This window comes from Squalius cephalus (assembly GCF_949319135.1).
Source record: "Squalius cephalus genome assembly, chromosome: 4".
In the NCBI taxonomy this organism is placed as follows: domain Eukaryota; kingdom Metazoa; phylum Chordata; class Actinopteri; order Cypriniformes; family Leuciscidae; genus Squalius; species Squalius cephalus.
In genome coordinates, this window is record NC_137125.1 from 10282659 (window position 1) to 10354747 (window position 72089).

General features: G+C 41.0%; 2 protein-coding genes and 1 pseudogene across 3 annotated transcripts; all 3 read left to right on the forward strand.

Annotated features, from left to right (window-relative positions):
* The first annotated feature begins 10907 nt into the window (after positions 1 to 10907).
* On the forward strand, positions 10908 to 23778 carry LOC307157615 (meprin A subunit beta-like; annotated as a pseudogene). Its single transcript, XR_013824050.1, has 15 exons — positions 10908 to 10942; positions 11090 to 11121; positions 11200 to 11278; positions 11377 to 11494; positions 11656 to 11834; positions 11984 to 12035; positions 12809 to 12822; positions 13838 to 14005; positions 20581 to 20736; positions 20821 to 21045; positions 21120 to 21560; positions 21663 to 21833; positions 21967 to 22078; positions 22374 to 22505; positions 23691 to 23778. The product of XR_013824050.1 is annotated as a meprin A subunit beta-like (transcript).
* A 3288-nt stretch (positions 23779 to 27066) lies between these two features.
* Positions 27067 to 38197, forward strand: cct2 (chaperonin containing TCP1, subunit 2 (beta)). The gene is made up of 16 exons (XM_079869133.1): positions 27067 to 27179; positions 27961 to 28035; positions 28126 to 28191; positions 28267 to 28378; positions 29236 to 29312; positions 29399 to 29511; positions 32354 to 32556; positions 33488 to 33588; positions 33678 to 33805; positions 34552 to 34655; positions 34850 to 34969; positions 35069 to 35197; positions 35280 to 35383; positions 36833 to 36932; positions 37018 to 37159; positions 38127 to 38197. Exons 1-16 carry the CDS (start codon positions 27177 to 27179, stop codon positions 38155 to 38157), a joined length of 1608 nt encoding a protein of 535 aa, XP_079725259.1. The 5' UTR covers positions 27067 to 27176; the 3' UTR covers positions 38158 to 38197.
* Positions 38198 to 39041: 844 nt separating this feature from the next.
* nots (nothepsin) lies at positions 39042 to 48350 on the forward strand. Its single transcript, XM_079869153.1, has 9 exons — positions 39042 to 39158; positions 39868 to 40051; positions 41129 to 41246; positions 41328 to 41446; positions 41565 to 41761; positions 44209 to 44331; positions 44406 to 44559; positions 44670 to 44768; positions 47856 to 48350. Exons 1-9 carry the CDS (start codon positions 39103 to 39105, stop codon positions 48036 to 48038), a joined length of 1233 nt encoding a protein of 410 aa, XP_079725279.1. The 5' UTR covers positions 39042 to 39102; the 3' UTR covers positions 48039 to 48350.
* The last annotated feature ends 23739 nt before the right edge of the window (positions 48351 to 72089 follow it).

A 72089-nucleotide genomic window follows, 5' to 3' on the forward strand; every position in this document is an offset into this window, starting at 1 on the left:
AAAGACATTCCGAGAATGCTGTTCTAAGAACGTTTTCTCTCAATGTTATGTTCGTCAAGGAAAAATAGCATAGTAAGGATGTTCCATGAACGTTGTTCTTGCAATGTTTTCTCATAGAGTGTGACTCTAGCCGCGTTTCCATTACCCTTCAAATTGCGCGAATTGAAAATATGCCCAATGGAAACACGTCAATTTCGCAAAAACACCCATTTATCGCAAAAATGTTTTTACGCTCGCATGAGGAGGTTTTTCAGGCAATTCGAAAAAGAAATATTTCGCAAAACTGCTATGGAAAAGGTTTTTGCACATTTACAGGTCATCTGACGTAGATGATGCAGTATGTTTGGACAGAATACAAGATACGAGTTCTTTATTAAATTTATATAAGACAAAATAATTACAGGAATATTCTAAACCTCAAATAAATGCCACAATCAAGACCTCGAAGCAGGTATGAGGGAGAAACACCCAGAAACACCTCATATGTGCCGCTCACAAGTATAATAAGGGTCGTTCCTTACCATTAATGCTTGGAAAACACACACATCTCCTTCAAGTAAGGGTTAATGCCCGACGAGGTGTTCATTATTAGGTTTTAATGGACGACGGCGAGGCGTTAACCGTCCGACGCGCAGCGGTTGCCTCCGCCGAAGTCCATTAAAACCTGATAATGGACACCTCGAAGGGCATTAACCCGCTTATACCATGGTTACTTACGAAAGAAAGAAATATTTAATCAATTAATAATACTTTAATGTGTTTTAGAGTAAAAATCGTGAGGGTTTTTATTTATTAAGTCGAGCGCACTATTTAATATCTACCGTATACAGGCGTTGCCAAGCAACGTGGCCACAGCGACCCGACCGCAGTAGTTGATCAGTGAGTTTGAGCCAGCGCAATCATTTAGAACTGTCATCAGGCAAATTGACGGGACGCCTTTCCTAGGTGTCCATTATCACTTTTTAACGGACACCCTGCAGCCAATCAGAATCGAGTATTCACCCAGACCATGGTATAATTAATAATAATGGCTAGTGCAGTGGCTGGGATATACATAATCCTACCAATGTCCGTTGCCATGGTTTTTGGAATGATTTTACTTATCGCGAGAGGAAAAAATGTAGTTTTAGTTGCATAACATCGGTTAATGTAAACGCCGTCATTTCGCAATAGTTTTTTGTCGACATTTAGAAGAAAAAGAAAAGAAAAGAAAAATCGCAAAAGTTTTGCGCAAATCTGTAATGGAAACGCGCCTTCTGACACTGCGTGCATCTGAAATCTACCCGCACTCGTTCAGCATTTAATTATTTTTTTAAATCGCTTTTAGAAAATTCCCCGCAATTTCCGTGTTTTCAATGTTATATGCTAGGGGGCGCTATGACACATCTTCTGAAGAGTACAGAATATCCAGATCAAAACAAAGCTGAAGATGATGCAGAAACAAGTGCGATATCATTTGTAATCATAGCGTATGTAAAATAATGTGAACGTCAACATTTAACAGTATCAATCAAAACAATCGCAATGTTACTGAATGAAATGTCGATCCAGGACGAGCTATAGGACCCTGAAGCTTTGGGGGTGTTGATGGACTCGATGCACTCCATCTATGTTTTGATCATCGTTCTGAATCTTATCTGGATGTAGTCTTTGACAAAAAAAATATTTTCTCAGCTTTTTTTATGAAACTTAACATAAACCGCTTGATGCTGCTGCATAAACACAATCATGTATTCGCTGCTGCTTATGCTTTACTCCTGCCTGACGCTTGCTTCTAAAACGTGTACTCTTGCTCATTTAAAGATTGAAAGGCAGACCACACAATAATGCACAGTAATAAGGAGTAAAATAATGTTCACTCATCTTAGATGTTCAATTTCAAATGCTGTGCCATCTAGAGTTTCATGACAGAAATTTGGAGTTTCAAACCATGTTCTCAGCTAAAAACTCACTTTCAGACACCAGCGAGTGCGATCTGATCACAGTATGAGGCAGAAATATATTATATTATAAGCAGGTTTGGGGACTAACTGTAAAATAACTGCAAAATATGAGTAACTGAATTTCATTACAGTTATATTTTAAAGGGGTGGTAATCTAATTACAGTTACATCCAAAAACTATTTTAGATTACCAGAGTGATTACTTTGAATTTTAATCCCATTTATTTAAACATTAATGTAAACTGTAACAGGCAATATGGAAGTAAAGCAATGCCAAATGTTTTTGAAACAAAAAAAGCTTGTTGAATTGCACTAACTGAAATATATATATATATATATTGCATTAACCATGTTTGCATTTTAATGCATTGTATTTTTTTGGTTTGAAATTGTTTTTTTTTTTTATATTTAAGTTATGAATATTGCAATTCAAAACAGTTCACACACACATTTTCATTATTCAAAATTCAATAATCCATATTCTCCTTTCAGATTTCACTTCCAAAATGTTCATTCTGTTTAAAAATACAACCTTTAATATTTGACAGGCAATTTTCAATCCATTATATTTCGCTTTACAAACTTGTTTCCAGTCCAAATATAAAAAAAATTCTTAAATCAAGATGCAGTTTGCCTATCAAATCACGGTGGAATTCAACATACAGCATCCACAAACCTGGGATGAGAAGAACACACAAAATATGCACATACACTCCCCATATTCACACATATTTTATTGTTGCAGCCATTCATTTAAAATAAAAATGTTGTTAATAAAAACCATTAGTTTTTTATAGGAGTCGATTTTAATAGGAGATATGTTAGTATAATATGCCTGCGAATGTGTTTTAGGATTATTCCTGTGCTGAATGACTTGTTGATCTGAGAACGCTTGATGTGAGTGCATGGGCAAGTTTATTTATGATTCATGTAAAAAGTGGTGCTAAAGACCTTACGAGTTACGAGTGCCAGCATTTACGGACGGTTGTACGGAATAGACTGCGTTACAACTCACTTTTGCCTTTCATTGAGACTGTTATGTCTCAGTCAACCAAGTGAACCATAGCGTATTGAGTAGGGGAGACCGGGGACGGTTGTAAAGATTTTTTCTTCAGCACCTAAAACGACCTTTTTTTTTTTTAGCTACACGTCTGAAACTTTTAGGCAAAGTACCCATATTTGTCTACTAAAACAATTTAAATTTCTTCAAATATATCACAGACTTTGTGAGATGATCATGAATACAAGGTGGTCCTTTGTTACAACCTACCCCACTACTGGGTTAGGTTGTAACACATACTGGGGTAAGTTGTAACAGGTAGACAAAATGCACAAAAACTCATTTACTCACACTGAATTTTCAGGCACAGCGTTAACACACAAGCAGTTCTTCCAACGCGCCAGAATAGGAGAATAACACACACACTCGTTCATCAAGCGGAGAATGAGAACAAACGCTGTTTCATTGCCCACTTACAGGCATAGCATACTCATTCTGGTTACAGATGTGAAGGAAAAACAATATATGGTTACATATGCTTTGTTTATTTATGAATTATATGATTATAACTTTGTGATTCCTTTTTGCTCCCCCGGCTAAAAGTAGAGCTGAAATGTTTAATTGGTTAAGTTATGATTACATTATTAATCAATGTCACTGGTAAACTGGTAAAATGATTCGAAGCATCAAAGGATTTAGTTCCTGTTTCTAAAGGTCTGAAAATGACCAACACCAGCCGATGACATGGCTCTATATTATTCATATATACACGTCATGATGTGGTTGTGTCTGCTGATGTGCTGAACCTGCGCAGACATGTCGAAGGTGCAGGATGACGAGGTGGGCGACGGCACGACCTCTGTGACTGTGACTGCTACTACCAGTGTGTTTGTTTCAGCGCTAGACACTGTGGATATCAGCTGAACGCTAGCTTGGCTTGCTGCAGATTCATCACTGTGTGGAGTACACACTCTCTCCGAGGCCTCCAATGGTTTGGATGACCATTTGTTTGCTGTGTTTTTCAGTGATTCTTAGAAAAGGCGATTCCCCGGTAGATTGGCCTCCGGGGTGCTGTAGTCGGGTCTCTTTAGAGGTGTAGCTTTTCAAGTCTTCCCTCTGGGGGTGGGTTGCTGGTATCTGTGATTCTCTCCCTGGTGTAAATTTAAACTTTTTCTTGACAAACCCTGAGAGTAATCATCATGTTGCCACATATGGAAAAGCTGATAAAGACTCAAAAGCTTTACATTTAAAGGTGCTGTTTGTAACTTTTTCACTCTACTAAAGCATAAAAATACCATAATATGTTTGTCATGACAGAAGACTGGAAACAATTGCAGGTGAACAATATTTATTGGAACTCAAACACAGAATAAGACAATTCAGGAATGAAAGTTCCTCTCAGGGTGCGGTCGCGATCTCGCGTGCAGGAATCAGCTCCGGACGGTCCACACAGGGGGAAACGCTCAGACTCGGACACACAGGGACTTCGATGGTCAAGTGCTCGGTGCTGAGTGTTGGTGCTCGGTGATCTGTGCTCGGGTGCGGTGAAACAACAGGGATCCACTGAAGACACGACAACCCGGAAGACGACACGAACATTCACGCAGGAACAGCAAACAACGGATGGACACTGGAATGGAGAGATGAGTGAGTATAAATAGGGAACGGTAATGTGAATCAGCTGAGGTGGGGAATGAGATGATTGCGAACAGCTGGAGCACTGAACAAACACGTGAGCGGGACAACGCCCACTCCCGCAAACTCACAGACATGTAAACAACAATGACACGAGACACAGAGGAAACAATGAATTCACAACCGTGACAGTACCCCCTCTCCTAGGAATGCCTCACGGCATTCCCAGAACTCCTTACCTGTCGATTGTAATCATCGATAAGGGAGTGATCCAGGATGTCACGAGCAGGAACCCAACTTCTCTCCTCCGGACCGTAACCTTCCCAATCCACCAAGTACTGAAATCCGCGTCCCCTCCGCCTGGAATCCAGGATACGACGGACCGAATAGGATGGTTCCCCATCTACGAGTCGCGGCGGGGGGGGAACCGGGGCTGGCGGATTAATGCGTGCAAAAAAGACGGGCTTAATTTTAGACACATGGAAAACGGGATGAATCCTCCTGTACACTGGAGGAAGATTGAGGCGGACTGTCACTGGACTAATGATCTTAGTGACAGAAAACGGGCCAATGAATTTGGGTGCCAGTTTATTGGAAACGGAGCGGAGCGGAATGTCCTTAGTAGAAAGCCACACTTTGGAACCGACGACGTATACGGGAGGCCTTGACCGGTGGCGATCGGCCTTGGCCTTGGTGCGTTCCCGCACTTGGAGGAGAGTCTCTCGGGCCCTCGTCCAAGTACGGTGACACCTCTGGATGAAGGCGTGGGCGGAGGAGACCGCGACTTCGGACTCAGTACTAGGAAAAACAGGTGGTTGGTACCCTACACTACACTTAAACGGAGATAGGCCCGTGGATGACACTGGTAACGTATTGTGGGCGTACTCCACCATGGAAAGTTGTTGGCTCCAGGAGGAGGGATTCTTGGAGACCAAACATCGTAATGATCTTTCCAAATCTTGGTTGGCTCTCTCAGTTTGGCCATTGCTCTGGGGATGAAACCCAGAGGACAGACTGACCGTCGCCCCCAGTAATTTACAAAACTCTCGCCAAAATCTGGACACAAACTGGGGTCCCCTGTCAGAAACCACGTCTGTCGGGAGGCCATGTAACCGAAAGACGTGATCAACGACTGCCACCGCTGTCTCCTTGGCTGAAGGTAATTTGGGCAAGGGAATAAAGTGGGCTGCCTTCGAGAATCGGTCCACCACGGTCAAAACTACCGTGTTACCCTGGGAGGGTGGGAGGGCGGTGATAAAATCTAGAGCGATGTGGGACCAAGGTCTCGAAGGCACCGACAGCGGTTGAAGTAACCCAGCTGGGGGTCGATTGGACGACTTACCAGTGGCACAACTAGAGCAAGCCAAAACAAAATTGTGAACATCACGAGCCATCAGGGGCCACCAGAATCGCTGCTTAACTAGAAATATGGTACGACTCACCCCTGGATGGCAAGCTAGACTGGAACTATGACCCCACTGGACGACGTCTGATCGTAATTCCTCCGGCACAAATAAGCGGTTAGGTGGGCACCGGATCGGAGGCGTTACCCCTTCTAAGGCCCTCTTGACCTTCGATTCGACCTCCCATGTGAGCGAAGAGATAATCAGGGTCTCAGGAAAAATGTGCTCAGGAGTAGCTTCGTGTTCGGGACGATCAAAAATACGCGACAAAGAATCGGGTTTGACGTTTTTGGAACCCGGACGATAGGAAAGTGTAAAATCGAAACGACCGAAAAAAAGTGCCCACCGAGCCTGCCTGGAGTTCAATCTCTTAGCGGTTCTAATGTACTCCAAATTCTTGTGATCAGTCCAGACTGTAAAGGGTACCCCTGAACCCTCTAACCAGTGACGCCATTCCTCCAAAGCTAACTTGACTGCCAACAACTCCCGGTTACCAATGTCATAATTACGTTCGGCAGGAGATAATCGATGTGACAAAAACGCGCAGGGATGCATTCTGTCGTCTGAGGGTGAACGTTGTGAAAGCACTGCACCTACCCCCACCTCCGACGCATCGACCTCTACCACAAACTGACGTGAAGCATCAGGGGCTATGAGAATAGGAGCTGAAACAAAGCGGCTCTTGAGTTTGGCAAACGCAACCTCAGCTGCGTCTGACCACCTGAACGCAGTTTTGGGAGAGGTCAAGGCAGTCAGAGGTGCGGCTAGTTGGCTGAAATTGCGAATAAAACGCCGATAGAAGTTGGCGAATCCCAGAAACCGCTGCAGGGCCTTGCGGGAATCTGGGATTGGCCACTCTACCACAGCCTTAACTTTGTCAGGGTCCATAAGCATACCTTCAGACGACACGATGTGTCCCAGGAAAGGAACTGACTGTGCATGGAAAACGCATTTCTCCGCCTTGACAAAAAGCCCATTCTCTAGTAACCTTTGAAGCACTAGTCGTACGTGTTGCACATGTTCCTGGAGAGACGAAGAAAAAATCAATATGTCATCCAGGTAAACATATATGAATTGATCGATCATGTCTCGCAACACATCATTGACTAGTGCCTGGAAGACTGCGGGACTATTGGAAAGCCCAAAAGGCATAACCAAATATTCAAAATGCCCCCTAGGGGTGTTAAAAGCAGTCTTCCATTCGTCCCCCTCCCTGATGCGGACCAAATGATAAGCATTACGCAAGTCCAATTTAGTGAAGAGAGACGCTCCCTGCAACCTCTCGAAGGCTGAAGACATCAACGGCAAAGGATAAGTATTCTTTACCGTGATGTTATTCAGTCCTCGGTAATCAATGCAAGGTCGCAGAGAGCCGTCCTTCTTCCCCACAAAAAAGAACCCCGCCCCCGCTGGAGAAGAGGAAGGGCGGATGAACCCGGTTGCTAGAGAATCAGAAATATATTTCTCCATAACCTCTCTCTCAGGAACTGAAAGTGAATAAATCTTGCCCTTAGGCGGAGACTTACCTGGCAATAAATCTATAGCACAGTCATAGGGACGATGCGGAGGGAGAGAAGCAGCTCTAGACTTACTGAACACTTCACTCAGGTCACGGTACTCCTCGGGCACGTTTGATAAATCCACTACTTCCTCCTGTAACACAGGGACAGAAACAACAGAACAAGCAGACACAAGACACGAATTGTGACACTCAGTGCTCCAAGCTGAGATGGTCCGTCTTTTCCAGTCGATACGCGGGTTGTGTAAACTGAGCCAGGGGTGTCCTAAAACTATGGGTGTGAGTTGAGAGTCCGTAATGTAAAATGATATAGTTTCAGCATGATTTCCAGAAGTGATGAGTGTAAGTTTCTCGGTGACCAAGGAGATGGTGGGTAAAGTCTGTCCATTCAATGCATTGACTGTGATCTTCTGGGAAAGTGTTTGAAGAGGAATCTGTAATTGTAGTGCAAACTGATGATCCAAAAAGTTACCTTCTGCCCCAGAGTCAATGAGTGCAGTGCAGTGGTGATCCAGAGTAGACCATCTCAGTCTTACCGGGAGGATGGTGGAAGTGGATGAGGTCTTACCTGCGGAGATCCCACCCGATAGTAGCCTCAAACTTACTATCGGGCTGGGCCTTTTACTGGACAACTATAGGCATAATGTCCGTTGCCACCACAATAGAGACAGAGGCCCTGGGATCTCCGCCTTTCTTTCTCCTCCCGGGAAAGCCGAGCTCGCCCCACCTGCATGGGCTCGGGATCGTGGGAGCCGAACGTGTCCAGGCCGCTGGACCGCTGGTTCTCACTCCGACTCTGAACTGGGTTGGTGGGTGTTCTCTGCCCAATCCTGGACAGACGGGCGTCCACTCTCAGGGCCAGGTCGATGAGTCCATTAAGCGTTGAAGGAAGGTCCAGGGCGTAGATCTCCCTCTGGACACGTTCGGCCAGCCCATGCAGGAAATGGTCCCACTGCGCCTCCTCGTTCCAGCGACACCCGGCCGCCAGGGTCTTAAACTCGATGGAGTAGTCAGATACCGATCGGTCTCCTTGGCGTAGGTCAGTCAAGACCCTGGCAGCCTCCTTCCCCTCGACGGCTCGGTCGAAGACACGTCTCATCTCCGCCGAGAGGGCTTGGAACGAGGAGCAGCACTGGTCTTGATTCTCCCACACTGCAGTTCCCCAAAGCGCCGCTCTCCCAGTCAGTAGCGTCAGAACGAAGGCTACTTTCGCCTCCTCCTTTTCAAAAGTTCTGGGCTGTAATGAGAAATGCATACTGCAACGTGTCAGAAATGGACGGCAGAAATTCGGCTCACCAGAGTATAATTCAGGCGTGGGCAGTCTGGGTTCCGACTGGGAGAGAGGCACAGGTGGTGTGGGGGGAACTGCAAGTGCTGCTGGAGGTGCTGGCGCAGTGGGGGGTTGTAGCTGATGAAAACGCTGGGTGAGCTCGGACACCTGTGTGACCAGAGTCTGGATAGCGCGTCCTGTCTCCCCCTGGCTGCGCTCCTGTGCATCCATCCGGCCGATGCATACTCGAATGAAATCCTCCAGTGAAGCAGATGAATCACCCGCTGCTCCCATCGTTTGGTCCATCCGTTCTGTCATGACAGAAGACCGGAAACAATTGCAGGTGAACAATATTTATTGGAACTCAAACACAGAATAAGACAATTCAGGAATGAAAGTTCCTCTCAGGGTGCGGTCGCGATCTCGCGTGCAGGAATCAGCTCCGGACGGTCCACACAGGGGGAAACGCTCAGACTCGGACACACAGGGACTTCGATGGTCAAGTGCTCGGTGCTGAGTGTTGGTGCTCGGTGATCTGTGCTCGGGTGCGGTGAAACAACAGGGATCCACTGAAGACACGACAACCCGGAAGACGACACGAACATTCACGCAGGAACAGCAAACAACGGATGGACACTGGAATGGAGAGATGAGTGAGTATAAATAGGGAACGGTAATGTGAATCAGCTGAGGTGGGGAATGAGATGATTGCGAACAGCTGGAGCACTGAACAAACACGTGAGCGGGACAACGCCCACTCCCGCAAACTCACAGACATGTAAACAACAATGACACGAGACACAGAGGAAACAATGAATTCACAACCGTGACAATGTTTGCATGTATTGAGGAAACATGCTAAGCTCACATACTCGTTTCTCTGAAAAACACTTCTACAGCCAGTAATTTTACTTTGAAATGTGTGTTGGATTATCATTGTCCATTGCGCTTGTTCCTGTTGCGTGTGCTCAAACTGGCAACCCGTGTGAACGCCGTCCAGTCTGAGGAGCAGGAGGCGGGAGAAACCACATACAGACTGCACCTTTAGTCTTCACGGTTACTTTTGTACATGTTAGCAGCTTTCTCTACCGTGAACGAGATTATACACACAGTTCAAACGTTAAATCTGACGGAGTAGCCTAGAGCGTGCCGACCACTTTTTCGTGTTGTTAGCAAAAGTGGATTCAGACATTTTACATTTTAAAAGTAACCTTCCCAACCCTGATTATAAGCATTAAGCAATGTAAATCACGTTGGATAAAAGCATCTGCCAAATGCGTAAACAAACTAACAAAAAACAAGCCCTGTGAAGCTGTGGTTTAGTGATTTTACAACAGCCAAATGTCAAAATATTAAACATCAATGATGGAGTCTTTAAGTAAAGTCCAAAATGAGCAAACAAACAACCACTTCTGTTATGTTAACTTTGCCATCTAGCTGGTTTTTCCAGTAATTTTCAGGGTGGTTTTAGGCATTGCTGCTTAAAAGACTCTCGTTTCACATTTGAACTCATAAAGCCTCATTACCGACTGCAATCTGGTATGTATCCCTGTTTTAGTTTCCTGAGTTAATGGTCTCCTAATTATTAATTAATATTAAATATATGTATTGTTACATTTAACTTAAATAGCTTGCAGGTTAATAAGTGATAAGATAAAACTTTATCAATCAAATGTGCTCATTATGATTTCCAGTGACAATGCATGTATGTGCTTTTCTTCTGCTGAGCTTGGCTTTGGCTCTTGGTCATGCATCAAATGTAAGTTGGATAGTGGACAGTCATTGTCCACATTGTCATTGTCCACATTGTCATTGTTAAAGCAATAAACAGCTGTTGAGTTTTAAGGCTTAAATCTATTTTTCTTTGTCTTGTTTTTATATCTCATGTTCTAAGAACCCAACTGGTAAGTACAGTACAGTCACATTCATCTGTTGTAAAGTTGTTATAATATGTTTCCAGGATGAAATATCCTGTTTTAACTGCTCATTACTGCCTGATGATGTGATTGCTCATCTATCGTCTTACTTTCATAATGTTTCACTTAAGTTACATTTTGTCCAGCACTCAATGCACTTAATGCTCATTCCCTCTCTGTGTCTTTTGTTGACTTCAATATAATTTTCTCCAAGCCATTTTTGAGAAATGGAAGAGCATTCCGGATATAAACAAAGGTAAAACTATTATAGCATTTCAAGAACCCAAATACATTTATATAAGCAGTAAGATCACTTTTATCTGTTTTTGTTTATAAATTATTACTTTTACTCGTGCTTTATTCAAGCATATTTACTGTGAACTGAACACTCTTGTCGTATTAGGTTTAAATCTCACAGAAGGAGATATCATGAAGGTAAGTCTGTATATATATAAATGAAGGTAAGTCTATATATAAATGAAATCCGGATACTTGAAATGATCTGCTTTAAAGCCTAGGCAAGCGAGCGCCAGTCCAGGGAATCAGTCCTGGTGGGATATTCCCGTCCCCTATGAGCTGAGTGTAAATCTCAGTAAGATTTCAGATTCCTCACTTACGCTTCAATCAACTTTGAAATCTTTAATGTAAATTTTATATTGTTTTCCACTTATGTTTTGTTTGTGTTTACAGGTATGAACTACAGAGGAGTCATTTTGAGAGCCTTTGAGCAGTTCAGACTGAAATCATGTATTGACTTTAAGCCCAGAGCAGCAGAAGAGTTTTACATCTCTGTGGAGAGTCCTGAAGGGTTAGGAATATATTACAGACATTTCTGATGTAGCCTATGCTAGACTGAATCTGTAGAGTCAAATATCTGAGTTTATTATTTACCAGTCAAAAGTTTGGGCAAATAAGGTATTTAAACACATATTGTATCTGGAAATGAATTGGAAATGACTTATTTTGCAGGTGTTGGTCATATATCGGACGCACTTCTCCTGGAGGCCAGACTCTTTCCATTGGGAATGGCTGTGGAATAAAAGCCATTGTTGAGCATGAGTTTCTCCATGCACTGGGATTCTACCATGAGCAGACAAGATATGACAGAGATGATTATGTGACAATCAGATATCAAAACATCATCAGAGGTTGCTATATCGTTTTATTATATATATTTTTAACATTGTTTTAATTTTCTTTATATACTGGGTGTCAATATTACTAAAGACAACTTACAGAAAATAAGCCATTCCTTTTGAACAATCACTTTAATAACTGCAATAGTCTTTATGTTCAGGGTATGAGAGTTATTTCAATAAATCCAGTGAGAACGTGTCCATCACCCAAGTGTAGGATTGAGTGCGAAACAAACACAAATGAATCTTCCAGGTGAATTGTTCAAACATAATTTCTCACAGAACTGAACATTCCAGACACCAAATCACCAACCCCAGAGCCATAAAAGAAGGCTCCAGCCAGCCAGTCTCCGTTGACCAACGAAAACCCCCAGCTAAGAACTTTATGGCCATGCAAGCTTCAAAGAAGATGAGCCCAACTAAAGAAAGAACTGGTCAATGTAAGATAGCTTGGAAAAGAATGATTGGCTCAGAGATAGCACAATTCAGCCCGATCAAGATAACAGCAGAAGCTGCTCGAGCCCACAACATTCCAGACCCCTCCTTAAGGACCTCTGATAGACCTCAGGGTGTAAAATCGTTTCAAACCACAGAACTGAGATTTTACCTATAACATACATAAAATCATTCAAGAACAATTTTCAATGGACTTATAGATCAAGCATCATGCAACGACATGATTCTATATTGTTCCTACAATAGATGGGTGTATCTGATATGCTTAGATGCCATACAATTCATGTAATTGTTATTATTGTTAGATGTTTGAATGAAAATGTGTTGTGTTTCATATCAATATTATCGTATGTTCTTAATTCAAAGGATGGCTTGATTGAAATCTGTGGAAAATGTTTTGGATTCTTATAATAGTAATAATGTCTTAGCTGTGGCCTCTGTACTCTTTGCTAGAGCTTAGAGAGTAAGGAGAGCACAGATAAGCTTGATTTATGATAAGAAGTGAAGAGAACGCCACCTCCTAAACAAAGACAGTGTCTAATTGGTTAGAACTGATCCAGGAGGCTGGGCGGACATTTGAGTTTAAACTCTTAACACCAGAACAAAGTTTAGAGTTTTTCAGTGCAGAACCAAAAATGCAGCGGGAGATGAAGATCTAAGACCGACTAGGAACCATGTAAACGCGCAGACGAAACAACCCAAATCAAGATCTGGAGAACATGGGTTAAACAGCTTCATTCAAGCCATCATCTACTCCTCTCAATTTCCTTTCTTTTCTTAGTTTCCTTTCTTTTCCGTTGTGAGTCTCGGTTCTAAGTTAAGTTTTGCGACAAGATTTCGAGCCACGTTTCTTCTGCAAAGCCAGCTTCAAACAAAGACTTTCATTCCGCCAGCACGCCACGTGACTGACCACGTGACCCAGACATCAGGCACGCGGAGACCAGCCAACGAACGGACCGGGAAAACCCCTTTCACGCAACAAAAAGGGAATCCCCAAAAGCAAAGACAAGCAAGTACTGCCTCCAGACTCTTAAGCTGAACTGGTGTATTTGATACTGATTTAATAACCTAGGAAACGATAAAAGGGTTAAACTAATGATTGATGGTTCATTCAGGTTGTGTTTTATAAGTGCATAGAAACTTGGGATTACATCATCTCACTCTTAAACTCACTCTTAAAACTTAATCTTTCCTTACTCTCTTTCTTTCTGCAACGCGTATGAATGTGTGTGTGTCTGTGTTAGATATTAGTTATGTGTTAGAATAATCAATAAAGTCTTGTTTGTATTTTAAAGAGAAATATTACTTGTGTTATTGTGCTTACAAATTTAATGTCTTAAACTTCTGATCTAAGTTACCTTGCTAACTATATAGTGTTTCACTATAGTTCGGATATTTATATCCGTTGCAGAGTTGATAGTTACAGCCAGTTCAAATGAACCGCGAACGAGTCATTTGCTCGGTTGTAATAAGTGACTCTTTTGAATTCCCTATAAATTAATTAATAAATCCTTTGAGCTAAATTGTAATCACTACAAATTACAAATATCCTACACAAGACACCCCGTATGATTATTACTCTGTGATGCATTTTGATCAAAATGCCTTCACCAACCGTAATGGATCCACGATCATTACCAAGGATCCCGAGTTTCAAGATGTGATCGGACAACTAATGGAAATGAGTGAATATGATGCGCTTGAGCTCAACAAACTCTATAAATGCAGTGAGTATTTGACAGTTTTCCTTTGTGGCCTTTAATGTTTGGTTTTAATTTGTGGATTCAGTGTAAGACTAAAATGAAGTTGCGGTTGCTGGATATCTCACCCGGACCAATATTTGAAGCCAGATAGACCAAGGACCATTGTGATGAACAGGGTACAGCATTGAAAAAGTCTTAAATTTGATAATCTCAAATTAAGGCCTTAAAAGCCTTGAATTTGGTATACAAAGTCTTGGATTTCGTTACAAAGGTCTTAGATTTTTTTGCCTTTTCTATGATTAAGTTCATACCGTAACAAAATTAACTGTTACTAATGCGCACCCGTTACGATGGTTATCAGAGCTTTTCTGTTAAAAGAACATGTTTTCTACCCGGTCTTTTCAGTAGTATCTGGCCACAACTATGCACGCGCTCTCTCTACATTGTTGAAGAAGCGCGGATGATCTGAAAACACAGATAAGCTGGAGTTCAGCGATCTTCATTTGAGATTTTCTATTTAAATTAAAGTGTCAATCAGTTGGTCTGTGTTCTGTCACGAGCTGCTTGCGCTGTTTGTGCGACTAAATCTGCGATCAAAATGCAGGCTGATATCTATGAAGGTAAAGAGTAGCAAAACTTGAGACGCAGGGGCGTAGCCACGGGTGGGGTGTGAAAATGGATTTCCACCTAAAAATGGATGCAGAATTATTTTTTATAATCTTAATAAAAAATGTTTTACTAAACTTGGGCTACTGTTGTTTACCTAGAATATATATATATATTTTATAAATCAACCCTTTCATGCGTAAGTTAAAAATATTTTAACTAGTGGTGGGCCGTTATCGGCGTTAACGCGCTGCGTTAACGCGAGACTCTTATCGCGCGATAAAAAATATATCGCCGTTAATCTATTCCCCAAGTTGCGTTGGGAGATGATGACGCAATCTACCCGCGGCCGCGAGGTAAACCCGGCTGCAACGCATATTCGTCGTCATCTTAAGTAAACACGGCTGAAAGTGAAAGCTGCAACATCCATTATTTGGACTTGGTTCGGATTTAAGCCGTCCGACAAACAGCAGCAAACTATAGACAGAGTGTGTGGGGTAACGGTTCGGTAAGTTAACACACGACTAATCCGTTCTACCACATGATATCACTGAATACCAGCGCGCGCGTATTATTCTCATTCCAATATATCTTAGTGGTGTAACGTTAACACATAATCTCTGTCTATGCCCGATTTTAAGAATCGTTGTTGTGTTTCTTTTTAACGGAAAAGACATTAGTTAGACAATATTATCACTTTAAATTTGGGGTTTCATAAGATCAAAGCTATAATAAACATTAGACCTACTTAAGTCTCTGCTGCTAGTGTACTTAAATTGTATTTATCTGCAAAATTATGCTGTATACTTACAGTTTTGCACAATATATGTTCTCAAAACTACATATACCCTTTAAAAAAAATACATTTAGCAGTTGTTTAGCAGGGTCTGTGTAACCTGTTCTGAAATGTTTTTATTATAATATACTGTATATCGTTATCGCAAGAGGCTGCAATGTATATCACAATATAGATTTTAGGCCATATCGCCTATCCCTAATTGATAGCCTATAGTAGTTGATAATAACATAGGCCTACCTAATGTTGCCTATGGACGGTAACAGTACAGTAGTAACCTTTACAGTCTATGAGTAGAACAGCTTTCTCAAGCAGTTTGTGATGCATTGTGGAAACAGGAGATGAGCCCCTGGTCTAATGCGCCACCTGGCTTGAGAAACCGGTTCACAAAGACTTACTTTTATAGTCATTATTTTGGTAGCACACATATTCTGAATGCCTTCGGCAGAATTCAAATGAGCCATTTTAATCTAGATTAATCTAGATTAATTTCAAAATTAATCTAGATTAATCTAGATTAAAAAAATTAATCTATGCCCACCTCTAATTTTAACCTGACCCCTTGTTTCCATGGCGACGCGTCATGATTGTCACGTGACTGACACACCGCAGCCACAATAACTAACAGATGTATCGCTATTCGTTTTATTTCGTTTTTCCTTTAAAAATATTCACAAACTTGCTTACCATGTCAACTATCTGATATTCCGATTCTTCGTTTAAAAACCTTTATAAATGATCTTGATCTATAACGAGATGAGCGCTGCAGTCAGCCGGATTTACAGCGAATACATGAAAGTGTACGTGGCTGTTGAACTGGGAGAAAAATAGAGTAAACTTTATAGTTCCGCTATGTGTGTCTGATATATGAATAAAACACGTCGGCAAATCACATTTGAATAGATTGTTTTTGCTGCTTCCATAGACATCAGTGTGTATTTTACAAACTACAAATGTATTGTTTTACTAGTACTTATGTCTATTTAAATGTCTGAAACATAAAATAAACAATATGTGGTTGAAAACACTGCATATTAGTTGTGATAGCTGAGCGCGTCCGTCTCTGGCTCAGCGCCAGCCGAGCCAACGCGCGAAAGCAGTTTGAATCTGGCAGTTCTGTGACATCACTGAACATTCTAAAATAACGCAAGTGTATTTCCCTCATATTAAATATAAAACGCATGTGTACACTGATATTTTTCTAACGTCTGGACTCCTTTATTAAGGGAGTATGGATGTATAAACAGACGTTTCAATATATTAGTATTAAACGCATTTTCTGATCATTTAGGCTATATTTCAAGTTTTGACTGCAAATGTCACGTCCATAACGCTGGAACTCCCCAATAGTAATGTAAAGATGTGGTAGCATTGGATCTGGACGGGAAGGATAACTCTGGGAGTTGGAAGCATAGGTTGGAAGGGGGGTGTGTCGCGATTCTGCCTTCTCACACCGCGACCAGTGTTGTGTGTAACTTATTACAAGTAACTTGAGTTACGTAATCAGATTACTTTTTCAAGTAACTAGTAAAGTAACGCAAATGTAATGTAACACATTACTTTTCTAAAAAGTAACTAACACAAAAAGTTACTTTTTAAGGGAATGACACAATATTGTAGCCTAATGCATTACTTTTTTAAAGTAACTTTCCCCAACACTGACCGCGCGACACAGGTTCGTGGCCCTGAGTGTCGCGCTTTCAGTTTCATTTCACATATAGCTACAGCCCTTATAATCATAGATGACGCCACAGGTTTTTATTTAAAATAAAGAGCGTATAGCCTATGCTTGTATGTAGGTCTATGGGCAATTTCAATTCACAATACTTACTAAAATATAATGAATATCATTTTATTGCATTTGTGTTAGTTGTTTGTTGTTGTCGGTCTTAACGCAAGTTTACAACAGACTAAAGGGGGGGGGGGGGGATTATTGGGTCGGTCCTAAATTGACAGGGTCGGTCGGGTTACGGCAAACAAGAATATTTTTAAGGCTGGCCTAATCTGACAATAAATGTGGCACACCCAGATTTTCAGATGCACACCCAGAGTATCTTTTCTGGCTACGCTACTGCTTGAGAGCACGTAGATGTGAATTTGAGAACTTGTACAATAAATATTTGTATTTGTACATGAACATTTACACTCACAGCTCCAATGTGAAAACCTGTCAAATAAAAATCTGAAGTTGAATGTTGAAATTTGCACTCGCAGACAATAGTCACAAACCTGTATTCTGAAGCTGCAGACAAGTAGACACAAATGTGTAAAATGCCATTCACAGAAATACAACGACAGCCTTTTATTGGTTGGCACCTAGCCAATGAAATGGGACTTCGATGATGTCACGAAACCTGCGTGCACTGAAACGCTAACATGGCTTAATGCATTAGACTGATATTAAAAGAAATAAACGATATGATCAAACTCAGTAAACTCAATGCTAATAATGCATACTACAGAAAAGCAGATGAGCACAGAATATGACGAAAGAAAGCAAATGTGTGTTCAGTGCAGATAAACTTGCTGCCTGTGTTTTATTAATAATGTAACTAATTATGTGTTTTTTATTTTCTAACTGTTGGTCCATTAAGCCTCATTAAGCGTTTTCTTGGTTTTCTATGGGAGGAAAACGTACAATTAAACGCGTTGCGATCATATTCTGTGCTCATCTGCTTTTCTGTAATTATTAGCATTGTGTTTACTGAGTTTGATAATATCGTTTATTTCTTTTAATATCAGTCTAATGCATTAAGCCATGTTAGCGTTTCAGTGCACGCAGGTTTCGTGACATCATCGAAGTCCTATTTCATTGGCTAGGTGCCAACCAATAAAACGGCTCCTTTGAACCCCCCGCTCCCGCCCCCGCCCCCCTTTCTCTCTCACCGCCTCTGAGTTTCAAGTGCACAAGCAGAGCCCGTCTACGGAGAGCCTGCCCACTCCCTATTAAAGGGATACTTCACCTCTGGAAAGATGAATGTGTATTTAAAATAGGTCATTTATGTAGAAGAAATGTGAAGACATTTTTTAATTTGGAGTTTTCTAGACTGAGAAAAGCCAGAAAATGTATTTTTGGCTCATGTGGATGAAAGACAACAACTCCCAGAATGCACTTGCTTCGCTGCCCTAGGAGGCCACGCCTACTGGTAAGAGAGCACAGTTTAAAACAAGGTTAGGCTACCAGTGAGTCTCCGTGACGAGTCTGCCTGGGATTTCGGGATCGCCCAGAATGTCCGGGATTCGGCTTTTGCGTTCTACAGTCGCCATTCATCATGTTTACTGTGGCGAGCAGGACGAGGCTGAGGGCCGCGGGAGAACGGCGCGAGGCCGTGATTACTGTTGAGTGACACCTCTGAGACGCAGCGGTCTCGTATCTCTCACGGAGGAGCGGGAATTTTCTTAGCAATGTTAAAACGCACATCAACCGATCACTTGTTTAGCGTTCATGTAAACACTACATTCAGATTCACCAATCGGAATGAATTCAGTTAGATTGAAACGAGAGGTGTGCATGTAAACAATGAATGGCGACCGCAGAAAGCAAAAGCCGAATCCCGGACATTTTGAACGATCTCGCCCGCCGGACAAGTCAGGGAAAAGGAGGATGGTAACCCCTACTTACTCAGCTTTCTCCTACTATTCAGCTTTCTCCACAGAACAAGAGCCTGCTAGCTTAGCTTCCAAAGAAAGATGGCTGACTGTGTGTACATTCTGTGAGTGAAATCCCACCCTCTATGGGCGGGCTGAAAACATGCGGAACAACGCCATCTACTGGCTGTAGTCTTTAGCCTCAGGACAGAAAATCCTCCGATGACGCAAAATGACGATTTTTGCGTCATCGGAGGATTTTTTCCAGACAAAAAATACATAAATCTCTCCTCTCAGGGGGATATGAGGGTGGAAAGCATGGTAATTCGAAAATACTACAGGTTTTCAACTAATACAAAGCTTAATGCTAAATCCTGAAGTATCCCTTTAAGTCCTATTGTACCGAATTTTGGTTGTAGTTCCACCAGAGTTCCACTGGGGGCGATCGCCATGAGTGCAAAATGAATGGGAGTCAATGGGGCTAGACGGCTAAATTTGTCTCTTTCACCCGATCGCCGTTGAGAAATCTCAGGTTTGATTGTAGATTTTGCAAGTTCAACATGGATTTTAGGTCGAAAGTTGAATGAACGAGTACTTATGTCGTTTTGATTTCTTACAGGTTGAGTTGTTGTTGCCCATAACACGCTAGCATTCTACTAATGACGTCAGCATTCTGACGTCATTGACATTTTGAAAGACTTTTTAAAGCAAATAAGTGACTCTAAAAAATCTAACACCCAGCAATGTGTAATTTCTTTGCATCTCCTTTCGAATACAACATTCAAATTACTAGACAAAAAATTATATCCTGAGAAAAGTGGATTTTGAGGGGTATACTGCCATTGACCTCCAGTCATTCTGCACTCGTCCTGTGAGCGCCCTCATATGGAATCAGAGTGGAACTGCAACCAGTTCAGAAGCCGGAAGTGTAGTGAGAGTGAAACTTCTCGACATATTAGACATTCTCTGGCACAAGTTAGTTTTGCACCTGATATATCGCGAAAAGAGTAGCAAAAGTCAAGGCGCGAAATTTGAAATTGCAGTGACAGATTTGAGAAGTTGCAAGTGCCTAATTGAGGCTGTACTGCGAATGTGAACGTAAGATTAAACGCAATATATATATTACAAGTTTGTGTCTGTCGTTGTATTTCTGTGAATGGCATTTTACACATTTGTGTCTACTTGTCTGCAGCTTCAAATTCAGAATACAGGTTTGTGACTATTGTCTGCGAGTGCAAATTTCAACATTCAACTTCAGATTTTTATTTTACAGGTTTTCACATTGGAGCTGTGAGTGTAAATGTTCATGTACAAGTATGAATATTTATTGTACAAGTTCTCAAATTCACATCTATGTGCTCTCAAGTTTTGCTACTATTTTACCTTAATTTACCTTCCTTTACCTACCAGCATATGACGTAATTTAGATATTTTTTAAGATGGAAGAATGCGGCTTTACAGATACTAGTCACGTAATTTTACACAAAGTATACTTAATAAAATGAACTTGAATTATACTTCTTTTTTGTTAGGGGACCAAGGACCATTGTGATGAATTGAAATGGTAGTGAATTGATTTAGTCTCAGTGTTTGTCTGTTTGCATTGCAGATTCCTCCATCTCTTTCCTTGACCACTGTAGTTTTGATGATGAATCTCTGTGTCAGATGAGTGTCTGTTCTGCTGCTGATTATGGCTGGCAGAGAGTGAAGTCAGTGAGTGGCATCAGTGTGACTGACCACAGCTACTTGGGCAAAGAGGAGAATGGTGAGATCACTTTACTTCCATCCACAGTTGCAGTCACTGTACCTCCCAGTTCGCCAAACCACACTCCTGTTCTCATGCCTGCAGGGACGTCTTTCTTCATGCACTTCAGCACTGAGGGCAGAAGCCAGGGGGACTCAGCCAGATTGGAGAGCAAGACACTGACCCCTACAAGAGACTGTAAAGTCCAGTGCCTGCAGTTCTACTACTATCACAGCGGGAATGAGTCTGACCAGCTCAACATCTGGATCTGAGAGTACCAGGATGAAGCAGACAGCAGAGGAACTCTCAGACTCATGGATCAGATCACAGGTCCGTCTCTTCCTGCAGAACTTTACTCATATAGGCCTGTGTTTCAGTGTTACTGACCGCTTCATTTCTTGCAGAAACCCCTGGTTATTACTGGAAGCTGCATCACGTGCCACTGAACGCAAATACATCTTTCCAAGTTGTGTTTGAAGGCCGTAAAGGATCTGGAAACTCCAGTGGAGGATTCTCACTGGATGATATCAATGTTTCAGAGACCGAGTGTCCCCTCACATGGCAGATAAGGGACTTTGAGAAGCAGCTGGACAGTGGGGTTGGAGTTTTATTGAGTCCACTGTATTACTCCAGTGATGGTTATCGCTTTCTGGCTGAGTTAGTTTTTTTAGGGAATCAACTTTCAATAGCTGTTGCTTTGGTATCTGGTGCATATGATGACCAGTTGCAGTGGCCTTGTCCATGGAGACAAATAACCGTCCAGATCCTTGACCAGAATCCACACATACAGAAGCGCATGTCCTTTGAGCAAAGCATCACCACTGACCCTGATTTGACTTATAATGGTTAGATCTTTAATGCAAACTGATCTGCATCATTAGATGACAATCAAAGTTTTTATCTGTAGCTTTCAGGGTTATTTTATAAGCCGTGTTGTGTTCTAACAGGTGGCAGCTATTACTGGGACAATCCTCGAAACATTGGAGAACAAACCAGCATCAGCGATGAGTCTGTATTTGTGGGTGGATACGCCTCTTTTGTGCTCCTGACAGGAAATGATCTCACTAGAAGAGAGTTTATCAAGGGTGGTGACCTCATACTTCTCTTCTCCATGCAAGGTAGGATTTGTGAAGTAACAGAGAACAAGTTCAACTGCAGTATTAAGAGCAACCTGGCGTTATTAGAATGATGATTGGGCAGGAATGATATTTCCATTGTGTCTCACTTTATAAATGTTGTGTACCAATCCAGATATCTCAGGGCTTCTTCAGAAAGACTCTCTGCCCTGCCCTAAAGCTACAGTGAAGAACTTCAACGTTTCTACTGACGCAAGTGCACTGAGGCAGGGACCCTGTGCCTCAAGGTGAATATCCTTTTATCCTCTGTTGTTCTCTTATTCAAAATACACAAATCAAAGAAAATGTAAAAGTACTCTACAAATAATCACTATATTTAAGAAATAATGTAGGAGAGAACATGCTCTACTGTGTGAATATAGTCTCATCTGTAAGGCTGGAAGCGTAAGCTGCTATTCTGAACTAATAATCGTAACAAAAAAAGCAGGTGAAGGATGACTTGCGTAATTTAAAGAAGGTGTTCAGAGATAAACTGATGCATCTGATGATAAAACTCTAACAGTATTTTTGTTTGTTTCTAAGAGCACCTTCCACACCTCAGCCGATCTCTACAACTACAACTACACCATCTACAACTACAACATCTACAACTACAACATCTACAACTACACCATCTACAACTACAACATCTACAACTACAACATCTACAACTACACCATCTACAACTACAACATCTACAACTACAACATCTACAACTACACCATCTACAACTACACCATCTACAACTACACCATCTACAACTACACCATCTACAACTACAACATCTACAACTACAACATCTACAACTACACCATCTACAACTACACCATCTACAACTACAACATCTACAACTACACCATCTACAACTACAACATCTACAACTACAACATCTACAACTACACCATCTACAACTACATCATCTACAACTACACCATCTACAACTACAACATCTACAACTACAACATCTACAACTACACCATCTACAACTACACCATCTACAACTACAACATCTACAACTACACCATCTACAACTACAACATCTACAACTACACCATCTACAACTACACCATCTACAACTACAACATCTACAACTACACCATCTACAACTACACCATCTACAACTACAACATCTACAACTACACCATCTACAACTACACCATCTACAACTACAACATCTACAACTACACCATCTACAACTACAACATCTACAACTACACCATCTACAACTACATCATCTACAACTACACCATCTACAACTACACCATCTACAACTACAACATCTACAACTACACCATCTACAACTACATCATCTACAACTACACCTAGCACTAAAGCAACACCAGAGCCCACTGAGGGGTAAGACTACAACATTAGTTTAAACTAATTCATTAAGGGGAATCCCAACATAACAGAGCATTGCTTTATGATGAGAACAGCAATCTGTTACGACAGTGAAATGATGAACAAGAGTTTCACGTAATAACTGTAAATAGTGCTGCGTATTCATACACATTTCCCAACTCAGTTCGGTTCCAACTCAAACGCTTTGAGTAACTTTGATTTGATTATGATGCATCTGGATGTGTTTCAGTTACAATCTCTATTTGCTTTATCTATGAATTGGTTTTACAACAATTGAGGACATCCCAAAAAATCCAAAAATTCCAGAGCATCTCTGACAAATTCAGTGAGTTGAATTAGTGAAGGATTTGTGTCCTTTGAGTGATTCAAACAGAATTTACTAACAGAACTGCCTCAAAAGACCCGTTTATTTGTGAAATGATTTATTGCATGCACTTATGAGTAGTTTTTATTGCATTAATAATGTTTATCCTCCTATGTGTTCCTCTCCTCTTTTAGATGTGTGGACATATTTTGCAACTCCAGTGCCAAGACTGCTTCCTCTCTGATCATCTTCCTGCTTTGCTTTCTTTTGCTGGAGATTTAATGATGACGATTCACCATTATCACTGCTCTATGCCTGACCACACAAGATTTCACTGAAAAAACTACATCTGACTTCAGCCTTAAGTGTGTATTGTTAAATAAAGGAGATGCTCTCATATAATCTACAGTCAATGTTAATCTTAGCTTTAATCATAATAGTTACCAATATCAAGGGTGTATGTTTGATGTCATCAACAGCTTACTCATAACTAATAACATAATTTTGATTGTTCACCAACAACTTTGTGTACTTTATGATATAATATCTAAACGGTTAAAGGTAACGAGGACATGTCAAGGATCTTAGGGTTTTCAATAACAACATGTGTTTTACTTTAAGAAAGCAACCAGACATTGGTGTTGTTTTATTTTATTTCCTTTTATATTTAATTTCATAATCATTAGTAATTTATGTAGTAGTCATTTGATTTATCATTTATTCTCATTTAATCTATTTGTACTTATTTCCCTGCTCTTGCTGTGCTTGCTACTGTTGTTTAATCTCATGATTGTGTGGTTTGAAGGGATGTTTGTCTTCATGAGTTAGAGATGAGAGAATGTGTCCATTTCATGGTTTTTAGCGTCACAGGACGATGTTGTGAAGCAGTAATTTTCATTGTTTTCCTCTTGATATAATAACACTTGTTGGAATTGTACTGGTCAGACAAAGTGTAACATCCAGATGAAGTCTGAGCATTGAAACGTACACAACTAAGATTATTCAATAAACTCTGCTCTTTTATTATCATGATTTTGTCTCCTGCTTCTGCTCTTCCCAGACTTTCACAGTCAAACTCTCTATATCTTCTGGCAGGGATTCGGCGTCCAGGGTCGAATCTATATCTGATATTTCTGACGTGGAGATCCATCCGGATGAGTGCATCCCACATACTTGTGTCTGTATTTAAAGCGAGGCGTTTGGCAGATCTCAAACAAACCTATCAGTGAGATTAGTCGCAGATTAGGAGCAATGAAGTCGTACATGTCCTGCTGCCTATAGTGACTCTTACAGTGTTTGCTGTCTTTATTGCAGATGAAGATGGTTAGAAGTATTTATACATTTACATTTAGCAACAGAAAGACTTTTCATTCAATATTTTATGTAATGCTTAATCCAGCGCTTGTACGTACAAGAACAAAGGTCAAAATAATAAACATCTCTTTAAATATTTTAATTTTTATGTTTTATATTTTTATATATAGTTTTGCTTTGATTAACATAACATCATTAATAAGTAAATATTTATTAAAACGGCTGGTACCAGAAGGGTTGAAGTGGACCTTGAAGCGGCTGAGATGGTCTCTAGATGTTAAGGGATGTGAAGAAGGGTTTGGTTGCAACTTTTTTTGTGTGTGTGTAGACAGATAATGTAGAACAAGATGAAGGAAACCATGTTTACTAACTTAGGAAAAGTCGATTGGGGTCATATAGACCACATAGGAATATACATATTTATAAATATTTCAAAGATGAAAGGGTAACACTTTAGATTAGGGAACAACTTCACTATGAACTAGTTGTTTATTAGCATGCATATTACTAGGATATTGGCTACTAACTATTAATAAGCAGCAATTATGAGTTTATTGAGTGAAAACTCCCAGTTAATAGTGAATATATGTTCCTTAATCTAAAATGTTACCAATTTTCCAGCTCAACTGTGCGAGTTTATCATGAGAAAGAGCCTGTGTACACTGGTTTGACTGCACTTTCCTGCAGATGAGATTGTGGCGGCATCTAGTGGCATATGGTGGAGCTGACACTTTTCTGCATGTGAACAAAATGGCATTTATTGTGTATAAAATAAGTGATGAATAACAGAATAACATGCTGATAACAACATAATGATAATTTGAGAAAAGTAGTTTAATGGCACAAGTCACAACTGTGACACAATTCACTATTTTATTAAAGTGACTGTCAAATGTGTTTCTGTGCTTTGCTGACATCTTAGCAAACTTTTATAACTACAGTAATCTTGACTTTCAGTGTCAGAACAGTCAGCATACACTTCTTCCCAGTTCATCCTTCCATTGACTCTCTGACAACATCTTGTACAACATAATCAATGAAGGCATGAGATACACTTCCACAAAGTGCATTTTGTAACGGTTTCGACGGAGGTTTATTTACATTGAAAGTCCAAAAATAAAAAACATGTAACACACGAAATCCAAAACATGAAACAAGCCATGAACAAAAACACAGAAACACTACAGTAGCCATCAGTTTGTGATTGTGTTGAGATTCATAGAGTATTAATAGCGCCCCCTATCATATAACAGTGAAAACACGGAAATGTTTTGTTCAATCATATTTTTTAATTATTTAGAATAGAATTTGAGGGGATTTTATGATACTATGCAACATAAAAAAAAAATGATTGAGGTATTTTACGGTTTCCTTTTCATCTGCTGCTCGTACCGCATAGTATTTTCTACTCTCAGTAGCCTATGATTTTAGTGCAATTTCTGACCTACTTATAAAAGTGTGTTGGTGTCTTAAATCAGAATACACATTTTGCATCATTTTCTTTTTACAGTATATGGATCGGATCTCTGGAGCATTTGGGGACCGCGCCGTGGCAGATGTTGCAGGGGGTTCACAAACTTTCAAGCACAGTATTTACCCACATCTTAGAAAATGATGTACTGATTCATTTTCATTTGCTTTATGGGACGGATGAGGATGTTCATTATAAAAAGCAAAGCACAGTCCATGGCCATCTCTTTTCTGCGTGGAAACGCTGCCTATCGTGTATGGGAGTGAGTTTTAGGGATATGTTGTCTCATAAATAAATACAGTCGAGGTTTAAATGATGTGTATTTATTAATGTGTAAATCATTATGTCATTGCACCACAGAACAGATCCAGCCTCTGATATGCACGCGCTTGTCCAGTAAATTATATCGGATTAAAGAGGTTAGGGGAACGTTCTCCAAACCAACAGAGAACGTTAGGATGTCTGTTCGGGAACGAAAAATTGGGATATCGCTAAAAGATTAGATCGATTAGTTTACTCCTCATTAATATAGAGTTTAAAAACATTTAGGTAGATTATACAATGAATTATAGGCTTATAATTAAAAGATTAACAGTATAATATGTCCGAAAACTGCAATAGACAAAAACATATTGTTTAACACAAAATACTTCTCTTAAACATCATGAAAGTACATTTATTAAATCATCTTTTTAGCTTATTAAAGTAGCTAAATCTAAAAAAAAATAAAAAAATGCATTTCTAATTAAAGCTGCTCAAACGCGTAAGCGCACTATAGGGACTTTTAAGTTGAAAAGTGTTCGCGCGCAGACAGGAAGCGGTAGATCTGTCGCGCATTTCCCCGCTCTGTTCTTCCTGTCTCGTGCGCGTCTCTTCTGCACATCCTATTATCATCATGGTGAGCGATTTTGTGGTTAAATCATAATTCAGCGGAGATATAATGAGTGAGATGTGGTGTAGTGCAGCGCGTGTGACGGTAGTGACTCGGTAATGTGATTTTGCCGCGACAATCGCACTTTATTCACGCTAAAGAGTGCGGGTTTGTGCGCGGCATGCGCGTGAACACGAACAATGAGTTGAGCCGACTGCGGTATGATGCTATAATGGACGTGTTTGCCTTCATTAACACATCTCGTTGTTTTATTTGTTGTGTGATGAGTTTACTCGTGTGTGTTTCGATAGTTTGTGTTGTGATGGATGGTATAAAATAGCGGATCATCGTCAGGGAGTTTCTAGCGCTTTCTGTGGAGGGCGTGGCCACTGACGTCACTGACCCGAGCATGAGAGTGCAGTTATATTATAAATTTATGCATATAATTATTAAAATAGTAGTAGCAAGATTTAAGTATGGAAGTATCTAATATTAGCATAATAACGAAATGAATAATAATATTAAAAATCACAGTTGCTTGAATGAATCCGTACTCTCTCTAGAAAGCTTTCTAATGTAATTAGTATGGAGAAAATGCCATAATGATGATAATATTTAATCAAAACTGTAGTCACTTGTCTATATTAGACAGGGTTTCCAGAATGACCACGCACTGAGGGACACTGACTGATTCATGGTTCAGATGATAAATAGACACTGACTTCATTATTAATATCAGAAGTGTACATGACATTATGCATGTGCATCAAGCCTTGATCGTGATCATAATATGTGTGTGTGTGTGCAGGCGTCTCTATCGATGGCCCCCATGAACATCTTCAGACAAGGAGCGGACGAGGAGAAGGCCGAGACGGCTCGACTGGTGAGACTCGTGCAGTGAACGTGATCATTAATAACCGTGATCATTAATAACCGTGATCATGGCTAACGAGAGCTCTCTCTGTGCTTTCAGTCGTCCTTCATCGGCGCCATTGCCATCGGGGATCTGGTGAAAAGCACTCTGGGACCCAAGGGCATGGTACGTGTGCCGGCGGCCGCCCCGTCATGATCATAACCGGTGAATATTGCTGATTAATGACCTCTGACCTCACAGGACAAGATCCTGCTGGGCGGCGGCAGGGACAGTCAGGTGACCGTGACCAACGACGGCGCCACCATCCTCAAGGCCATCGGCGTCGACAACCCCGCCGCCAAAGTGCTCGTGGGTGAGTCTCCCTGTGTGTGTATTCACTATGATAATAATAATAGTAATAAAATACATTAACCTTCTGGTATTGTTCATTTGGGAGTAATAAATTATTTTTTATGAAATAATGGACTATATTTAATTTGACTAGAGGTGTAACGAAACCCTCATGTCACGATTCGGTACATGTCTCACGATATGATATTATTGCCAGCTGAAGCTGAACATACAGAATTATTATTTTAGACTATTATATGCTTGCACTCCGTCACTGACCAGATATATTAAGCCACTTCTACTGGTAACGTCAGAAATTTGGCATTTTATTATTTAATTTTCATCAGCACCCACAAATATTCCCCCGTTGCATTATTACTCACTATAGTCAACATTATACATGGTAAAATCATCTGTGTAACCACTAGCCCTCTGTGTGAAGACGGCATATATTCCCTGGTTACTGAGAACAGTGTGTTCAGACATAATTGCTTGCTTTTATAAGGTTATGCATTTGGATTTATATGTAGAGATTATCAAAGACTGGTTTTTGACAAAAGTCTTTATAGATTGTACCGCACAAAAATTGCTCTGTATTTTCCATTAATTTCCTGTGCTGATCACGAACAACACGAGTGTGACTTTTAGGTTTTTTTAACAACCATTTTAGCTTTTTCGAAGTCCACATGTTTTTGTCGTTGACCACATAGCAAGTGAAAGGCCACCATGTTTCATTCTGATGAAGTTACGATTAACAAAAAATTAAAAATATTTTTTTTTTCTGTCTAAAATGACAGAGCAACACCAGAGATTAATTCCTGTAAAATATTATTCATACATGCGTCATGATGTGGTTGTGTGTCTGCTGAACCTGCGCAGACATGTCGAAGGTTCAGGATGACGAGGTGGGCGACGGCACGACCTCTGTGACGGTGCTGGCCGCTGAGCTGCTGCGGGTACGACTCTCTCACACACACTCACTCACTGTGTTTCCCGCCGGACGCCGCGCAGGCTTGATCGTGTGTGTGTGTTTGTGCCTTAGGAAGCAGAGCTGCTGATCGCCAAGAAGATCCATCCTCAGATCATCATCTCCGGCTGGAGGAAGGCCACGCAAGCGGCCCGTGACGCCCTGAGGGAGGCAGCAGTGGATCATGGGTAATGATGTGTGTGTGTGTGTGTGTGTGTGTGTTAGAACATGAGAGGCGTTGGACGTGAGTGTGTTTGATAGCCACGGATCGGATCATTTTTTTGATTGGCAAAAAAAGAGGTATATATATGAACATGAAGGTAACAGTTACAAGGTAAGGATTGATGAATATTAAATTAAAGATTAAATTAGCCTTTAAATCATTTTTCACAAAGATTGTTTTATAAAAAGATAAACCTCAAATATTTAAGCCTTTAAATCGTTTTTTATAAAAAGAATGAGTCAAAAAAGATAAATTACTGACATTTACAAATACAATGCATATTAGCTTATCTTTTATTATTAATAGTAAAATTCGGTCCAAATTTCCCGTGGCGTCTGTCGTTGCTATGCAACCAAGCACTGCGCTCTCCACAACGACAAAGTTTTAGTAGCTAATAGATTTCCACCACCGAAAAACGCTTGCTGTAGCTCTGCTACTAGATTTATTTACAGAGAAGAGAAAAACACCTGTAGTGTTTGTGGAGCGGTGCACCCCCATCCTTCATGTTGACTGAGCTTTCAATGTTGTTACGGAAAGGGTGAAGTTGATATGTTGGTTCTTGTCACATGAACTGCGGCATTCTGAAGAGTTGAGGTGTTCATCTCGCTGTGCCTGGAAAAAATGAGCATGTCGCTTCAATTATGAGCGTGCTTGCCGTGCGCCTACATTTGAAGTAACGAACTTGAGCGCGCAAAAGACACGACATGTGCCCCTTGACGAGCTAGTTACCTCCAATCAGGCCACGGAGACCCCTGCCATAGACAGTAAAAGATACGCAGCAAGAAGAAACACTAGTGGTTCACTGAAAAGCGCTCTGTTTCCATCCCTCTATATTAACTGTATTGACAGATGTCTCTCTATATGGCTATGGGTTTAGGTAGAGAACTTTAAACTGAAAAAATGAGAAGTAAAAAAAAAATAGTTTATTTAATGTCAGCAAACTATATGCAGATTCCGCGCGTTTAAGAGAATTCCGTTTTCATGTGTAAATTCCGTGATTTTGTCCGCGTTTTCCGCATTAAGGAAATCATAGGGCCCCTCTATTTTTTTTATTTTTTTTATTCTTCTCTTGTGGTGAACTAACTGATTCATAAATCAATTGTGAATATTGTAATTTGTTTATATTTTCACTAATTAATTTGCATATATTTGCTGACTGAGCCAGTCCAGATGTGTTTTTTTTCTCCGTTGTGTGTTAATGCGTCTTTTGTTGTCCTGACTGTTTTATGCTTTTGTGTTTGTTGATATAACTTGAAAACTTAAAATAAAATAGATTTTAAAAAGTTTTGTTTGGATTAGGGATGCACCGATACCATTTTTTTCAGAATCGATCCGATACCAAAAATTCCGAGTGTCGGTCGACATCAGCACAGATTTTTATTTTTATTTTAAATCAAGTACAATTTCTATAACTCTGTGTTGAACTGATAATAAGAACTGAAAAAAGATAAAAAATAAAATATATGATCATAATCTGACATAAATGCTATTATAAACTAGATTAGTGGATAATTCAGCAGTAAAATTTAGTCTAGAAAAATCAGAGTGCACAACAATTGTATAAAATCTGAACAGTTTGTGGGGAAAAAAAAAGTTTAGTGGGGAACAAATTAGAGACAATAAGTGTAACACTAAATCTGGTAAAACGTTACACATTGCTCTTTGTATTGTTGTAAAATACATTCATGAAAAACAAGATAACAAATCAAAAATGTCAATTATTTTATATATAGCCTACTATAAAATTGAGACATTTTTTAATTGTATAGCACAGCTGTTTAATGAGGTAGCAATGATAGATAGGACAGAACGGCTATTGATAATCTTTCATTGCGTCCCTGTATTATGATATGAAAGGCTCCAGTGCGGCACAAAAGCGCTTATGCGCATCCCGAGCGCAGAATGATGCTCTTGAACACGAGTCACAGGGTGCAGAGTGTCGAGTCCGCATTGAAAAGTTTAAAGCACAAGGACAATACAAATTGATGCGTAGTGTATTATACAGTATATATCTATGCAATTGTCTATTCAGCATTTTCTTTTAACAGTTTTAAATTTCAGTTACTGTGCGCGTGAAGAACAAATAGTGCTCTGACTTTACTGCAGTGTCGTGATCTAACAGACACCCGGTAGAACATGATTAAGGTACAGCAATAAAGTCCAGCAAGATAAAGTTGTTTTATGCGAAACCATAGACCTTTATCTACAGATCAAGTATAATAATAGTAACTTTTAATCATCTTGGAGAGAGTTTCATCGTGTTAACTGTCGTAACCGAACGCGACGCACTGTTTGATGCTGAATGAAGAATGACTGACAGCCGCAGCTGAGGGAAACATTTACGTGATCTTGAATTTAATGACTTAAATAGTAATTTCTATCTCACATTATAGTATATAATGGCTTCAAAACACTTTATTGTGCACGAAAACTTCTGGTGCTTTATAATGTTTGTGTGTCTTTTATGCGGCTTAACAATAACACTGAATAGTATACGCACAATATGGGATTTGGATCGGCCTCATCTGACCGATACCCGATCCGGCAAAAATGGCAGTATCGGAGCCGATACCGGTACTGAGTATCGGATCGGTGCATCCTTAGTTTGGATGTGTAAATTGGCAAGACAAAACATGTCCAAATGATAAACTATCCCTCTATGATGGTTAAATTTAGCATTTAAACCGCAAATCACATGCGTGCCGAACCGTACGCATCACCATCAACTGCGATCCTCTCCACCCCTAGTGTGTGTGTGTGAACAGTAGAGGCGGTGGACGTGAGCTTGTGTGTGTGTTTCTCCTCAGGAACGACGAGCAGAAGTTCCAGGTGGACCTGCTGAACATCGCACGCACCACGCTCTCCTCCAAGCTGCTGACGCACCACAAGGACCACTTCGCCCGGCTGGCGGTGCAGGCCGTGATGCGGCTCAAGGGCTCCGGGAACCTGGAGGCCATCCACGTCATCAAGAAGCTGGGCGGCAGCCTCACCGACTCCTACCTGGACGAGGGTGTGTGACGGACAGCTCATCCTACAGGCTTAATTCACCCAAACATGAGAATTAGCCCAGGCTTTACTCGCCCTCAGGGCATCCTAGGTGTACATGACTTCCTTCTTTCAGACGAAAGCTAGTTATTATAGCTATAAAAGTTTTAACTATGGCCGTTTTTTTTACACCTACGCATCAGAAGGCCTTTATCCGGAGCCGTGGGAATTACTTTAATGATGGATTGATGCACTTTTTTAATTTTCAAATGTTGGCCTCCCATTCACTTCCATTATAAATCTTGGATTAGCTAGGACTTTTTTTTAATATAACTCAGATTGTGTTTGGCTGAAAGAAGAAGGTCATGTACACCTAGGATGGCTTGAGGGAGAGTAAATCATGGGGTTACTTTCATTTTTCGATGAACTATCCCTTTATATAATATTAATAATTCATGCCTTCAATAAATACTTGCCTTCATCCTGATGATTCAACGCCAGTGTAAATGACTAATTTTTCACCCATATAAATTACACCTATATACAATTTTATATTCACCAATAAAAATGTTATCAGTCTGTATTTGAACATTTAAAATAGTTTTTTTTGGGGGGGCAGAATTGTAATGTTTTGAATAGTCTTTAAAATGGCCTTCATTAAGTAATGGGTGTTTTAATCTTTCTATAAATATAATTTCCCTCATTATAAATGTCATATTTCTTTATTACTTGTGTACAAAATATACTGTTGCAAAACATATCACTAGGTCTCATTATAGTTTTATATTCATCTCATCTCAAATAATAATAATGTGTTTGTAAAGTATCAGTAACAACAGGTGTTTAATTGATCTGTGAAAGTTGTGCGATTGGTTAACGGTGTGTGGCTCAGCCAATCAGAAGGCGGCACACGAGTAGCGTAATGGTCATGTGACTGCTCTTCTTGTTCTTCACAGGCTTCCTGCTGGACAAGAGGATCGGAGTGAACCAGCCCAAGAGGATCGAGAACGCCAACATCCTCATCGCCAACACCGGCATGGACACGGACAAGATCAAGGTACGGCCTCGCTCAGGCACTGAGCGCCAGTTAAACTGTTAAAGCGGCACCTTTAACACCAGTAACGTGAGTGTGTGTGTGTCCTGCAGATCTTCGGCTCCAGGGTGCGTGTGGACTCCACAGCCAAGGTGGCCGAGATCGAGATGGCCGAGAAGGAGAAGATGAAGGAGAAGGTGGAGCGCATTCTCAAGCATGGCATCAACTGCTTCATCAACAGGTGCTGTAAGAGTGTGTTCTCAGCCCTCGACTGATGTGTCGGCTGATTTCTGCGGCTTCATTAAGGGCCCAAATTTGCCCTCTTAAATTGATATCCAGAGGAATTTTTCCTTTTATAAGGACAGTTTTTTTCTAATCGTATTAAATGTGTGCATTTAGGCATTTGCGCTGCAGTTTCAATCACATATGCATAAAAAATTTGGAAAACTTAGATGACATAAATTCAGGCTCCCAGTAGGTGTCAGCAAAACGGCCGGTTCATTCAAGAACGTAGAGGCTGTCTTTATGAGTGTTTCATTTAGTCATTCACTCGACCATTTCCGTCAAAAATGCAGATTATTGATTATAAAATATCCAGTGTCTGGTTTTACCTTTGTAGAAAACATGGAAACGCCAAAGACACTTTAATTTATAATTTTATTGTATTTTATTAGACGGATGAGCAACTGTTTAGACAAAACTGTCAATTGGCTAACGTAGCATAATCAGATAGAGCTTTAACAGATATACAGCATTTCCTCCCATATACAATGTTTTAAAATGAATACTGCCATTTAGCAGCACAAGTCATCCAGCTTTTATTAATATATGAAAGTCTAATATTGATCTAGCTTCCTGCAGTGTGTCTCGTAGCAGCTACGGGGCGAACGCACAGAGTAACATAACTTTAAACACACTCTAATGTTTTGACCAAGTAAAACCCCAGAATTGTGGATGAGTGTGTGTTTGTGTGTTGTGGATCCTCAGGCAGCTGATCTATAACTACCCTGAGCAGCTGTTTGCCGCCGCTGGCGTGATGGCCATCGAACACGCTGATTTCGCAGGAGTGGAGCGCTTGGCCCTCGTCACAGGTACACACACACACACACCGCTGTGAAAACTATCCCAGTGTGCACTGCCCTGATCCTGATCACCAACTGTGTGTGACTCATTACCCGATCAGACTGGCAAAAGATTCAGAAGTTAAATACAAAGTGTGTTCATTTCAGAACTAAGTAGCGCACTGTTTTTAGCTAGCACTCATTGAGCTGGTTTGTTTGTGCAGGCGGTGAGATCACGTCTACCTTTGACCATCCTGAGCTGGTGAAGATCGGCCACTGTAAGCTGATCGAGGAAGTGATGATCGGAGAGGACATGCTCATTCACTTCTCAGGAGTGGACATGGGTAAGTGCTGGGCAAACACATCTAAGCCCTCGAGTCTTCTCCTTTGTTGACTGCAGATTTATCAGCAGTGTTGTGTCATTGATGTGTTCCCGTGTGCAGGAGAGGCGTGCACCATCGTCCTGCGCGGGGCGACGCAGCAGATCCTGGACGAGGCCGAGCGCTCGCTCCACGATGCCCTGTGTGTGCTGTCGCAGACCGTCAAAGAGACGCGCACCGTGTTCGGCGGAGGTCAGTACAGTTCGCCACGCCAGCGGCTCTCTGACCGGTGTCTGCTGGGACGCGCTCTCACGCCGGTGTGCTTGTGTTTCAGGATGCTCTGAGATGCTGATGGCTAGAGTGGTGTCAGATCTGGCCAACCGGACGCCAGGCAAAGAGGCCGTGGCCATGGAGTCCTTCGCTAAAGCCCTGATGATGGTGCGTCACGTTGTGTCAGCTGATATCTGGCTGTTTAGAGATGATCAGTGCAGGGATGCGGAGTTACTTCTCCTTAAGGATATATTTCTCCCCTTAAATTGGTTTCCATGTGTATTTTTACCTTTTATGAGTTTTATAAGTTTTCTTAACTTATTAAATACATCATATTTGTAGGAAATTTACAGTGCAATTACAATCACATAATGCATACACATTGGAAAAAAGGAAATTATGTGAAACTTAAACCACCAGAAGTTGTCAGTCTTTAATTACGGAGTCATTGAATTATTCACTCAACTGATTCGTTTAAAATTATTAATTAGTGAGTCATTGAATTATCAATTTGTTCAGTTATTAATTAGTGAATCATTGAATTATTCACTCAACCGATTAATATTATTAATTAGTGAGTCATTGAATTATCGATTTGTTCAGAGTTATTAATTAGTGAGTCATTGAATTATTCACTCAACCGATTCATCCAAAGCCTTTAATTAGTGAGTCATTGAATTTTTCACTCAACCGATACGTTTAAAATTATTAATTAGTGAGTCATTGAATAATTCACTCAAACGATTCATCCAAAGCCTTTAATTAGTGAGTCATTAAATTATTCACTCAACCGATTTGTTTAAAATTATTAATTAGTGAGTCATTGAATTATTCACTCAACCGATTCATCCAAAGCCTTTAATTAGTGAGTCATTGAATTATTCACTCAACCGATTCGTTCACATACATGGATTCATTCAGGAATTAAGCAAGAGTCTGTCTGTGTACAAAATTGCAAATTCAAAAGAAGTACCTACTCGGAGAGTAAGTTATTACACCCATCATGTTGCTTTGTCATGTGACCTACTAGCATTATTTGCGAAGTTATGCTATCATTCAGTGGCGAATCCTCTCCTGTTGCCTGAAGGGACAGTTAGGTGTCCACTGGATGTGCGCTTCAGAATGGCTGCTATTCACCTACTGTGAATTTGGACACACTACTATAATCGGGAAGTATGTGATGTCAGATAGAGCCCCTGACTGTATGAATGGATCATTAAATCATTCACTCGAACGATTGGTTTCAAAACACTTATTCATTCTGAAAAGAAGCAAGTCACTGTTTTAATGAGTGACTTGATGAATCATTCACTCAACTGATTTGCTATTTTTATTGGCGAAAAGAACAAAAACGGACACTATTGTGTCTAAAATGGCAGTCACTATTAACGTCGTGTATTGAACCGTTTGCTGATATTGGGGAAAAACGGCCCGCTCGCCTGTGATGAAGCTTCACTATATCATGTGATGTAAATGTATGTGTAAGTGCTTTTTGTGCCCCTGCATCTGTATATTGGGGGCATTTATTAGTTAATCTAGCTGGCACTTCAGCACCTGTTAGTTTCTGAATGTGTATCGGTGTCTGTTCTCAAGCTTTAAGGCTGCTTGTTGTTGCAGCTGCCCACCATCATCGCTGATAACGCAGGATATGACAGCGCAGAGCTGGTGTCCCAGCTGAGAGCCGCCCATCAGGACAACAAGATCACTTTCGGCCTGGGTAAGACACACACACACACACCTGATGTCAGGCTAGCCCGCGCCTCTGCTCTGACCTTTGACCCTTGACCCGTGCCGTCTGACAGACATGACCCAGGGCTGTGTGGGAGACATGGCGGATCTGGGCATCACCGAGAGCTTCCAGGTGAAGAGGCAGGTGTTGCTGAGCGCAGCCGAGGCGGCCGAGATGATCCTGCGCGTGGACAACATCATCAAAGCTGCTCCCAGGTCAGTGCTCTCAGCTTTATTCATACAGGACACACCGTAGGAGTTATTAGCTGTTTTTGTGCTTAATGGAAATGTCAAGATGGGCTTGTGTCCTTTTTTTTTTTTTTTGTCAAGCAAGTTTTATTGGAAGACAAAAACATTTTTTTTTTACCAATAAATAATAATAAAAAAAACATCCCATACCCGACCTGTTTACATTGACTTGAAAAAGTATGATAAAGAAATGTGCAAACGTTACATTATGTGCTTATATTCTAAAAATGCACATAAACATGATTGAGGCACATCATTTTTTATCTGCTAAGACATGCGCACAAACTGCGATGAGAACAGTTATAGAGAATAAACCCCTGGATGCGCAACACAAACCTCAGGTGGCTTTGCCTCAGCTGTGGATGTGATTGGATGACTGGACTAACCAGCGGACCAATGGCATTGCAGCATCTCGGATGTAGCTTTGGTTGTTCTGAAACGCCTGATCTAAAAGTCTGTCAACACCAGCATCCGAACACAAGAGAACGTGACGGCGTTTATCGTGTCTCGTCTGACGCTCTGAGGCACAGCTCCTTTATGATGGAGGTTTCTTCCCTGATTGAAGATTCTACCATGTTTACTAGATATTTTGCACCAATTTCTTAGGGAGAGACTATTTTGTTCTCGAGCACATGGGATGGAAATGCTTTATGCTAGATCTAATTTTGCTCAGAACTTTGGGTGGAAATCTAAATAAATGATGCAAACTAAATAAAATACGAGTTCAAACTCTGCTCTAAAGAGACAATAGTGTGATAGTCTTAAGTCAGTCTGTGCTGAGACAGAGACTCAGCTGAGAGGTTGAGGTATTTTTGTGTGTGTGTTGAGTTCAGTAACGGTGTAGATAACAGCTTCATCTGTTCAGGAGACTCAGCTGAGAGGTTGTTGAGCTATTTTAGCGTGTGTTTAACGTGTGTGTGTTGTTGTGTTTCAGGAAGCGTGTGCCGGATCATCACCCCTGCTGAACACACACCGCTAGCGGCCCGTGTATTTATTGACAGGAAGCGGATTCTCTTTGTTTTGTAGTTTCTTGTGTCGATGCACTTCTCGAGCATGTCTGAATGTCAGCGCTGGCTTTTGACCTTTTGTTTACTCAATAAAAACTGTCACGATCAAACCAAGCCTGTTGTGTTCGAGTCTCTTGCCAAGTCCAGTCAGCTTTATTTCTACAGTGCTTCACACGGGACAGAGTTTCAAAGCAGCTTCACCGGGACAAACAGGGAAATAACTCTGTGATGTGAGACCACTTCAGATTCTGCTGTAAAGAAGCTCTACGTGTTCAGTTACAGTGTTTGTTTCTGAATCTTTTTATGTCCATACAAATATTTACACATTAAGAAAAAATCAGTTGAAATTGAGAGGATGTTTTTTTCCTGAGTATTCCTCGTTTAAATGATTCATTTGTAGGTCATGCATAAATATAATAAACCTATTACATATTTCTACTAAACCTAAATAAACTGTGAATCCCGCTGGATCTGTGGTGCTCCTCATCGAGCTGCTTTAGGCGAGAGTTAATAAACATCAACATCCAATAAACCAACGTCTGGTTTTCAGGAGATGAACATCTTCAGCTTCTTGCATAGGCCTACTACTAGTTTTCATATTGTAAACATTGTGATGGTCTTTTTCTTTGAGCGTGTTCTGTGCAAACACCAAGTGCTGAATTTCTGTTTAATTTTGGGGAAACCGGAATGGGGAATAAGGTTTATATTTCAGAGAAATTTAGAAAAGCACAGTAATGTTAGCTGTTGTACTTGTGCTTGTGTCCTAAGCTCTCGTGTCTTCACCTCTGGTCTGTTTGCTGAGTGTTAAATCAACACGTGAAAGGGCCGCGGTGACCTGACATCTGCATTTAAACATCGGCTGGAGTCACTGCGGCCCTGAGTGAGCGTTTGATCGAGAGCACCATGAGGACCGGTCTGATCCTGCTGGGGCTGCTGGGCTTTGTTCAGAGTCTGGTGAGGTAAGAACAACACGCTTCATTGCTTTGTCTCTACTTTCTGATTAAAACGGGCTTACCTGCTCACTACTACTACAATAAATGCCCATGAATGATCATATTCTGAGTGTTTCAGCCATGATTTAACTATGGTTTTTACAGTGAAATCATACTAACTATAAAGACAATCATGTTTTTACCACATAATTGCAGTATAACCATTATAACTACAAAATTAGCCATGGTTTTAACTATGGTTTAACTATACATTTTTATTAAAACCATATAGCTGCAAGATTAAGAAATGGTTTCAACTATTTTGTAGAAAAACTCTAATAAACACAAAACTAAATACGTTTTCTAGTATGTGAACTGGGAGAAATTAATCATTATTTCAGAAAGAAAACTGTTTTTTACCAAATTTAAAAAGACTTTTGTTGTCACTTCTGAAATCAAAGAAATTGTGAAGATTAAAAAAAAAATACAGTAACAAATGTATTGCTCGTGTTACTTAATACTTTAATGTTAACTAATGAACCTTATTGTAAAGTGTTACAAAAACATTTTGTTTCCCAAATCTAAAAAGGCTTTTATAGTCACTTCTGAAAGCAAAAGAAATTGAGAGTTTATCACAGATACTGTACAACTATTAGGCCACAGAATGCCCAGTCATTCTCAATACGAGAGTAATTTCTGAGAGATGTGGTGGTGACGAGGTGTTGTCCCGTCCCAGGGTGCCGTTGAGTCGCGTGCCCCCGCTGCGGGGTCGCCTGCGCGCCGCCGGGCAGCTGGAGGAGTTCCTGCGCGAGCACCAGCCCGACGCCTTCTCCCGGCGCTACGCCCACTGCTTCCCCCCCGCTCAGCACTACCTGCGCACGGGCGGCAGAGCCAAGGAGAGACTCTACAATTACATGGACGTGAGCCGAGATCTGTGTTCATCTGCTGTTACACGCGCCAAACCTCATTCCTTCAAACACCGGCCTCGACGGGGCAGGATTAGACCGATGAAATCACGCGTTCAGAAGGGTCCCAGACAGCAACATAGTGTCGGCCCAGATCCGGGGTACCAGTGTACCTAATGTGGGCCGGACCTGGGCCTTCACTATGTTGCTGTCTGGGGTAACGGGGTTTGATGGTAATGGGGCTGACCGTTTTAGTTTAACAATGTCAGTCAGGAAAGATGCTTCTTAGAACGAGTGCTGATGTTTCTACAATTATCAGCTGTTAACTTTAAATCATGAGGGTTGACATCTTAAGATGGTCTTCATCCCATCTTGACTGGTAAAAAACAGCAGAGATGTTAAATTATCTTTAAAACATTCGCGTCTTCAAAGGATCATGACATTATGACTTTTTATTATTTATGGAATATACAATATATTTACAAGACAATGCATAACAATGGCAGCATTTAAGTATTTTAAATAGTACACTATCAACTAAAATTGATATATTTATAGAGATATGGAATAAATGCAACAACAACAAATCCCAAACTCAAAAGTTTGTGGTCGGTAATTTTTTTTTAATGTTTTTTTGAAAGAAGTCTCTGTTCAACTGGATATATTTGATTAAAAATATAGTAAAACAGTAATGTTGTCAAATGTTATTCCAGTGTAGCCTAAAACAGCTGTTTTCTATGTGAATATATAGTAAAGTGTAATTTATTCCAGTGATCAAAGCTGAATTTCCAGTATCATTACTCCAGTCTTCAGTGTCACATGATCCTTCAGAAATCATTCTAATATGCTGATTCGATGCTCAATAAACATTTATGATTGTTATCAGTGTTGAAACTGATACTTTTTTTTCAGGATTCTTTGATGAATAGGAAGTTCAAAAGAACAGCATTTATCTAAAACAGAAATCATTATAAATGTCTTTACTGTCACTTTTGATCCATTTAATGCATCTTTGTTGAATAAAAGTATTAAATTCTTTTAAAAAGGCCAAAGATTAAGACTGAAACTGGCTTTGAATCATGTGTTGTGAAGGCGCAGTTCTTCGGTCAGATCAGTCTGGGTAAACCGGAGCAGAACTTCACGGTGGTGTTTGACACGGGATCCTCTGACCTCTGGGTCCCGTCGTCCTACTGCGTGAGCCAAGCGTGCGGTAACTAACACACACATTCACCCGCGTTTAATGTGTGAACTGCCGTATGTTGATGAAGTGACCTGGCTGTTGTTTACACAGCGATCCACCACAAGTTCAAGGCCTTTGAATCGAGCACGTACGCACACGACGGACGAGTCTTCGGCATCCATTACGGCTCCGGTCACCTTCAGGGAGTGATGGCCAGAGAACAACTGAAGGTATCCGTTCACACTCAGCCCTAAAAGGCCATTTCTGAGGTGGACTGGCTCTCATGATCCTCAGTGGCCTCACTTTGGCAATAACTATATTGTATGAGAATGTCTTGTTTGGGTTCAGGTGGGCTCGGTGAGGGTCCAGAATCAGGTGTTCGGTGAGGCTGTATACGAGCCGGGCTTCTCTTTCGTCCTGGCTCATTTTGACGGGGTTCTGGGTCTGGGTTTCCCTCAGCTGGCAGAGGAGGTCGGCTCTCCTGTGTTCGACAGCATGATAGCGCAAGGCCTGCTGGATGAACCCATCTTCTCCTTCTATCTCAAGTAAGAAATCACCACAACATCACTTACTGATCCACACTTTGATGCTTTTTAATGAAATCAGGAACTTGGACACTGATGCTATGGCAATGGACTAAGGGCCAGATTTACCAACAGCTCGCGCAAACGTAAACCCAGGATTTACTAAAGACATGGAGTGAAAAATTAGACGTGGACCGGTATTTTTGCGGCTGACCTTATTGCATATGCATTTGTAGGAGTCTCACTTTCAGACACAAAATGTCTGGGAGGAAAGATTAACGAAAGCTGATTAATGAAGGTTTGCGTTATGCTTGAGGCTTTACACGGGTTGTATGCTGCATTTGTCTAGTCAATGACACTGACTCTTAAAATATGCCAGTAAGAGACTGCAGTTCATAAATATACCCCGGATTAATTGTTGACCCCAGGTAAATTATGAGCAATGTGAAACGTGAATCTAGATAACCCAGGATTGTGTTTACTCAGGGTTTACAATGACCAATGTAGTGTTGAACTAGGTTTTATCCATGGATGCTGCAGGTTATGTGATTCAGCTTGTAAAATGGTGTCATATTCTCAGATGTTTTGTTACGGGATGCAGAGAATATTAAGTAGAGAGGATCAGTCTATTCTCAAAGATCATGGGATTGTAAGCTCGCGCTCGATCGGCCCAAAGTCCGGCATCCGACCAGCGCGGAAGGTCTTTACGTGTTACTGTCCTTTTCTCGAGGCAAAGTATTTTTTGATTAAATGCAATACATTTGAATATGTATTCTCTCGTTATTTCATCTGACTCCATAAATGAAAAGGTTTTAATGATATCTGTGGATCATTAATTGTGAGCGAATGTTTGACTATTCCTTTTAACTCTTTAGTAAAATAATGTCAAAGTCAGTTACAATAATCAAATGTAACAATTTATTATGTCAGGTAAATGTATCATGCCAATTTCATAATCATTTCAAAGATAATCAATACAAAACATCAAATTCTCTGGTGAAGAGGTAGCTTTGTAAGTCAGTTATCCATAAACTCTTAAAAACCTTATTACCTTTTGTTTTACTTTTTTGGAAATGAGACATTTGTACCAGTCACACTGTGATATTTTAAATGATACCAAACATGAAAAATATTCTGTGATAATCATTCACATTAAACTATACATTTTCTTGGGTGAATTCAGGTGATCATCTGAGCATGAGAGAGAGGGGGTGAGGGGAGAGGGAAAGAGATGTAGATTAGATGACTCGGAGGTGAGACTTTAGTCTCGATGGTGCATGAGGAGGAGTTCAAATGGTAATTTCCAGAGAGGTCCTTTGTCCTCTCAGGGTCTGGTCGCTCTTTAAACAGACTGTCCGGCATTTTGTAGTTCTTACAGGATAAAGAGAGTTCCTCACGAGGACATGCAGAAAAGGTTTTCTTTCTGGTTCTCAAGAAAGATGGAGGGAATGGATGCAGTTCGGTCTCCATGTTATTGTGTACACGGTCGTCGAGGGTGGTCTGGTATTGTCGTATTCCAGTAGCGTAATGGTCATGTGATGGCGCTTGACAAATCAGGGAGCGAATGTGGGCCTTCGTTTCAAAGTCTCAATTTTGGTCCGTCTACAGTGAAACACAACCCCAGATTTCTCAAGCTAAAACTGCAGCGTTTCCAAAACTCTCCGTTTTCAAGGGTTGAAAGCTCTGGAGTAGAGTGGCGCCAGGCGTAACCGTAGCCGAAGTTATGCGTGTTAAAACGAAAACGCTCTAGTGTAAACAGGGCCTTAGGTTCCCTGAAAGAGGGAATGAGACGCCGCTCACTGTTATTCATCAGGAGAGGGACTTGTGTTGCAACTCTATTCAACAGAAAACAGTCCTGTCGAAAGATTAAGCCAGATTTGAAGCTTGTGACACATAAATGCGCACATCAACCGATCACTTTATTTAGCGTTCATGTAAACACTACGTTTGGATTCATCAATCAGAATGATTTCACCCTACAGGGTTCCCATAATGTCTTCTGACGTCTCGTTCATGAACATGATCATCAGGTTTTCTACATGTCACCCCTGTAGAGACATTCTCACATTCATGTTCATTTATCCGTTTGATAAGTCGGTTACACTTTATTTCGATAGTCCACTTTAGACATTCTACTAACTATTAGTAACTTGTCAACTCACTATCATTAGCGTATTAGTAGACTGTTATGGTTAGGTTTTAGGGTTAGGGGAATAAGTTGACTTGTAGTTGCCAAGTTATAGTCAGTAGAAGGTCTGTTGGGGGACCAACAAAATAAAGTGTTTGCAAATACAAAGCAGACAGTCCACTAATACTCTAATGACAGTTAGTTGACTTGTAGCTGCAAAGTTACTTATAGTTAGCAGAATGTCTAAAGTGGACTATCGAAATAAAGTGTAACCGATAAGTACTATAATGTGCAAAAATGATAGTATTTATGAGAGCGTATGTCCTGATCCCGACTACAGGAACGGCGACTCAAGCTTTGGAGGGGAGGTGATGTTCGGAGGAGTGGATGAAACACGGTTCGTTTCTCCCATCATCTGGGCCCCAGTCACTCAGAAGGGTTACTGGCAGATCAGATTAGATGGGTGAGTGTGACACAAGTGTCTTTAATGGAGCTGAACTCAAAGACCGCAGAAATCAGTGTGTTTGTTGTGTCCAGTGTGAAGGTTCAGGGAGCTCTGAGTTTCTGCTATAGTAGTAATCATGGCTGTCAAGCTGTAGTGGACACAGGGACGTCTCTGATCGGCGGCCCAGTGAAAGACATCATGCTCCTCCAGCAGTTCCTCGGAGGAACGCCTACCGTGGCCGGAGAGGCGAGTATGGATTGGTTATCTTCAGTAAAAGATAATCCAGTGAGCATGTGACTTCACTGATGTTGATGGACGTCTTCAGTAAATGAAGGCTTGTTTGTTTGTGGGTTTAGTATCTGTTAGACTGTGCCAGGATCAGGAGTCTTCCTGTAGTGTCCTTCATGATCAACGGTGTGGAGTTTTCCCTCACTGGAGAGCAGTATGTCAGGAGGGTGAGTACAACAAAACACAAACTCAGGGTTTACTTTGGACTTTGACTAATGGACTAATCATTCTTCTTTTTCCCTTGAGTCTATGGCAGCCCAAAGAACAGTGAATAAGAAAGTTATGAAATTTGCCACACAGTTTGAAGATTTACTATAGCAAACTTGGGAGTCTCAATCTCAAATTTATAGTACCACCCAAAGCTCAAACTTGAGGCCTACAAACAAAAATTGTTTCCCATGCAAAGTCCATTGCACCCTATGACATAATTTGGTCCCATTTTATCTTGGGTGTCTTTAACTGTTATGTACTACTAACATTTAAGTCAATAATTTGATACAATACACTTGAACTTGAACGCAATTTTACATTGTACTTATATTTTAAATTATATTTAATTTGATTTTTGATTTTTAACCTTTAATAATACCAGCTGACAGGGCTCTCTGAATCCTATGTTTACAGCATTAGGTGAGATTTTCTTTCTTGAGAAAAATCAACATGCATCTACTGTACCTAATATTTATCCAAATGAATAGATATTGAAACAAGATCAGACTCAAATCACAAGAACTGAATTGAAATTGTAAAATTTGTATCAAGCAATAATAAAAGCAGTAGCCAACCAGTCATTGCATGGTAACATGTTGTCACTAAACTTAATAAAATTGTTCAGTTAGGCTACCAAAGTTTTGACAATCACAATAGCCTAAGTGATTTAGACTAAAGTCCACCCTTGCCAAACTTGGTGTGTGTAATGACAACCATGAGCTGAGGGTACCTGAGCAGTTTCATCACAGCGCCACCTACGGGTCTTCTGAAACTGAAACTTCTGAAACATTTCTCCTAAAATCACTGCTCTCTTTAGATTCTGTGTGACAGATCAATTACCCAGTTTTCCTTTAGCATTGGCTGTTTGCCATAAAATGCTGTATTGTTCAAAGTATTGCTTTTTGTAATCATTTTTTGTAAACGCCTTTTCGTCAGATTTTCACCAAATTTAGCTCAGATCATCATTAGACCATGCTGGTTATGAAATTCTTGATAACGCAGTTCACTTCAAAACACTCATAAGATGTTTGGATTTATTACAGATCTCTGGCAGATTTAGTCACACAGACCGCACAAGCGGCTCATGAAGACACAGACTGGCTATTGTATCACACTTTCATTTGAGCATCTCAATGAAGATCGTGTTATCAGATCATCGGTTGCAGTGTAGTGAGAGAGAGAGTGTGAGAGGTTGCCAGATTTCACAGATTAAGTCAAACACCTGGCAGAAGCCGTATCCTCTTAAGAGAAAAGCTCTGTTTGGGGGATTTAAACTATTGACATCTGGCAACCTCAAACATGAACGCTTGTGGAGGCTTGTTACCAATGCAAGATAGTGCACATGACAAAACGAAAATAAACATTTCAGGATAAATAACCAGTTGCGACGGTTCTTATTAATGAATCAAGAGCAGCAGATTTAGTTATGAGGATTAAAATAAAATTAATCGTGCAGCGGAATACTGAAATAATTTGGTCTGAAATGATAAAACTAGTCTTTTTGTGTTTCTTGGGACACACGCTCTTATAAAATGTTCACGGGTTGACCTCTGTTCTGCTTGACATCATAATCTCTTGAGATGAATTGGTGCCGTCTTACATTTACATGTTCAAACTCTACCTCAGCCTCAGTGTTGGGGAAGTTACTCTTAAAAAGTAATGAGTTATCAGCTACTAATAACGACTTCAAGAGTGTATGTAGTGTACTGTTCTAATTATTCTCTTTTAAAAGCATTACTAATCACTTTCTAAATCCCATATCAACCTCGACCAGTTGAACAATACAAAGATGGAAATGGTTCTTTTAAATAAATAATGTACGATTGCATAAATTATTCTTGACCTGACCAAGTACTTGTGGGGTTTTAATGTAACCTCCTCCCTTTATTTCAACATTGGATGTTTTTCAGATGTTTTATGTAGAATTGTTCTATAGTCTCTACAGCACTGATTCTCAATGCAGGCTCCCTCGAGTGGTACGGTTGTTATCATCATTGTTCAACAAGTCTGTGTTTCCCGAAAACATCGTTCTAACGAACATCCCTCTAGTGGTGCGCAGAGGAATCACTGAATTAAATATTAATTTTACTGGTGGATGATGAAATGATGAAAAGTTCAACGAAACTGCTATTGTGGTTTCAATCTGGCAAGAGAAGTGCGGATCAAGGGTGTGTTTCCCAAAAGCATTGTTAGCCAACTATGGTCGCAAGGTCTGTCGTTATCAGCAGTTAATCGAGTCAGTGTTTCCCGAAACCATCGTTCTAACGAACATTCGCAAACAACATCACAAAGTTGTGTGTTTGATCGACAGCTCTCGACCTGTGGTTAGAAATATAGTGTCTAGTTTGCATGACGTGGACTCAATAAATCCTTATCTTGAGCAAAATAAGCAATCTGACATTCAGCACAATCTATATCTTTTATTTAAAATACATACAAATATCATTTACATCTTTTAGTTTGTCAAGAGATTTAAAGCATGGTTATCGAAGAGTGCGCATGTGTGAACGTGCTCTAGTATGTGCTCTACAAGCTTATGATTGAAATAGTCCTCAGATGTCATGTCTGTAATTTATAGCAAAACATCTAGCATTAAAGGGTATTACTAATTATGACTCGAACGAACTACATCAAATTTTGATTTATTTGGAGTGGGAGAGGGGAAGAGCCCAGGCCAAGTGTGTGTATCTTAGCAATTAATGCATGAAACCACTTTTAGGTACAGTAAATTTTAATTGAATCATTATTTAAGTTTTTTATTTACCTGTATGTAAGCAGTGTTAATGTTCAAACTGTTAATAAATATTCTTATCAGGACTAAAACTGGCTGGTTTTGAGCTGTGCGTAACTGTAGCTGAATAGTTTAGGCCTACTACGCTACTGTGTTTTCATATTGGTCATTATGGCGGTACTTGGAGAGCCAAATATTTTCTGAGGTGGTACTTGGTGTAAAAGATGAATCCCTTGCTTTACTGGACTATTTCAAGGGAAAAGCTATTTAAATGAATGAATGAATGATTGATTATGCCTGGTTTTCTGTGTAGGAGATGCTGAACAATAAGGAGATCTGCTTCAGCGGCTTCCAGTCCATAGACTTCCCTTCTCCCGCGGGAGCCATCTGGATCCTGGGGGACGTGTTCCTTTCCCAGTTTTACAGCATCTATGACAGGGGTCATAATCGGGTGGGATTGGCTCGTCTCGCAGGAGCGGCAAAGGTCATCGTATAGATCACACGGGTCGCTCGTCTCTGAACGTGCAGAAGAAACTAATGAGAGTGTCTGACATCCTCCATTAAAACATTAAACACCATCTTTACTCTCTCTTTACTCTGTCTGTGGCGCCATTAGAAAACTGCACGTGACATTAAACACATTCATCATGATTTTCATTGGATGAAAGCGCAGAGATTTAATTTGTCCCATCATGCAACTGCATCACAGGTACAATGAGATTACATGTGAAGTTCATCACTTCAAACCTGATGAAATATGTGAGATGTTTAACAAAAGTAACAAATGTTACACATTTTATATATATATATATATATATATATATATATATATATATATATATATATATATATATATATATATATATGCCCTTTCTTATTTTGATCAGTTGATGTATTTTGCTCGTATGTCCAGAAACTGTCATGAAGGTCTTCTGAGGTATTGAATATTATTTCACAGTGCAGTATTGCATTTTTGATGATGCCTGTTTGTGATCATTTGAAACTCAATGGTAATATTGATAGTAATAATGATTAATGTGACACTACAATAAGAACTGAATATAGTTTGAGAAAAGCACAGATACACACCGCCACTCATAAACACACACTGATCTGACTATCTATATGAGGATCCATTACACACATTTATTCTGACATGTTATTTCACTGACAGAAGTTCAGCTGTGTTATTAATGTAATGAAGAGACAATAAGAGACTCTAGAACATCATCTCACTGTCACTGATTTATCATGCAGCTCAAAGCATTATGGGTAGAGTCTCTCATCAGTCTATTCTCATTCATCAACACAGTTTCACTGATGATCCCTCATAAACCGTAAACCCAGGATAGAGCGGCTGAGTGAATGTGGTCTGGACTGTGTGTATGAGGCTCAGTGTGTCAGAGACGCTGTAGAAGGACAGAGTTCCTGCACTTTGATAATAGAGGCAAGAATAAGTCTGAAACCTGTGAAAATATGTGGAATTCTGCATTTTTCCCATAAAATGTTGCCTGATCTTAATTTTTTAATGTCTTTGGTCTTTGCAGGTTAAAGATGCTACAAGAACAATGACTTGATACTAACAATCCATCCACAGACACACTCCTGATACATTAGATACATTAGATGCTCCATACATTAAATGACCCACAGCAGATCTATAGACCTGGCGGGTTTATGAATGTCTGATGTAAGAGTTGCGTGTGTGTTTGTTTTTTTGATTTATGGGGACAGAAATTTGTATAATGACATGGGTATTACACCGGTATTACAATGTCAACGTGATTTATGAGTACTTTTCCTATATTTCCTCATATTTCAAAACATACTAAACAGTTTTTTATTAAAAATGCATAACATTTCCTGTTATGGGTAGGTTTAGGGTTAGTGTGTGTGTGAGTGAATGAGAGCAAGTGAATGAGAGCAAGTGTGTGTGTGTGTGTGTGTGTGTGTGTGTGTGTGTGTGTGTGTGTGTGTGTGTGTGTGTGTGTGTGAGTTAGTGTGTGTGCGTGAGTGAGTTAGTGACTGTGTGTGTGTGTGTGTGTGTGTGTGAGTTAGTGTGTGTGTGTGAGTGAGTGAGTGACTGTGTGTGTGTGTGTGTGTGTGTGTGTGTGTGTGTGTGTGTGTGTGTGTGTGTGTAATGTATGTGCATCAGTGCAATACTGCAATTGGATCCGAACATTCGGTCTTAAAGTGACAGTGCGTAATAAACCTAATGCCGTTTGTGCCCTTAATATTCATCAACAAAAAAAGAGAAAACCATTCACTGCTCTTTAATAAGAATTAATTATATTTAATTTATACAAATAAATATGTCTGTTTGAAAGAATAAAGAATGATGTATGCAAGTTGTTATAAAGAATGCATATATCATTCATTAAAAAGAAGACTGTGTTCTACTTTAGAAGTTTTTTTTTAATGTCACAGCAGTTAAATCTGTTTCTTTATTGCATGTTCAAACTTTAAAATCATTCACATTTACAGGTTAATAGATGTTTTCTCCAGGAGTATATAATGGGTTTGGAAATATTTGAGAAATTCTAAATTAATGCAATTTAACTAAAACCATTAGATTTTATTCGACTAAATCTACTGTAGATTCAACATTCTGCTAGTTCGGTTTAATGGCTAGTAATAAATATCTTTGTTCTGTACATTTTCTCAGTTCACTCACTGATTTCAGCTTCATTTTTGTATCTTCATGTAAAAAGATCATATATCAATATTTATTTCCCGTATTGTTCTTTTAATGTTAGTAGAATTACATCAAAACTGTCGTAATTCATACATAGGCCGCAGGGATCTGTGTTGGGCCCTCTGTTATTCTCAATATATATGATGCCACTTGGAAATATTATAAGGAAACATGGAATTAGTTTCCATTGTTATGCTGATGACACTCAAATCTATATTTCATCACGGCCGGATGATAACGCTAAATTATCCAAATTGACAGAGTGTATTAAAGATATAAAAGATTGGATGACGCGCAATTTTCTTTTATTAAATCCAGACAAGACAGAGGTAATACTTATCGGTTCAAAAAACCGCCCACAAAACCTCTCACAATACAACTTTAACATAGTAGGATGTCCTGTTACTTTATCCTCTACAGTAAAAGACCTGGGGTGTTATACTAGACTGCAACCTGTCTTTTGAAAATCATATTTCATATGTTACAAAAACAGCCTTTTTCCACCTTAGAAACATTGCTAAGCTACGTAACACGCTATCAGTTTCTGACGCAGAAAAGTTAGTTCATGCATTCATGACCTCGAGATTAGATTACTGTAATGCTTTATTAGCTGGTTGTCCTGCATCCTTAATAAACAAGCTACAGTTAGTCCAAAATGCCGCCGCTAGAGTTCTTACTAGATCAAGAAAATATGATCATATAACACCGATTTTAACATCACTGCATTGGTTACCTATAAAGTCCCGTATTAATTACAAGGTATTGCTACTGACTTATAAAGCCCTAAACGGCTTAGCTCCAGTCTATTTAACCGATCTTCTATTGCCCTATAATCCATCGCGCTCTTTAAGATCACTAAATTCGAGGCTTTTGGTCATACCTAGGATATCCAGATCATCCAAAGGAGGAGAGCATTTTCACATTTAGCTCCAAAACTCTGAGCAACGAACAGTATCAGGAAGACTATTCCAGACTCGCTCTCCCAGTTTAAAACTAGATTAAAGACGCATCTTTTCGGCCAGGCATTCATATAATACTTTTAATCTTACAGTTCAAACTACAATCCGACCTCTAGTTCATAAACGCCAGAGGAGAACTGGCCCCCGACTGAGCCTGGGTTCTCCCAAGGTTTTTTTTTTCTCCATTAGGTCACTTGATGGAGTTTTTTCGGTTCCTTGCCACTGTTGCCTTTGGCTTGCTCAGTTGGGGATATTTTGGGGATATTTAATTTTATTTTATCAATCAATAAATTCCACTTGAAACAAACCTTGTTGTATTATTTTAATTTAATACTGTGAAGCTGCTTTGATACAATCTGTATTGTGAAAAGCACTATACAAATATACTTGACTTGACTTGACTTCCTCCCTGATTTTAGCACTCTGTGATTGAGTAATATCGTTGCATTTGAAATAAAGAAATTTGATTTATTGCAAAAAGGATTTAAGGAAATAAGGATTTTTTTGCCATTGCAACACCGATTTCTTATTTATCTTGGCTGATGAAATACTGACGAGAGTCAGAATTGACAGGTAACGTACATTCTTGAGAAATCGCATCTTGTTAACTGTAAAAAGGCTATGAGACAACGGCTTCTCATTCCCAAGGTGTCCGATATGGCCACGTGTCCAAGACAAATGTGCGTGACACTACACAGACGCCAAAAGCGCCCTTTAGCCTCTTTATTGTGCTGCGGCCGGTAGCTCATTGCTTTCATTGAGAAACCTTTGGCGTCAATACACAGACATGGGAATTTTATCATCATGACCTTATATATTGGGGCATAATTGTGTCGCCATGACATGATATTCTGGGGTATGACTATTTTATAGATGATTTTTTGAGCACTTAACCCGACCCCGACCCCTAACCCTAACCATTTCTCAATATGAAACACATAACAGGCAGATAAAAGTATGGTCACAATCATTTATTCAAAAATATCAAATATTTCAAGTCTTCCAAACGTATGGATACAGAGATCAATCTAGAAGACACCTTTCTATACAAATAAACACAAGCGTGGACACATTTTAGCCGGCAAAGTTATGAAGGTATTTTAAGAAACTCACTTTATGATCATAAAAATATCAACGGCCTTCGCGTCAGTTATCGGTTGACGTTACGACACTGTTCAGTTGATTTCAAAGGTTACCGGCCGTGTTGGTAAGCAGATTCTTTTGCATGATTTTTGCATGAATTATTATTATTATTATTTGTATTAATAATATAATTTTTTTATTATTACTTATTTTTTTCAGAACATTGATTCTGTAATATTTCTGCATCTCAGTTAAGATGAATCTTATAATTTAAAGAAATTAGTGAAGTGGGTAAATTTAGTAGCAACTTGTATCTGAGAGCTTAGCAGCCGTCTAAGTGAAAACAATACAATAGTTTTTTGTTTTCCCCGAGTCAGAAACTTGTAATTTATGGCTCGTAGAGAGTTTTTTTTTTTTTTTTTTGCAAGTTATGTTTTTGGTCTTTTTGTGCCTTTATTTGATAGGACAGTAGAGATTTTGACAGGAAAGCGTGGGGTGGAGAGAGAGGGGAAGGGGATCGGCAAAGGACCTCGAGCTGGGAATCGAACTCGGGTCACCGGAGGCGCAGTTGCGCTATATGTCGGCACGTTAACCATGGGGCTATTGGCGCTGACTGGCTCGTAGAGAGTTTTGAACCTTGTATTAGGCTACATGTCTTGTAGATACTGAGCAGAAGTTTGAGTTTCTTATTAGTAAATCACGCTCGACAATATGTCAGGTGTCTGACGAATTGGGATCTCATCTGAGAGCCAAATCATCTTCGAGTGTACACAAAAACAAGCCAATGGACATTGACGATTGAGATTAGCGAACCACACCCCACAAAGCGGATAGTAGTTCTGAACTCACTCAAGCTCATTCTCGCGCATGAGTCGTGGCGCTCTCGTGAACTCGCGTCAGAGGCCCACACAGAAGAAAATTTATAGTTGAATAAAATAATTTTATATATAATTTTTAGTATATTTATAATATATATATATATATATTTATACTTTCACTCAAACAGTATTCTCGTCGCTTGATAAACTTAAGGTTGAGCCACTGTAGTCACTTTAGACTTTTTTAACAGTGTCTATACTAACTTTACTTAACAATTACCTAGCAGCCTATGATGGAGTAGCTGCGTTTACATGGACACTTATAATCGGATTGACGACTCAATCGGATTGAAAGGGGTGGTTTATCCCTTTTGTAATCCGATCGAGAGAACATGTAAACCAGGGGTCACCAAACTTTTTTCTCTGGGGGCCACATTATCGTTCCTGACTGTGATGGGGGGCCGGGTCAGCTATATAACATAGAATTGTATGACCCAGACCAAAATGACCACCAGCAGGCCTCATTGTGTAGTAGAGATTACTAGCCTGGCACAGCCATCCCCACTACTATATCCACACTACTATATCAACACTTGATTCCTGGCACATATTTGTTTCTTTACTAGTGGTTTGCAAAAGTAGTAATCGAGTCTTCACACTTTGTTTTAATTTGAAATACCACAGATATTCCATTTATTTATTTTCTAATAAAAATAACATCAAAGCTGAAAGAAGAAAGAAACATCTGCCTAGTTGAGGCGATTGACACTGGCAAAGGTGAGTGAAAAATTATAAATTATATTTAGGCCTGTTGATATTAATACTAATATTAATAATAATTATGTGCAGCACTTAATAAATGTAAAATAAATAGGCCTATAAAATAAATAAATAAATAAACATTGAAATTATAATAACATGAGTAATAACATGAGTAATAGAACAACTAGCCAGCTCTTATGCTTATCCAGGTGAGCATGTTCAGTAAACATTTTTTAGGTCAAGGTGAAAATGAAATGAGCAGTAGGCTCAAAACTAAAGCACAACAATAATACAGAATTATGGGAATCAAAATCAGTGGTATATGTAGGTGAGCTGGATTTGTACTTTGATGAATTGTGCTGTCTTTGGAATGGGGTCATCAACAGCAATCTCCTCTCCTCACTTCAGGGTGCCTTCTGGAGCCCTGGCATGGAGGGATGACAGATTTAACACAAGCAGCACCATAAATTCAGTAAATGGCAAGACGTGCTGCTGTCTGCTTTTCTCTGTGACATAATTGTACAAACTATGTAGCAAATTAAAAGAGCCTTAATATTTTATTTTAATTTGTTTTAATTATTCTTATTTCTTTTTATTATTTTAATTTCTTCTACTTTGAATTGCCATTGTGTATGAAATGTGCTATATAAATAAACTTGCCTTGCCTTGCTTATTTCATATTTATAGCAATTAAAATCAATAATTGTTATATCAGTGTGCTTACCATATCAGTGTGAACTGTGTGCTTGCTTCTGGCTGGTGAGAAGTTCAATGTCTGGTTGCAGGCTAGTGGTAGCCAGTCTCAAGGTCTGATGCAAGTGTTTATCTGTGAGTCTGTTCCTTGTTGGATTCTTGGTTTGCTTCATGCGAGAAAAGGTTTGCTCACAGATGTAGGTGCTGCCAAAAACTGTGGACATCTTCATTGCATGCTGTTTGATGTGTGGGTAGGTTTCCTCTGGGAGCGCAGCATAGAACTCAATGAGGTTTGAATGCGTCTTTAAGGATATCGCAATTCTGCAACTCGGCTAGTTCAAACTGAAGAGAGGGAAGGGCATCATTTATGTCGGCAGCAAAGGGGTTCTGGAACAAGCGTATTCCTTTACCGTTGACATGAAGCTCACGGAACCGCGCACTGAACTCATCCCTGCAGCATTTCCAATGCATCCTTGCACTTTTCGACTGGGAACGGGACAGCTGGTTTCTCAGCGCTGTAGCTTTGGGTGGCAGGGAGATGCGTGAAGTCCAGCTGTTGGACCTGTCGCACAAGCAGCACTAGTTTGACCTCGAACGCTTTGATGTGGGAATACATGTCACTGATTAGCTTCCCTTTGCCTTGGAGCTGGACGTTAAGGTGGTTCAACATTTCAGTCACATCAGTTAAAAACGCGAGGTCCCATTTCCATTCTGGCTCAGTCAGCTCTCGTACTGTTTCACCTTTAGACTGCAGGAAGGTGTTGATTTCGGGTAGCAGGTCATAGAAACGGCGCAACACTCTGCCTCGGCTTAACCATCGAACTTCTGTGTAGTACAGCACATCCCCGTAGGCAGACTCGAGCTCGGAGAGAAAGGCCTGGAACTGTCTGTGTTTCAGCCCATGTTTTCGGATGTAGTTGACACAGTGCACAACCACCTTCATGACATTTGCCCACTTCAGAACTTTGCAGCATAGTGCTTGCTGGTGAATCAGACAGTGGACTTGTAGTGGGGGGGTGAGACCTCGTTCCTCGAATTCGCTGTTCAAGCGCCGTACTAGCCCCCTCGCTGTGCCAACCATACTAGGTGTGCCATCTGTAGTGATGCTGGCCAATTTAGACCAGTTTAGATTCAACTGTTCCATTGTTTTGCACACTTGGACAAAAATATCCTCTCCTGTCGTAGTACCTGTGAGACTTTTTAGAGCTGCCAGCTCCTCAGACACTTCAAAGCTTGCGCTTACTCCACGGATAAAAATGAGCAGTTGTGCTGTGTCCTGCACGTCATTACTCTCATCCATGGCCAAAGCAAAAAACTCGAATTCTGACGCTTTCTCATTCAGCTGGTCATACACGTTGTCCCCCAAATCTTCGACCCACCTGGTCATAGTAGTTGCGTAAAGACTCACCGCGTTGAGCGCATCCTTCTTGTCGGGACACACCTCCTCGGCCACAGCAAGTATGCATTCTTTAACAAAGTCCCCATCAGTAAACGGCTTTCCATGGGTAGCTAGTAGGTGAGCTACCTTATAGCTAGCTCGGACAGCAGCCTGGTTGACCTGAGTTTGGCGAAGGAATAAATTCTGTTGTGCAGCCAGTCCGCCTTTCATCCTCCGAATCCTGTCTTCTCTTGCTTGCCCTCGCAAGCTAGCATACTCTTTGTGGCGGGTTTCGTGGTGACGACACAGATTATATTCTTTGAAAACCGCCACACTTTCTTTACAAATAATACAAACGGCACGGTCCTTACACTGAACAAAAAATACTCGTTGGTCCACTGTTCTTTGAAAACTCTGCACTCTCTATCAACTTTTCGTTTAACGCTAACCATTTTGCTGTCCTGAACACTGACCGTTATCTGATCTGACAGTTATGTGCGCGCGCGTTGTCTGTCACTGCTTGATCTCGAGCATGTCGGGTGACGAAAATTCGGTAAATTCTAAAAATTTTAACTGAAAAAATCAACAAAATACCAGATGCAGATATGTTATTATTTTACAAAAAGCAATTTAAAAAAATAGGCCATGACGACTTTTGGGGATTGCCTCATTGGGCCGGTTCAAGTAGCGGGGGCAGAGGGGCTCGGGGGCCAGTCAAAGGGGGGTGGCGGGCCTGAGTCGGCCCGCGGGCCTTAGTTTGGTGACCCCTGATGTAAACACTTGATCGGATTGAAAACCGAAACTGAAAGGACTGCGCATGTGCGATGACGTTAAATAGCGTAATGACGTATGACGCGCGGAACGAGCTGTTCTTCCTATTGAATAAAGTGTCATATTAATAAGTTTCCCGTCATTCTAAAATTCTCATTTCACTTGTGCGTCTGTGAAGTGAAGCAGGACAACGTCCCACCAGTCCTTGTTTTGGATTCTCATCCACAGACGTCTGGTTTTGGCCACGGGGAGGGGCATTTTTACTGCGTGATCAATAAGCAGCACGGCAAAACGGTTAATATGCTCTAAATTATGACCAGAGACGAATTAATATTACGTCTGCTGTTTAAAACAAATAAAGAACCAATAGAGGAGAATATTTATGCGCGAAAAGCGGGAAACTCTGTATATTCGTGGAGTGTGCGCATGTCAAAACATCAGATCCGATTTGAAATTTGTGACATATAAACGCGCACATCAACCCGATTACTTTATTTATCATTCATGTAAACATCTTGTTCGGATTCATCAATCGTATTGATTTCATTCCGATTGTGTCCATGTAAACGTAGCTAGTGAAACAGCTCTCAGATTTCATCAAAAATATCTTAATTTTTGTTCCTAAGATTAACGAATGTCTTATGGGGTTGAAATGACATGAAGGTGAGTAATTACTGACAGAAGTTTCATTTAAAGGGCACCTATTATGCAAAATCCAAATGTACATGGTGTTTGGACAACACCATTTACATGTGTGCTGGCAGTGTGTGAAGACAACCACCCTACAATTATAAAAAATTGAATCCCCATTCAACCAAAGCAATCTCATTAGACATGCGGTTTTGATTCTCTGAGCAGTGTGACATCATCCGGCTCAGGCCCCGCTCACGGCCGCTGATTGACAGGCCAGCATTACCATAGTTTCCACTTGCAGCGTGTTGTACACTGTCTCCGTGAACATCATTCTAAACTCAGGGGTGCAGAGAGGAAGTGGAAATCGTGCAAATCGAAAGATCCTACTGACCTTGGCCTTTATTAATCCCTCCTCTCTTCCTTCTCTGCTAATATCTCTACTGCTAAAATGACTTACTATCACAACAAAATAAACAGTTCTTCTGACTCTTGCATGCTTTCAAAACCTTCTCCTCTCTTCTCAACCCTCCTCCTCCTTCATCAACACTAACAGCTGACGATTTTGCTACATTCTTTATAAATAAAACAACCTCCATCAGCACCCAATTTACCAATCCAAAAACTGACACACACATTTTACCAGCTAACACACACATTCTACCCTCCTTCTCTCTACTTTCAGAGGCAGAAGTCTCCAAACTCCTCCTTTCCAATTGCCCTACCACCTGTCCGCTTGATCCTATCCCCACTAACCTACTTCTAGCCATTTCATCCTCAGTTGTACCCGTACTCACACACATCATAAACACCTCTCTTTACACTGGTACCTTTCCCACAGCATTTAAGCAGGCTTGAGTAACCCCACTGCTTAAGAAACCCACTCTAAATCCAGCACATCTGGAAAGTTACAGACCGGTATCTCTTCTTCCATTCATTGCGAAAACACTTGAATGAGTTGTTTTCAACCAGATCTCTTCCTTCCTTACACAGAACAACCTCTTGGACAACAATCAGTCTGGTTTCAAAAGCAGACACTCAACTGAGACTGCCCTGCTCTCAGTAATTGAAGCTCTGAGACTGGCAAGAGCAGCCTCCAAATCCTCAGTTCTCATCCTGTTGGATCTGTCAGTTGCCTTTGACACAGTTAACCACCAGATCCTCCTGTCAATCCTAAAGATGAAGAGTATCTCGGGAACCGCACTCCAATGGTTCAAGCCTTACCTCTCAGGTAGGTGGTCCTTTAGGGTATCGTGGAGGGGTGTGGTGTGTAAGACCCAACATCTAGCTACTGGAGTGCCTCAGGGCTCAGTGCTTGGACCACTTCTCTTCTCCATCTACATGACATCACTAGGATCTGTGATTCAGAAACATGGCTTTTCCTATCACTGCTACGCTGATGACACACAACTCTACCTTTCATTCCAGCCTGACGTATCGTCAGACGGTAGCTGATCATTTCTCAGCCTGTCTGACAGACAGACATTTCTGGCTGGATGAAGGACCATCACCTTCAACTAAACCTTGCGAAGACAGAGCTACTTGTGGTCCCGGCCAACCCAACACTCCATCACAACTTCACTATTCAGCTAGGCTTGTCATCCATTATTCCATCAAGGTCTGCCAGGAACCTAATGGAGTGGTAATTGATGATCAATTGAATTTCACAGACCACATTGCTAGAACTGCCCGGTCATGTAGATTTGCCTTGTACAACATTAGGAAGATCAGGCCCTTCCTATCAGAACATGCTACACAACTCCTTGTCCAAGCGCTAGTTTTATCCAGACTGGACTATTGTAACGCTCTCCTGGCTGGTCTTCCAGCTTGCACAGTCAAACCTCTGCAACTGATCCAGAATGCCGCAGCTAGAGTGGTCTTTAACGATCCGAAGAGAGCACGTCACTCCTCTCCTCACAAAATTGCACTGGTTGCCAGTTGCCGCTCGCATCAAATTCAAGTCACTGATGTTTGCCTACAGAACAACCACTGGTTTTGCTCCCTTTTACTTTAACTCTTTACTTCAGACTTATGTGCCATCCAGAAACTTGCGCTCTGCAAGCGAACGACGTCTTGTGGTGCCATCTCAAAGAGGCACAAATCTCTTTCTCTGACCTTTACCTTGACTGTTCCCAGCTGGTGGAATGATCTGCCTAACTCAACCAGAGTGTCTGAGTCCATAGCCACTTCCAAGAAACGGCTGAAAACACTTCTTTTTCGACAGCACTTGATTCAGTAATACTAACACTTTCTCTTCTCTTCTATTTTATTATAAAAAATAAAAAAAATTAACATGTACTGCGCTGAGAAGGGCATAGCACTTGCATATTGTTGTCCTACTGTTAGTTTAACTGCTTCTATTGTTCTCATTTGTAAGTCGCTTTGGATAAAAGCATCTGCTAAATGAATAAATGTAAATGTAATGTAAATGATAAGACATCTCTTCATTTACTGCTACAAACTGATAATGGTCAGATAAGTATGATTTGAACCATGCTAGTGCAATTCCACTAATGCCAACATAATTTTAGAGTTTATTCAAAAGAATGTTGTAGTCAATGGTATCAAATGCAGCACTAAGATCCAGGAACAGTAATAGAGAGATACAACCACCATTGGATGATAAGAGCAAATAATTTGTAACTCTAATGAGAGCAGTCTTAGTATTATGACATGGTCTAAATCCTGCAGATACCATTTCTTTCTAAAAAAGGAACATAGTTGAGAGGATACTGCCTTTTCTATTAATTTAGACAGAAAAGGTAGATTCGAGATCGGCCTGTAATCGACTAATTCTCTAGGATCAAGTTTTATTAAGAGGTTTAATAACAGCCAGCTTAGAGTTTTTTTTAGGTATATGTACATATCCTAGTGACAAAGATGAATTAATGATATTAAGAAGAGGATCTATTAAGAAGAGGATCTATGACCTCTGAAAGCATCTTTTTCAATAGCTTAGTCAGTATAGGTTCTAACATACATGTTGTCGATCTAGATGATTTAACAAGTTTAGACAGTCCTTCCTCTCCTATACGCTGATTTCACGCAGCCGTTATTTTGAAATCGAAAGCGAGGCTCCGGTGGGAAGAAAACCGGAAGTGTCGCCTTTAATCACAGGAGAGTCGTGAATGCGATGGCGTATTGTTGTGTTTAATGATGTTGTGTCAATTCTAAAACTGTACATACATTTCTTTTATACTTTAGACTATATACAGTGAAATTCATTTATAAATAAAATATTTTTTTAATATAATTCAGAAAGTAAAAAAAGAAGCAGGAATGAACTATAAACATATCCTATATTGGATATTAACATCCAATAGTGTAAATCGCGGCAGCAGCTTCAGGTTGGTAGTCCAAAGGCATTGTTGTTTATCTTTACTTCCGGGGTTTTTCCCACCGGAGCCTCACTTTCGATTTCAAAATGGTGGCTGCGTGAAATCAGCGTATAGCAATGAATGAATGAATGACATTTTTCCTCAGGGAGACTACAGTGCACTGTCTGATGCGATACTGTAGTAGACAGTTGCATAGTTATAATTTTCTCTCTAATATTATCAATCTTGTAAGTAAAGAAGTTTATAAAGTCATTACTGCTGTGCTGTTTGGAAACGTCCGGTGTTGAAGCTTTATTTTTGTTAATTTAGCCACTGTTTCGAATAAATACCTAGGGTTGTGTTTGTTTTCTTCTAAAAGTGTTGAAAAATAAGCAGATCTACCAGTTTAAGGCCTTTCTGTACGCAATTGCGCTCTCTCTCCACAAAATGCGAAAAACTTCTCTAATTTTGTTTTCTTCCAGCTACGCTCCATTTTTCTGGTTGCTCTCTTAACCCTCTGGGGTCTGAGGTGTGCTGACGTCTGACATAATGGCCCTATCAGGTGCTATTAGGCCCTATCATTATGAGGAACCTTGCACATAGAATGAGGAGAGATTTAAAAAAGAATGGCTTTTTGATTGTTTGGATTTATTTACAACACAACATAATCCAAAGATACACAACAAATGACAAAAAAAGCACATTATTGAACACACTGATCTAAAGAAAGAGCATTGAACATATCCAAGGTGTTTGATTTTTCACTTTACCATGTTCATGTACAGAGACTCATGTGAATGTTGAAGTCAGCAGGACTTATCAGTGGGGCATCTGGTCCCTGTAAAAAACAACAACAACAGCTGTGGACATGCTGATATCAAGAGAAACTATAGGGCTGCACGATTTTGGGAATACATTTTAGATTTTCTGGTTAAAATTGCGTTTCAAAATTTACAAAATACACACACACATATATATACAGTGGTGTAGTGGTAAAAAAAGAGGTGGATAAACTATAAATTCTGGTGGACCACGACGTGGTCACCCGGTAAGGTGGGCCACCGCCTACCGGTGTATGTGTATCCTGATGACATAGCTATAGGCTATCATTTTATGGTACTACCAAGGGTATCATTGGTTGTTCCCTCATCATAGGTCACACAATCACTATTCAATTCATACATTAATCTAAGTTCTTGTTAAAGAGACTCAAAAAGGAATAATATTGTTGAAATCTATAAAGTTTACTAAATGACAAAACAGAGAGAACAAAAATATTAAAGAGAGATTTAAGAGAGATAGAGAGGGATGCTTATATCCAGGTCTTCCAATGCAATGCACTTGTGCATAATGATTAGGAATTTGGGATTATTTTCATAGTTGATTATTCTGTTGAATATTTCTTCGATTAATTGATTAGTTGTTTGGTCTATCAGAAAAATGTGGATCAGTGTTTCCCTGTAGAGGAAAGAGTCTTTAACCTGGTGACTTGGGAGGTGGGAAAACGCTATTGCCAAATTTTGGGAGGTGCGTAAACGGCGTTTACGTGCGTTTAGCCTCCACTACATCCCTGATACAGTATATATATATATATATATATATATATATATATATATATATAAATAATGAACACCAGGTTTGTTGTGCCTACATATACGTGTAGTGCTGCATAAAATAATAAAAATAGCCTATAGCAGGCGGCCTATAAATCGTTAAAAAGGAAAACTTATGAAAATGAAAAATATATGGATTATCATGTTACTTCAAATGTTTCCATTCGTTATGACATTATGAAATGAGATTGGAGTAAAAACATGAAGCCGTCTCGGTTACTCACGTAACCTTTGTTCCCTGAGATGAGGGAACGAGTATTGCGTAAGGCTTAGCATACGCTATGGGAAAACTCCTTTTCTCGAGAATATTGAAGCAAATTTTAAAAACGCAGTGCAGCTGCACAGCAGACACATAGATGAGCGACTAGCGCAGTCATTGGCTGTGCAACTGCATAAGCCTATGGTGAAGCCTATACTGAGGCCTATGGAGAGCCCGCCAGAATGGTCATAGCCTATGTATATATAGGCACCCATTCGGCCATGGCATTCAGGTTTTTATCGACTGAAGTGATCCCCTGATCGAAGCACAGTAGCACGGCGGGTTACGCAATACTCGTTCCCTCATCTCAGGGAACCGAGGTTATGTGAGTAACCGAGATTTTCTTTTTCGAGAGTTCTCTCGTATTGCGTAAGGCTAGCTTACGCTATGGGAACCCCCTTCAAAACGCTGTGCGTGCTTAAAACTTCACCCCATACTATAATCCAGGGCAGGAAGCCTGAGGCTCATAGAAGAGTAAAGTCTTCTCTTCTTTCGTGTGTCGTCATCAAATGTCCAGCTCAGTAGAACTCAGCCACGTTCTCATCTCAGGTCCCACGTCGAAGAGGCCGGCCTCCGAGGGTGGTTTATACAGTGGACAGGTGGTGATTATGTGCTCAGCGGTCTGCTCTGGCTCCCCACACTCACACACTGCTCTGTCCTCCAGGCCCCACTTCCTCATCGATGCTTTGTAACGTCCAACCCCAGTTCGCAGGCGGTTTAGCAGAGTCCATTGCCGGCGTGGCAGATCCTCTCCTTCAAGACCGCCTCCAGGGTCATAGATGTAACGATGGATTCGTGAGGGCCCTGCTGACTCCCACTCCTGCTTCCAGGCTGCCGCGAGCCATGCCTCTGTAGACAGGTCCTCAGGGATGGACCTGAGCAGGTCTTGTGCCGCCTTGTTGTACGGGTGGCGGGACTTCAGTCTATGAGAAGGCAGTGCTGTTGTGGTGGTATTGTGCAGGATATGCCAGTTGTATCTTTGGGCTTTCCTTGCAAGAGCGAGGGTAGCAGCCTCTCGTCGGAGGCCGGCCGGGGCAATTCCCGCTAGTGTTGGCAGATGGTAGACAGGGGTAGATTTCAGGCAGCCAGTTATAGTCCGAAGGGCGGTGTTTATGGCAGTGTCGACTTTCCTGGCGTGTGGGCTTCTGCACCAGGCTGGGGCACAGTATTCAGCTGTGGAGAAGACGAGAGCTACTGTTGATATTCGAAGCACCTTGGCAGTTGCACCCCAGCTAGTACCAGCGAGACGTCGAATTATTGCGACCCTTGATGACACTTTGGCCGTCACTTCTTCAAGGTGTTGTTTGAATGTTAGAGATCTATCCAGGCGTACGCCAAGGTACCGTGGGGCTTGCTGGAACTCAAGGCGCTTGTTATTAACGAATATGTCCAGTTCCCGTCTGGCCTCACTGTTGTTCAGGTGGTAAGCTGCTGCAACTGTCTTGCCGATGCTGAGCTGTAAACGCCACTCACGCAGGTAGGCTGCCAAGGTGTCCATGTCCTGGTTTAGGCTGGCCTGCATCTGCTCCCATGTTTGTCGTCTCATCATAATGGCCAGGTCGTCAGCGTTGAGGGGGATTGTGCTTAATACTTTATACTGAAAGAACCCTCGCTTCCAAGTTACAAAACCTCATAAATGTGGACGGCAAGGCCCAGCCAGAGAGATCAGAGTTCGCTGAAGGAGATAAAATATGAATGCCATAGCCGAATGGGTGCCTATATAGTCAAAGGCCACACCCATTCTTTTGCTTTTCAAACGGACAGCGTGAGTGACTTAAACTCACAGCGCATGCAGAGAACATTTACTGAAGCGATCGATCAGCAAAACATTATTGAAACATTATTGTTACCATATTATACATATCTACATTTGAGCAGATATCCACAAACACAGTATTTAACTGTAAATGCGGGTCTAAACATTTTAATATTCACCATATTAGAGTAAACTCTCATACTAGCTCAATTGCCAGCTCAGCCGTTTCCTTTGCAGAAGTTAACTTAGTCAAGGGGACGAATCTGGCCACCTTAGAAAACCTGTCAATGATGACTAGGATAGTAGTATTACCATGGGACAGAGGAAAGCCAGTAATAAAGTCCAAGGAGATATGGGACCAGGGTCGGTGGGGGATAGATAAAGGGTGAAGGAGTCCTTGAGGGCGGAGGTGAGAAGTTTTGCCCTGGCAGCATGGGGCAGGCCTTGACGAAGGTGCCAACGTCTTCTTTTATGGTGGGCCACCAGAACTTTCGCTGGATGAACTCCAAGGTGCGACATACGCTCAGGTGACAGGTGAGGCGAGAAGAGTGTACCCACAGAAGGACCTGGGACCTCGCTGCCTTGGGGACAAACAACCGATTGGCAGGACCTCCTTTCTGGTCTGGTTCGGTAGCTTGAGCTCGTCTCACGGTGTCCTCAACTTGCCACGAGATCGGGCCACGATCTTAGCGGTAGGAAGGACATGCATATCAGTATCTTCTCGAACGGTTTGAGATTCTTCGACCCGGGCCGATAGGTGAGGATAAACTGAAATCGATTGAAAAAAAGAGGCCATCGAGTTTGTCTTGAGTTCAGCTGCTTCGCCTGCTGGATATACTCCAGATTTTTGTGGCTCCATTCCTCCAATGCCATCTTAACCGCTAGGAGTTCACGATCCCCCACATCGTAGTTCCTCTCAGCCGGGGTAAGCCGGTGTGAGAAGAAGGCGCAAGGGTGGAGCTTCTTGTCTTCACCCTTCTGAGACAGGACAGCTCCAACACCAACCTCTGAGGCATCTACCTCCACCACAAAAGGTTCATCTGCTGTGGGTAGTGTCAGGATGGGAGCAGAGAGGATGCGCTGATTGAGTCCTTCGAAGGCCGTCTCAGCTTCTTTTGACCACAGAAACCTTGCGTTGCCACCCTTGGTTAAAGCTGAGAGAGGAGCTGCCACCGAGCTGAAGTTCTTGATGAACTTGTGGTTCAAGCCCAGGAAATGCTGAACTTCCTTAACGGTCTTAGGAGGGGGCCAATCCGCTACCGCCTCTACCTTCCTGGAGTCCATTTGGTTTCGACCGGGTTCCACTACAAATCCCAGGAATTGTACTCGGGAGGAATAGAATTCGCATTTTTCCGGCTTAACGTACAAATGGCTGTCTAGGAGGCGTTTGATTACTTGTCTGACATGCTTTGTGTGTTCTTGAAGGGAGCCCAAAAAGATGAGGATATCATCCAAGTAAACGAACACGAAGATGTTAAGCATATCCCTAAGCACATCGTTTATGAGCGCTTGGAACACAGCCGGGGCGTTGGTCAGGCCGAAGGGCATCACCAAGTATTCGTAGTGACCAGTAGGCGTGTTGAAAGCGGTCTTCCATTCGTCACCGTGTCTGATCCGCACAAGATGGAATGCGTTCTGCAGGTCAAGCTTAGTGAAGACGGCTGCTTCCTGGAGCAGCTCAAACGCTGTGGCCATAAGGGGTAGGGGGTAGCGGTTGTGGATTGAGTCCCCGGTAGTCGATGCATGGACGTAATCCACCGGCTTTTTTGGCCACAAAGAAATAACCTGCTCCCGCGGGTGAGATGGACGGACGAATGAGGCCTGCTGCCAGTGTGTCCTTGATGTAGGTATCCATAGCAGCTCATGGGGTCCATGAGAGGTTCAGAGGAGACGCCATTCTTCTTTGCCCAGATACCGTCCATGAAGTTTCCTGCAGCTCCAGAGTCTACCAAGGCTTGAATGGGTAGCTCGTGGTTGTCCCAGGAAAGAGTGACTGGGATGAGCAGACGGGAGTTGGACAGATGGCAGGAGGTTATGTTTCCCGTTACAGTCCCCCCAGGCCTGCACGGGACAGTGCGTTTCCCTGGAGCCCGGGACACGCGCGGCGGTCTCTTTCAGCCTGGGAGATGCGTCTGATACGTGAGGCCAACTTATTCAGGTACTTGAGATTGTCCAGTGGTTCCCGAGTGGCCAGAGACCCTTAACCCTCTGGAGTCTGAGCTGTTTTCTGGGCCCTGGAGGTGTTCTGACATGCTCTGACATTTGTGCTTTTTTCAGTTATTTATAAACATGTTAATGGCAAAGGTGTAAATTCACTCTATATAGCACAAACAGGGCTACCAAAATATCTGATCAACATGCATGTATATGTTTGAATTTTTAAGAGAATAATGTTTATGCGTGGTTATTGGAAAAAATAAAAATGAAAGTTGCAGAAATAAGGCCACAAAACACATACTAAATATGTGGCAATAAGACTTTTGACTAAAGGATATCATCGCCTATAGTTTTTTCTTCAAAATTATGTGAAAATAGTCTTGCTTTATCGTTCACATAAAACCATACATTGATTTAAATTGATGTAAAACAGGTTTTGCTTGGAAAGCCAATATGCGAGGGGGGCGTGAACGAGGAGTGGTTTTCACCTGAATTACCACCCACTCTGCATAATGATGAGCCATTCACTCAGGTGTGACAACTGACTGAGCCACAATGCAAGGACCATTTAAGATTTTGCTTACATCTATCTTGTAAATATGTTTTGCTATTTTATTAAAAAGGTTACAATTACAACAATAATTACAATTTCAACAATATTTCAAGTGTACTCTTTCTTTGTAAAAAAAAAAGATTATAGGCCTACATTTTATCTATGTATTCATTACTTTGAATATAGCCAACATTGGAACAGCTAACATCTTAGTTGATGACTTTATTTTTGACAAAATTAGTAGGCTATTTTATATATAGAAATTGCTAAACAAAAGCTTATTTGACGAGGCAGTATATTCTACAGTAAAAACTGTACCCAAATCTACTAAACAAAATGTTGTCTTTCATATTTCACCTGACTGTAACGTTGTTTTCATGAAATACGCTTACACATGCTTAAAATGATGATAATTAAGTGTAAAGATAGGTATTACTGAAAATATTTGGTGTTTGGGGTGAGGATTGGGGTTGATCCATTTATAAAGTATTCTTTTATTCGTTCATGCATGTAATAATGAATGAATGAATGAATGAATGAATGAATTTATGTATGACTTGTGCAATAAATAAATAAAAAAATAAAAAAAATATGATAGGCTATTGACTCGCGATCTTCGCAGTAGGCTAGTGAACGCACCGGAGAAACGCACATTTATTAGGCTACATAGTTTTTTTGTTTTGGATGGTTTTGTTTAGAACCAGCTGTAAATGTAAATATATTTCACATTTTTTAGACATGTGAGGCGAGTAGGCTACGGTCTGGTTGATGATCTCCAGTTCAAGCACCTTATGTTGTGATTGCTAGCCTATATTTACTTTAAATCCAGGAAATTTGTTAATGAAAAAATTATTAAAATTAAGATACAATTGATACAAAACGAAATTCGTTTTAAAGAAAGGATTTGTACTTTCTGTTTTGAGGTACCTGTGAATGTTTGAAAGTCAACTGTCACGTAATATTGTTTTTTGCCAGCTGTGGTAAACAGCGCGCATCTATGCCGTTCATTCATTCATAAACAGAAACCTGAGAAGGAAAAACTTACTAGTATTCCTCAGCTCGTATTCCTCGTATTCGTCATTATTCCTCACAGCGCTGCGTTGTAAACAAGTAATGTTCTGAATAAACTGGTGTTTTGGTTTTCTTGTGCTGATGATAGGGGCGTTCACAGGATTGCGTGGATTGCCTCAGCCATTTGCGTTTGAATAGCACGCGCTCTCTGTGGGCGGAGTCACATTACATTTGAATTAGCTCTAATGAGGTCGACTGGAATCGCTCTCTTTTAATACAGATTTCACAAGATGAGAATATTTGTTTTTTATATAAATTACTTCATTAAAAAGTAGAGAATTTAAGCTTCATGCCTGTGTGTCTGAATGCCTGTTTGACTGAGTATTCGCTAAGCTACAGTTCATTTTCGGACGCGTTTCAGAATGGACTACACGGACAGAGAGAAGGCAGAACTCGCTTCGTGTTTATTTTTCTTTATTTGGCAAAAAGCACAACACTTTGTTTTTATTGTGAGTATACACAAAAATAATACACATTTAACAGAATCGATTGATGTATGAAACTTGTTTTGTAAAATCAAAGTCAAAAGAGAATTTCGGGTCTCAATCAACTCATAAGGAAAAAAATCGAGCAGATCACGCCGGCGTGATCTCAGACCCCTGAGGGTTAAGAAAGCACACCGTGAGCGCCTTGTCGTTCCAGCCACTCGCTGCTGCCACCGTGCGGAACTGGATGGCATAGTCCGTCACGCTGGCGGAGAGTCAGGAGCTGTTTGGCTGAGTCAGGGCCGCTGGTAGGACCTTGGAACACTTGCTTGAATTCCTCAGCAAAGGCAGAGTAGCTGGCACAACAGGGACTTTGGGCATCCCACACAGCAGTGGCCCATGCCAGGGCTTTTTCCGACAGCAGGGTAATGATGTATGCGATCTTGGACCGGTCGGTGGGAAATGACGAGGGTTGCAGCTCGAAGGAGAGAGAACATTGGGTAAAGAAACCCTTACAAGCACTCGGATCACCTGAGAACCATTGGGGAGGCGGAAGACGAGGTTCAGCCAGGGGGTTAACTGCCACGGGCACTTGAACATGAGGTATTGGGGCGGGAGCGGTTGCCGGAGGAAGTCGATCAGATATCTGCTTTATGGAAGTCAGGATCTCCGACAGAAGTTGAGAATGTCTAGTCATCAAGGCCTCTTGCTGAGCCAGAGCGGCTTCGTGGTGTTGACAGTCCCCTCGTGGTGGGACAGCATGGCGAAAAGCTCCTGGGTACTGGCTGCCTCTGGATTCATGTTGGCTCTGTGTTTCTGTCAGGACCCGGTTACGAACTCGGGTCTCCAGTGTGAGAAACAGTCACTTAGCAAACTGAGCCACTATTAGTTGGCAGAACCCAGAAGATGAGGCAGACACAGCAGTACTAGAGACAGAGTTTTAATGATGAAAAAAAAAGTAAAGTTCTTCAGGCTGAAATATAAATCCACAACGTCAAAAGTAATTCCAAGAGAAAAAAAGGGCAATCCACAAAGTCAAAAGGTTAATCCACAAGTTAAGGAGGTACAGCAGAAAAAGCCTCAAAAGGTAATCCAAAAAATAAACGAGTACCAAACAGAGTACCACAAGAGTCCAACTGGAGCAACAAACGTTCACAGCTTCACAGAGGCTGGGTGCTAACATTCAAACATAGAGCAAAGGAAAACTAAGGGTTTAAATACATTCAAGGGAAACGAGGCACAGGTGCAAATAATAACTGGAACCAAGGAAAAACAAAAGGATCAGACAAAAAGCACAATGGGGGCCTCTAGTGGCCAAAAAACAGAAAAACCCCAGCCGAATGCTGACACATACGTCTCAAGTCTGTGTGACAAACATTCACTGAGTTACAGGTCATTTTCTGTTGCGTTTCAGAATGAACTTCACATTTAGAGAGACGGCAGATCGCGCATCATGTTTATTTTCTTTATTTTACGAAGAACACAACATTTTGTTTTTATTATGAGTGCACACAAATAAAAGAAGACATTTAATGGGTCTCTTTTGCACTGATAAGAAAAAAAGCGAGCTGGTCACGCCGGCCTGACTGCCGACCCCAGAGGGTTAAGGGCCCGAGTGTGCTCGTTGTACCACGGTGCTGGACTTTTTCCTTTAATCTTCTTTAAGCACAAAGGAGCAACTGTGTCTAAAGTGCTGAAAAAGAGAGAGTCAATCATTTCTGTTGCAACATCGAGTTCTTCTAAGCTAGCTGGGATGCTGACGAGATGAAACTGATCAGGAAGATTATTAATAAAGCAATCTTTAGTGGCAGAAGTTATAGGTCTAACATATTTGTAACAGTGTCGGCTTTGCAACCTTGGCTAAATTAAGTATACATGAGACTAGATAATGAGATGTCATCGCTCTGCTGCAGAATTTCAATGGCATCAACATTGATTCCATGTGACAATATTAGATCTATAGTATGATTACAACAATGAGTAGGTCCTGACACGTGTTGTCTAACTCCAATAGAGTTTAGAATGACTGTAAATGCTAATCCCAATGCGTCTTTTTCATTATCTACATGTTGTTAACTGTTATTTGTAAAAAATAAAACTTGTTTAAACCAAACATTTTCCTTTCACAACATTCATGTCATTTCACAATTATGCCATCATTAATAACACATTGTTCATCAAGTAGTTTCCAAGTCACCACTTTAGTTGAGGTGCTACATGATGCATGATGAAGTCATGAGAAGCTGATGCTTAGTTAATGATGACTACTGTATTTGGATGTCAACAGAATTCATGTGCTATGTGCTGTGATTGGCCAATTTTGGGGTCTGTCCATTTACTGCAGGCTACTGTCACAGGCCGGGGCGGCCTTCCCTCCCCTTCTAAACGTACCACCTCGAGGAGTTACCCAGAGACACCAAAGAACAGACAAGATACTTATTATCAAAAACTTGTATTTTATTTAGTTAAAATAAGTCCAATCTCAAACTAAAATCCACTGGCTGATCCTCCTCTCGCTTCTACCAGGTTGCGTGGGAAGTTCGCACAACAATCCCTCTTCGGACAGGCAGAAGCAGACAATGGAGCAGACACTGGTAAGGGTTCGAACAACAGTTCCTCTTCGGCCGGCAGTAAGTAATGGAACAGACACAGGTAAAGATTCGCACAGCAACTCCTCTTCGGCTAAAGGTAAGTAGTGGAGCAGACACAGGTAAGGGTTCACACAACGGTTCCTCTTCAGCCCGACATAAGTAGTGGAGCAGACACAGGTAAGGATTCGCACAGCGGTTCCTCTTCAGCCCGACATACGTAGTGGGACAGACACTGGCAAGGATTCACACAACAACTCCTCTTCGGCCGGAGGTGAATAATGGAGCAGACACTGCTAAGGATTCGCACAGCGGTTCCTCTTCAGCCCGACATACGTAGTGGGACAGACACTGGCAAGGATTCACACAACAACTCCTCTTCGGCCGGAGGTGAGTAATGGAGCAGACACTGCTAAGGATTCGGCCGGAGGTGAGTAATGGAACAGGCACTGGCAAGGATTCACACAGCAACTCCTCTTCGGCCGGAGGTAGGTGTTGCGGCAGGCACTGGTAGGAATTTGACAACAAGGGAAGGGGTTACTCTTCTCACAGGACAGCATCAATCATTTGAGTGTCACCTCTTTTTGGGATAGGGGGGAGGATAGGGCAGGGTATCATCCGACGCGATGTAGTAGTCCGTCGCAGATGGCAACCGGGGGCTCTCTCGTTCCCTCCACAAGACACACCCGCTAGCTGGGGGCCACTCTCCTTCCACAAGCCGACGATAGTTGAAATGCAGCGACGGACAGTAACTTCCCCACAGAACCGTGATGGCCGCCTCCGCTGGCAGAGGACAATTTCTCTACATTCACAGGACAACCGTGGTGAGTACAGGATTTAACAATCAACAACTGGGTATTCTTACCACGGAGCAGTGACGGCAGCATTCGATGGTAGAGGGTAGTTTCTCTATGTTCACAGAACCACAGTGATGAGTACAGGTTTCAACATTCAACAGCTGGGCCTTCTTTCCACAGGACAGTAGTGTCAGCATTCAATGGCAAAGAGCAGTTCCTATA

Excerpts from the sequence above, each read along its gene's own strand:
- cct2 (XM_079869133.1), top strand. Across the intron at positions 28,192-28,266 it reads CTCTGGGACCCAAGGGCATG|GACAAGATCCTGCTGGGCGG; the intron begins GTACGTGTGCCG and ends CTGACCTCACAG. Across the intron at positions 32,557-33,487 it reads CGACTCCTACCTGGACGAGG|GCTTCCTGCTGGACAAGAGG; the intron begins GTGTGTGACGGA and ends TGTTCTTCACAG.
- nots (XM_079869153.1), top strand. The coding sequence starts at position 39,103 with ATGAGGACCGGTCTGATCCTGCTGGGGCTGCTGGGCTTTGTTCAGAGT. Across the intron at positions 41,762-44,208 it reads ATCTTCTCCTTCTATCTCAA|GAACGGCGACTCAAGCTTTG; the intron begins GTAAGAAATCAC and ends TCCCGACTACAG. Across the intron at positions 44,332-44,405 it reads TGGCAGATCAGATTAGATGG|TGTGAAGGTTCAGGGAGCTC; the intron begins GTGAGTGTGACA and ends TGTTGTGTCCAG.